Here is a 72,089-nt window from a genome sequence, read left to right as displayed (position 1 = left end):
CGTATGCCGTTTTGTTTTGTTTCGGGGAGTTTTTCTTATATTCTTGCGGTTGGTTTCATGATTTTCTTCAAAATCCTTCCTGGAATCTTTAGGTCTTAGAGGCAAATATATTTTTGTTGCCAAAGTATTATGTTTTTGAGCATAGTTCCATTAGCCCCTGAGCTCTGAACCTTTATCATTGGAGTGACTTAGTAGAAGGCATATGGACTTAGAATTGACACCTAAATTCTATCTCCTGGGCCAGGGATAGCAAAGGTAAGGGCTTGTCCCACCAGCCTGCCGTTCTTGTGTCCACAGCAGCTATTATGAATGGTTCCAGAAGTAGCAGGGGCTCAGGTGAACCTTGATCCAATAGCCCTTTCTGACTGAATCAAAACACAAGCTGGGTCTCTTCTCAATGCCCCTCTGCAGGTACCCATTACCAATGTATCAAAGTTAGCCCATGACACAACAAAACCCATTTGCCTTCTCAGGGATGAACTGTAAGCACTAGGAATGCAGGGACCACAGTTATTCACTGTGTGGCTCTGGCACAGGTTGCAGTATCCAGCACATAGCTGGCCTCAGAAAACATTTATTGAATGCTACTGAACTGTCTGATCCCGCCATTAATTCCAAAATAACTTCTTTTCCTTATTTTGTTTTCCTAGAAAATTGGTAGTGTGTTAATTACTGGTTACCTTATTCTTGTTACCAAAAAACTTTACATGTTAATTAAATGTTACCAGCACCATTAACTTTTTTTTTATTTTTTTTTTACAGTTAATACTGTGATCAGTATGACTTAGAGCAAAATAAGTGGGCATGTTGTCTACTCCCTAGTCCCTACTTGCTTAGTATCTGGAATGGAGTAGTCAGTGGAGAAATACAAATGAATATGGTTTGTGGGTTTATGGAATTTCCCTCCACTTTGGTGTCTTCTAGATAAATTCACCTTTATCAATTTTGTCTGACTTCATAATGTCATGGGAATTTTCTTTGTTTAAGGAAGTGGGACACTTTTACACAACGTTTTTGGGAGTGTTGATGTAAAGATACTTTACACCTTTATTAGTAAGAATACTTTCAGTAATAACTAGCAGAAAACTTCATTCAATGTGTTTAAACCATAAGGGAAAGCTCACTGACCCATGTAATTAAAAATACCAGAGGGAGAGTAGGTTATGATAAACCTTGATCAAGCCACTCAGTTATGAATCTAACATCTTTTTTTTGTTCATTTCTTTCTAAGTAGGATTCATCCTAAGACTGACTTACCTCATCGTCCCCAAATGGCGGCAGCTGCCCAAAGTAACACTCATGCTTGCACTCTCTGTCTCTCTGAAATAAATAAATAAATAAATAAATAAATAAATAAATAAATAAAATCTTTAAAAAAGAAAGCAGGGAGCCCAATGTAGGGCTTGATCCCAGGACTCTGGGATCGTGACCTGAGCCAAAGGCAGGCGCTTAACAGACTGAGCCACCCAGGCGCCCCTGTATGCCCCAAATTCAACTAATTATTATAATTTATGAATAGGAGGCACTGATTAGATTAGCTTAGGTCACGTGTTCCACCTCAGACACAGGGGCGAAATCATTTTTCTCAGAATCACACAGACCCCCAAACAGAAATCAGTACTACTAGAAAATGATTTTAATAAATGATGCAAAAATGTGAGCCAATAAATATTTACCATAAGAGTATCTCCTTCGAATGACCTGAGGCAGAAACTCCTGTTGGTCTATAAACCACGAATTCCTGTCAATCTCCTGAGCATCTGTCATGTTTTCCTTCACAAACACTGTAAACAGGATGTAACTCAAATAGCTTCTAATTTAACAGCCTATAAGAACGAACAGAGTTTGGAGGGAATGCATAATTCTTACTGTCACTAGAGCCTCTACATCTATGCCTTCAAGAATCTCCCATAATATTCTCCTACTCTCAAATATTTTCAAGAGGGCCCATAGATGTCTCGGGTATATTGAAAAAGGAGCACATAGTCTCTGGATGTTTTGCTTTCAGCCAGCGCATATCAGAAATCTACTTGTCTATAGGGCAGTAACCATGGCCACAGGACATCCACCATGTTTGCCAGGATCTCTCTTGCCCTTCACCACACTCCCACACCTGCTGGAGAATTCTACCCTGGCTATGATGTCATATCATGCATCCAACTATAAAATAACACCACATTCCTTTCAATTCTTACAAACTCCCTCAGGTAAAGCACTCCTTCATGTAATTGTTCTGATTCCCAGTCACCAAAACAAGGGCCAGTTAAGCTAGATGTGGTCATATCCTAGTTACTATCTCTGTAACACCCTCTTCTCACCCAGGTGCCCATCAAAACCCTTTTCCCTCTTCCCACCTCTGTTTAAAAAAAAAATCAACTCACGTTAGACTCCTGAGAGAAAAAATAAGGGCGCACATCTCACTTTTAATTCATTTGAGACATCTGGATAATTGGCAAGGTTACTTTTTACATTGATTCTAAAAAGGTTAGAATTCAATCTACAGTACCTTGTCTCAAGAATATGTACGTGCATTTTAAGCTTTACTCCCAAGTGCACATTCTGTCTATCCTTGCTTGTTTCCCTCCTTATCCAGTGATTCTCACTTCTATTTTCTTGATGATTTCTTTTACCCTGTTGCTGCATCCCACCCATTGCTCCTTGTGGTACATTTCCTACGTCTTACTCCATGTTTGCAAGGTCCTGCCAGGTCTATGGTTGAAGATATATGTGGCAGTCACAAACAGTGAGACTGGTTTTGCTAGTAGGGTGGGTAAGCTCAACCTTCTCCCTACCAGGCCTGACCCACCATTGTATCTCCTTCTTGACAGCTAGATCAGAAAGTTCTGGAAAAAATGAACAACTCTTCCATGACCAAAGAGATGTCATATACCTAACCTAGGGAAAATTTTTCAGTGAGGTCAGTTGCCACCACGAAGATGATGGACCCCTCACTCTTGGAGTTGGCTTCTGCCCTCTCTTGACTGCGATGAGGGTGTCACTGTTAACCCCAAATGGTGTAACCAATATCTCACCCCAGGGGTAGCATCATTCCACTCCTGGCTGGCATTTCAAAACTGGATTTAACCAGATCGTCTGATTCAGCCTCAGTTTTCTTTCATGTGGCACTGAAGAACATTGCAAAAATTAAGTAAAAACAGTTATGAGTTGTTCCTCAAATAAATATTTGGTTTAAATTTAAAAGGTATCTATTTACAAGTAATGAAAGCAAAGTACTTAAAGTCATTGACGTTTCCCTTCTTGGAGAGAGAAGACCTCAGATGTTCTCATGCCAGGAAAGAGAGTGCATAAGTAATTGAAATACAAAGTGAACCCTGGAGAAGGTTCAAGGTAACAGTGAATGAAAGCATAGACAGAAAATTGTGCATTTGGTCTAAAAGGTGTGGTACACGGAAAGGGAAAACTGAGTTTGAACACACATGGGACACGAAAAGTCCGGGCTCTGCTCAAAGGAGGCAGAAGGTCTATTCCTGCTCATAATAAGTACTGTGAGCAAAGCAGGTGGACCAGTGGGGAAAAAACATTTGGGAACACTGTCAATGTTTGGAGGGGGGTTCATATCAAATGCCCCAGCAGCTCTGGAGGAAAAAAAAAAAAACAGTAAAGAGTATTCTAAGATAGTCATAAAGTAATTCTGTTTATGGAAGTGTTACTCAATGTAAGCAGAATGAGGATTCTATATAAAATGGGCTCTGCTTGTTCCAGAGTGACTTAAATGACAAATGTGCATTATAAAAATTAATGCCTTCCACAGAGTTTCCACTATCAATGCTTAAAGTGCTCTTTTTAAGGCAGTTGATAATGTTTTTGAGTAGAGAGAATGGGGGAGGAAAAATACAGAACACTGATTACATTTTTCAAGAAAGAGAATTAACCTGGGCGCCTGGGTGGCTCAGATGGTTAAGCGTGTGCCTTCGGCTCGGGTCATGATCCCAGGGTCCCGGGATCGAGTCCCGCATCGGGCTCCCTGCTCCTTGGGAGCCTGCTTCTCCCTCTGCCTCTCTCTCTCTGTCTTTCATGAATAAATAAATAAAATCTTAAAAAAAAAGAAAAAGAATTAACCTAAGAATAAAATTAAAGTTCTTTTAAGGGTAAAAAAAAAAAAAGAGTAAAAATGAAAATAACACGAAACTACTTGTCTTGGAAAATAAAAACTTATGATCTTAAATTAATTGCATCTTGCAGATAAGTAAGTCGAATTTTAAACCATCAGAGAGCACAAGGAGGGGAGGGCCTTACGGAAGTAAAAAGAATTTTTAAAAAAATCAGCGGCCTAATGAAGCCATTTAGGTGCTCATTGATGCATCAAATTTTTTTCTCTGTCAACTGAAATGAACCCGATTTGTTTCACCATCTGACTAGCTTCTTCCTGTTATCTTCTATTCGTTGTCTTTCAGGCCGCGGACGGCTGAATGTTCAACCCTCTCCCCGAAGGACTGGCGTGTGTGCTCGGTCAAGTGCACGGCGACAGCCTCACTGGGGGACAGCAAGAGGCTGGAGGACCTGCTGCAAGCTAAAACCTAAAATAAACAGAACAGAGGCACGAGTGGATACTTTAAAAAGGAATGTATGGCTCATTTCCTCATTTCCCCTAGGAATTTGCTTGTGAAAATAAATTTGATATTTTCAGCATTTAAAAAAAAATATTTTTCAAAAAGAAAACAGGTCAAAGTTTCACATGTCTAACCCACCCTTCCAGCAAGACAGCACAAGTGGGACCCTCCGTAGGGACACCGGCTCTGAAGTCCGCAGTCTGCAGCGCCACCCACACCTGAATATACTGCGCCTGCGCTTGGACGCGCCAGGCCCACGCACAGGTATCCAATTACTCCTTTCAGGACACCGTATCCGCTGAGAAATTGAGAAGGGGCCATTTATGTGGGGCCGAGAGTCTTTCCCTCATTGTTAGGAGTTTCTTTGGCCACAACACTCCTTTCCTTCTAGGGAATAGAAATGGTGACGTTAAGCAAGATAAATCATGGTGTTATAAAATATATCCCACTTATTTAATAGCTTTCTACCCTAGAAAATGTTGCAGACCTTGAAATTCTGTGTAAGTCATATACTTAGTATTTCTAATATGCCTTAAAAGCCCACTCAACTCCCCCCCAGCTGTTGAGGACAGGAAGTAAGGAAAATGAGTCTTTTTCCTGCTAATCCTCTTAAGAGGAGTCGAAGGGGCCAAGAGAGCCATTTTGGAATTTTGCTGGGAAACAAGGGTTAGCATCTAAGGGACACACTACCAGACTGTTTGATCAGAATAGTGTTGCCAAGTTATTTTAGATGGGGTGCAAATAACACTAGCTTGAGGTTACCCTGCACACCTCAAAACTTGTCTCCAAGAAGCTATTCGACACCGGTGACCATCCATTTCTCTTCTATTTCTAAAGCCACTGGAGAGGAATTGGAGGTTTGGAGGGCCATTAACCTCCTGAAGGTCTTCAATCTCAGTCTTTCAAGCTTTAAAAGCAGATTCTTTCATTTTCTGGGACTCATTAAATCCAACAGCAAAATTAAACTGGAAAAATGTAAAATCCCTCGGACATTGGAGAAATTCTATGTGGGGAATAATACCAGTCAAGGTTACAAAGTTTCTTGAGGACAGTGCGCAAACTCCTGGAGGACAGGGACAACTGTCTAGGCAACTTTGTGTTTCCTGCATCTAGCATAGTATGGAGAACACAGTAGATGCTCAAGAACTGTTGAATAAACGAAGGAATACATTTAGTGGCAGTTTTCCCGAAGCCTTCATTCTTTAAAACATTTCTTTTGTGGACGGGAAACTAAGTATGAGTATTGTGAGTATTTCATTGTTAACCCACATGTTGCTACAGTTAGGCATTTCTTTTGTACCTGCCTTTCATTTATTTCTTAATTAATTCAATAGAAACTTATTGAACAATATTTTGCACCATCATCTAGATGAAGTGCTATAAAATTCTTGCCCGTATTAAAAAAATATCACATATAGACTTTAAAAACACGTTTGGAAAATTATGTAGTCAACTTTACTTGCTTTGACTATTCAGCCTAGAAGTTTTAGCGGGTCTAAAATCAATACAATCATTAAATGAATAGCATTGGCCTTTAAAACTAAAAAATCTCTTTTGATATAAATCCTTCCTGTTTTTTGAAACCATCAGTTATCAACAAACTGCTGTGATTCATCTACTCTTGTTAAGAGCACCTGAAAGTTTTCTACTGACAGGTGAGAACGAATAGAAAAATATCTTCTTTTTTTTTATTTAAAGATTTTTTTTTATTTATTTATTCATGAGAGACAGAGGAGGAGAGAGAGAGAGGGAGAGAGAGAGAGAGAAGCAGAGGGAGAAGCAGGCTCCCCGCCAAGCAGGGAGCCCGATGCGGGACTCGATCCCAGGACCCTGGGATCGTGACCTGAGCCGAAGGCAGACGCTTAACCATCTGAGCCACCCAGGCACCCTAGAAAAATATCTTCTTAACTAATTATGGTATAACCCAACCCTTGAAGTGGATTTTTTTCTTAAATGTACTTTAGGCTTTGAGGATCGCAGTTCTTATTGACAACGCTGTGATTGCAAATTAAATTTGTATACTATAACAGAGCCATTAAGACTCACCAGCACATTTAAAACACAAAGAATCTACATGAGCACCTCAGACCTCTCAACAGCCCTCTCATTTTATCCCATCCCATTGACCTTTAGATCTTCAAAAGTTCGTTTCCTTGCAGTCTTTCCCCATCCCACTTCTATTTTGTGACACGTTCACTGCGTTTTTCCTTAGAAGTATGACGGGTGCGGGGAAAAGTCTGGCTATTAATTGGTGGAGTTTATGACTAGGGAGAGAGCTTATTGAGGATTACAATTCCCTGCTAAAAATGCCTTTTTCTCCAGTTTTTTCTTTTTTTTCTTCGAGTACTTAGATCATGGCATCAGCTCTTCATTTTGCTTGTGTTGACAGTCTGAAAGTGCAATGTGATCATCCCAGCTGGAAGTCTCTGGTACTTTCTTGAACCATCCTGTGACAGTAAAAATGGGTGGTCTTCCTTCTGGACCAAGCACTCTGGTGGGTAATTCATCCCATCCCCTTCCGCCCCTCCCTGCCCCCCCCCCCCCCAGAGCCATGAGGTACAGCCATACCAATTGCTTCACAAGCTTTCCAAGAAATCTCACAAACCAAACAGAGCTCATTCCCAGTTGGTTCCTGCTCTCTCTTCATCAGCATTATCTCAGGAGACGGAGTATGTCCCACTATGAAGCAGGTATTTTGGAAAGTTCTACACATGCTTGTTTGCACAGGATTGACACTTACACAATCATGAACAACACTTTATGTGGTACTTAGGATTTCTTTAGAGGACCTTTATCCAAGTACTGACCTGGCTTAACCCTGCTTAACTTGTAAAAAATGAAGGGATTATAGAAGAAGGTATATGGCCGTGGGCCACTGATGGATTAGACTTTCCCTTGGTTGTGTTTTCTTAGAGCCTTTGAAGTGTGGATTGAGTACAATATTCCTTAATGTTTCCTCTTATGGATCTTGTTTTGATACAGTAGCCGATCTTCTGGGGTTAGGAAAGTGGCAAAAGAATGTGTTGTGCTTATTTCGCTTATAAATGGTCTACCTTTGCAAGGACAAAAAGAGTTTCCTTCATAACATTCTGGGGCCTGTTCCTCTGCAACTATATAAAGCATCTGGAGTCCTATTTTTAAACTCAGTGCTGCTGAAGATTAGAGAAATAGGCCCTCTCATACATTGCTTCCTGGTGGAAACTGTAAAAATACACGTATTCATTGACCTGGCAATTCCAATTCTAGAAATTAATCCTAAGGACATAATAAGGCTGTGTGCAAAAATGTAATCACTAGCACAGTCACTGCAGCATTGTTTACAGTCTGGCAAATTTGAAAACACATAAGGGTAAAATGAAATATGCCTATAGAATGGAAAATAGGCAGTCATGAAACTACATATTGCAAAAGTGTCTGTAAGATTGACTTTGACAGATTTTTCTCAACATACAGGCAAATAAAAAAAAAATAGTCCATTCTACACCAAATGATCTCATTTTTGTTGGGGAAAAAATAAAAAGCTATAAACCTGCCTAAATGTATACATTTATACAATCAAGGCAGCAAGGTAGTCCCTAAAATATAGACAGTTAGTATGTGGTGGGATTAGGGGTGATATTTATTTTCTCTTTTTTTTTTTTCCTTATTTGTATTTTCCAACTTTTTTTTTTTAACTTTAACTACACATTACTTGCCTAGTAATAAAAAAAAATATTTACAGTTTGTGGGGGTTTTCTTAGGTGGGGGGATGTGTATCTCAAGTAACTGAAGTCAACTGAAGCTGAAATTTCAGTGGCCTGGTAGAGCTAGCCTGCATGCAGAGGGGAGATAGGTCACAGAAGGAATTTTGGACTTGGCTTCAGGCCTGAAATCGCGGTTTGGCTCTGCCCGCACAGCCTCACTCAGTGTGAATGAGCGAACCCTTTTACTTGCCTGGGCCTCAGTTTCCCCACCTTTAAATAAGGACACCACGGCTACCGCGGCTGCATGGTTATTACAGGCATCGGGTAAGACAATAAAAGCAGAAAGGCTTGGAAAAGTTACATGTGTTAAGTGAAAGGGGTAAACAGGAATCAGCAGACGATGCAATCGGCAAATCACAGGCTAATCCAACCAGCGGGGGTACTGTCCTCCTCTTTCCATCTTTCCACCTTTACCAACAGGTAAAGACCTGTTCCCTCCTCTCTTCTGCACTAACAAGGAAATCAGCTCCCCAGTTTCACCATGCAGCTTGCTCCTCTGTTTCCATCCGTGAATTCCACACTAACAGATGTGCGAAGAGTCAAAAAGCCAGCCCTGTGTTTTCCTCTAGTCGTTTCCGGCAACCCAGTGAGGTGAGCCCACTGCTAACGACACACCTGCAGGGTGTAGTGCCTCAGACAATTGCACTGCACTTAGAAGCCCTTCCTTGTCGATGTGAAATCTGCCGCGCTATACACAGCGCGCTCTGTTGTCAGTTTTCCACAAGAATGTCACAACGGCCACATGAAGGAGAGGTCCTGCTTCACAAATCCACAATCTACTTTGAGTAGTCACTCTAGCACAATCCCTCTACTTGGGAGACCGTCTTCATCTTTAAATTTCCTGCTGCTTATCTAGCTCCTGACACCACAGTGATAAAAAATGAAAGTCTAGGACAGAGTTTGTGACGTCTGAAGGCTCAGTTGCCCAAGCTGTGGGGCTCAGACTATTCGTTTTTGAGTCACGTTTCTTGGCTCTCGAGCTTGCAGAAAACAACTTGGACTTACATGAGAGAGATGAGTTTTCTCAGGTACCTGGAAAGGAGGCTACCATCGTCTGATTGCTGAAAAAGAATCTTTTACTCCCGCTGGCAAGTGATGAACCGAGTTATCAAGTGGAGCACCGGCCTTGTTGGAACCTCCCAGGTTCCCCGACCTCTGAGTTAAGAATGATGAGGACATTCCAATAATTCTACTTTATTTTGGATATTGTCAAAAATACTAAAAGCACCTTTATAAAGTGCCTGGGATCCAGTCTTTACCCAAATGTGGAACGGTCACGTCAATAAAACAGGCTCTTTTTTTTTTTTTTTGCCAAATGCCAGGTATTTACCAGGTTAGGTAAGAATATGGGATCAGGGATCAGGCTGGCCAGAGGAATAAAAGTAGACTTAGGACAATAAATGTATGTCATCAACCCTTCTGCTGAGCACTAGACAGCGAGTTTGGCTGACATCAACTCTGATAACCACAGAGCTCCTTGTTGCCGGCTGCCCATCCCGGTGCCCCACTGCATAACATTTTAAATCATTTCAGTCGTGGTACATGACAGCCCAAAGCACAGTTCAGCCCAGAAGAGACAAAGGGACAGTGTTGCAGAAAGAAAAGCAGTGGTATCCTTGCTTCATTTTAAAATCAATAGAGTTGGTTATAGATTCTAAGTACACTTGGAATTCCAGCTGCCAGAGAATGGGTTTGAAGACTGAAAGCCCTCTTTAATCCATGGACCCCGGACAGGTACTGGGGCTCTCCAGCAAGCAGGACGCAGGTAGTGATGCTGTGAAGCCAGCAAAGACAGCCTGCCAGGAAGCTTCCGCACTGTCCTCAGGGAACTGCCTCCACGCAACCAGGTGACTTTGATCTCCACTGAGCCGGCCACAGGGATGCCAACGGTGCGGTGGGTGTCCGCGAGGTCATTTTACAGAGACCATCAAAGCGGCTTTCACAGGGCAACAGCTAACAACCTGGCCTCTATTTGAACAGCTAGCAGCTCTTCAAACTCTCTAATTCCCGGAGCCTATTAAACAGAAAGACAGCGAAGAAATAGAGGATGCCGAGTCCTGGACAGAAGCAAAGGGAGAAGAAGCGAGCTGGCATGGGGCTCCTTCTGCCCCTGGCCGGCGTCCCCCAAATGTCCGTGTTCCTACCTTTAAAATAAACTATTTCTCGGGGTTACACCATTGGAGTACACAGTGGGAGGGAATCATGATTCGGTCAGTGATGCATATTAAAACATGAAAAGGATCACCAAAATGTCACCTAGAGATTTGTCAGAAGATGGGGAGAATGAGCAACCGCCCCCCGCCCCCGCCCAGGGAAGAATTTAAACAAAATAAAACAAGTAAATGGGTTTTCAAATCAAATTTAAATCCACTGGAAAGGGGATTAAAGAAAGATAATTTAGCAAATAGCCAGTCATAATCCTTATAATCTTGCTCTTCTGACTTAAGAGATCAATGATGTATTTTCTAAATATTACTTTTCATTAGCAATACAAAAAAACAGGGGAAGATAACTGAAAATATTTTTCAAAGTCCCACCCCTTCCCCACCTAAATTTCTTGCTATGTGAGAATCATAATGTCTTTTGTTAAGACATTAAAACAAGACTAATTAGGTAGAAAGTGCTAAAAAAAAATACTAACTCTGTAACAGAGCAAAGGCTATCTTTGGGAGCATGATCTATTCTCCTTTGGGTTGAGAGGTAATGTCGAAAGACTAAATATCACTTAAGGGTCATTAGCTTGTCTTAAGTGTCAGTAGTTAGTCTTTAGTCTTTAAGTAGAAGATAAAAAAACGCATCATCAAACAGTACAAAAGAATAAAATGAATTACAGTAGCACGTCACATAAAAACAAATAAATAATCAATTAACATGACAAGATGCTCACCCACGGCCAAAGAGACACAAATTAAAGCGACAAGGAGATAACATTTTTTCTCCTATTAAACTGACAGAAAACAAAAATCAAAAGAGTGATAACATCCAGTGTTGGTGAGGATATAAGAATAAATGGGTCTTCTCACTCTCTCTCTCTCTCAAATAAATAAATAAAATTAAAAAAAGAATAAATGGGCCCTGTTTTATATTATTGGTGGGACAATAAAGTGAAATAACCATTTCTGAGGAGCAGGAAAAAAAGTAATGGCTTAAAACATTTTAAATATATTTTTTTATTTTGTTATGTTAATCACCATACATTACATCATTAGTTTTGGACGTAGTGTTCCATGATTCATTGTTTGTGCATAACACCCAGTGCTCCACGCAGAACGTGCCCTCTTTAATACCCATCACCAGGCTAACCCCTCCCCACCCCCCCTCCCCTCTAGAACCCTCAGTTTGTTTCTCAGAGTCCATAGTCTCTCATGGTTCGTCTCCCCCTCCGATTTCCCTCCCTTCATTCTTCCCTTCCTGCTATTAAATATATATATATATATATATTTTTAAGAGAGAGAAAGGGAGGCGGAGGGGCAGACGGAGAGGGAGAGAGTGAATCTTAAGCAGGCTCCACACCCAGCAGGGAGTCCCACGCAGGTCTCAGTCTCACGACCCTGAGATCACGACCTGAGCTGTAATCAAGAGTTGGACACTTAACTGACTGAGCCCACCTGCACACCCTTGCCTTTTAAATGCCCAAATCCTACAGAATGGATAAGAATCTCAGCAACCAATCACAGAATCACAGAAACTCAATTGCAAACCAATTCAGGATTCCCCTCTTTCCCTATGAATAGTTCCAAGTGCCGATGTCATGCCACGATAGTCAGGAGGAGGGAGAGACATACATGATCTTCCAAGTCATTAGTCCACACGAAATCCTCCAGGAAATCATTGGCTTACCCAGTCTTCAGCTGTTATCCCAGAGGGGGCAATGATGGAGATATCCCTTGTTCTTGGCGGCATGATCCTTATATGCCCAGCAACTTTCTCTGCTCCTTTCATGCCATGCTCGAGGTCCTGCGGGTAATTCTGCTGCTCTCCTGCTAAACTGGACACTTAGAATCTTAGCAAGGTTGTTTGTGGGAAGATTTGCCTCCATGCAACACACAGCCTTTCTTCTCTGGGGTCCCACTTTCTTCATTCCCTGGGGCCGGCTTCCATGCTGCAATTATAACCTGGGAGGCACAGGGCCTGGCCTGCCTCTAGAACCTGCAAATACTTCTGCTGTCCTCACTTCCCCTCCATCCCCCACCCCAGCCCCCCACCATGCCAGAAAAACTTTCTCTAACCTAAAACAGAAGTTCTGCAGTCTTTTATGATGTGTCTCCCACACGTTTTGTCTTTGCCAGTTTTCTTCATTCCCCTAAGCATTTGAGCTTTTGGAAACCAAAGTCCTGAAGACATTTCCCCCGCTCTGAATTCAGAATTGGAACATCCTTCCTCAGTGACAATGAGCATAGACAACCCTAGGGGTTTGAATATGGCAGGGGCAGGAGGGAGAGAGAAAAAACACTGGCAATATTTCCAAAATATCTGACTTATAACCTAGCAGTCTACTACTATCCTGCCTAACCATAGCAATCCACTGCTATCCTACAGAAATATAGTCATAAGTATGTGTAAAGAGATAGAGACAGACATGATTATTGTAGCACTGTGTGTAATAGTGAAAAATTAGAGATAATTTAAATGTCCACCAAGAGGGGAGGTGGTTAAATAAATCACAGTAAACTGATACAATGGAATTCTATGTAAACATTAAAAAGCATGTGTTCATCTTCATGTGCTGATTTAGAAAGGTCCTGTGAACATTGTGAAGTGAAAAGGCAAACTGCAGGATGATATGCAAGATCTGATCTCATTTGTTTAAGGAAAAAAAAAAAAACAACACCCTGTTCTGTGTATGTGTGTGTGTGTCATTAGGAGCAGAGAAAAAAGATGGCAAAAGTTAATAGTAATAATTTCTGAGAAGTGAAATTAGAATGAGGAAGGGCTCCTCCTTTGTTTTTGTTTTTGTTTTGTTTTGTTTTGTTTTGTTTTTGCTTTACAGCCATCATTTTAATATTTGGTTCAAGTTACTGCCTTTAAAGATTGTTTTTAAAGGTTAAAAAATTCATTGTAGCACATATTAATTTAGCTCTAGATGGGACCTCCCTCACTCTCAAAGCATATAGAATTTCTTGGAGTATCAGAAGCTAAGACAAAAAAATGAAGACCTTGCATTCATTGAGGTTTATGGTTCAGTTGCAAAGATTAATCATTTAAGACCCAACAATGATTATAAGAATCATTTGTAAAACCCTAACTGGAAAGTAGATTCCCGCTGTGAAATATAAGGAAACCAAAATTTAAACATAATTGAAGAAATTTAAACACCTTATCACTTTCTGCCAGGCTCTATTAGTCAAATAAATGCAGGAGATCTTGTTTCAAACAAATGAGGACAGTTGACAAGAAAGTATAAACATGATCCAAGCTAATATATGTGCTAATTGTTCTTTGTTTTAATCCTCCCTTATCTGTGAGATCAACCGCTTTGTCTTGAGTCAAAACCAGGAATAGTTTTTTTCTGCCGTGGATATCACTGCAATATAAAAGGAATCTGAAAAGTCTGAAATCCAGGCCCAAAATGAACACAAGGCCTGACTAGAGGGGTTAACAATGGCGTAGCAGAGGATAAAATTAGAAACTCAATGGACATGTTCTGCACAGCATTACGGTGTGGCTGCTTAATTAAAATACTGATACCATAGATCCCGAACAAGATCTAGTATCTTTATAGAGCATGTCAAAAGAAGAACCAATCTGACCAGATAAGAATATTTTTGCTTGGTATATAAAGACAGTGACTCACACTAGCAAATAAGAAAATAACCACGGTTGGGGCACCTGGGTGGCTCAGTCGGTTTAGCATCCAAAACTTGATTTGGGCTCAGGTCATGATCTCAGGGTCCTGGGATCAAGCCCCACAGCAGGCTCCGAGCTCAAGTAGGGTAGTCTGCTTGAGATTCTTTCTTGCTCCCTCTCCCTCTGCCCCTCCCCCCCATTCAAGCTCTCTCTCTCTCTCTCTCTCTCTCTCTCAAATAAATAAATAAATGTTAAAAAAAAAAGAAAAGAACCACAGTTTCAAAACATCTTCAAGTGAACCTTCTCAGCCTCTTAAGGCTGGTCAGTGTAAAAAGGTTGGATCACAGGGGGACTGTGTGGCTTAGTTGGTTAAGCAGCCGACTCTTGATTTCAGCTCAGATCACGATCTCAGGGTCGTGGGATTGAGCCCCATGTCAGGCTCCACGCTCACCACGGAGTCCGCTTGTCCCTCTCCCTCTGTTCCTCCCTCTACTTGTACTCTCTATCTCTAAAATAAACAAATAAATAAAACCTTTATTAAAGAAAGGTTGGATCACCTTAACAGTAAGAGATGCTCTTTCAAACATTTCTAATAATTTTTCATTCATTCAATCAGCATTTCTTGTATTAGTACTATGTGTCAGGAACATTTAATATTTATTTAGCCCTTACTATGTCCTGAGCAATGTTCTAATTTTATATATGAACTCATTTAATCCTTCGAACAGGCCTATGAGTGAGGTATATTGTCTTTTAAATTTTACAGAATTGGGCATTGAGTCACAGAAATGAAGTAACTTAACCAAGCTCACACAGACTACTGTCACCAAAAAAGCTGAGATTTGAACCCCGGTGGTCTGATGGTCTGGCCATAGACCCCTGTTCTTCAGTCCATAAACTAGGCTAAAAAAAATAAAGGATATTTTTCTTGTATCTATATGAGATGATGGATGTCAGCTAAAGATATTGTGGCACTCATTTCATCGTATATGTAGACCAAACTATCATGCTGTGTACCTTAAACTTATACATACAGTAATATATGTCAATTATTTCTCAATAAAACTGGAAAAAAATTTTTTGCCCAGAAAAAAGAAATAAAGAAAGAATGCATTCTAGTAGGGGAAACAGAAATGTAAAAAATAATTAAAATGCAGGGCACCTGGGTGGCTCAGTTGGTTGAGCGTCGGACTCTTGATTTCAGCTCAGATCATGATCTCAGGGCCTCGAGATTGAGCCCCACATCAGGCTCTGCACTCGATGTGGAGTCTGCTTGGGATTCTCTCTCACCCTCTCCCTCTGCCCTTACCCCCCTGCTCATGCATGTACTCTCTCTCTCTCTCAAATAAATAAGTCTTTAAAAATAATGAAAATGCAATGTAATGCTTTGGGAGCATAAATGTAGGGATGAATAGAGAAAAACCACAAGTATCAGTGTTGAATTAATAAATATTATGGAAATGTGCACAGGAAGGGTGGGAGCTGGGTAGAAGTTATTTCACTTTTTGGAACTCCATATTAGCATATACGTGACTAAATGAAATACTTCCTTAATCCACCCAAATTAGAAGCGTATAAATTAATCTCCCAAGTGTACTAAACTGGGAGTTCTGGAATTTACTTAATTTTTGGAGACTATAGATGATTTCTATAAGAAACACTTTTGTGACTGAGAAAATATTGCAGCATTTAATTTGATGGGATGATGCTCTATGCTGAGCAAGATCTTTACCTTTAACCCCTAACATATGTGGTCCTGGAAGATTGACCAATTGACCTTTAAAACTTTGCCCTGCCCTTCTTAGAAATCCTGCCAATAAATGGAATGTCCATCTTCATTTTCTTCTAGCTACTCTAGACACAAATGCTCATTTTGCAAAGATGTTGGCGTGTCATTGGCAAAATTCACTTGTGCTATTTCTATTTATTATCCTTATACCAGAACTCATCCCAAAATAGTCCCGCATAAGATGCCACATGTGTCCTCTAACACTTCAGGAATTAAGAGCATATGGTCAATAAAAATGGAATCCCCATGACTCCAGACCCAGAAAAGATGTCCATCCAATGCACTTCATTCTTTCTCAATGTCAGCTTTTGTTCTAAGCTCTGTTGGGTATATCAAGATAAAACTCATCTGTACAACTCAGTACTTTTAAAAGTTCAGTACATTAACATTGCCTCAGCTTGTTTGGGCTGCTATAACGAAATACACAGGTTCAGTGGCTTACAAGTAACAGGAATTTATTTCTCATAGTTCTTCTGTCTGGGATGTCCAAGGCACTAGCAGATTCAGTGTCAGCTGAGTGCCTGCTTCCGGGTTCCTAGGTGGTGATCTTCTCCCAGTGTGTTCACATGGTGGAAGGGGCAAGGGTTCTCTTCTATGAAGGCCCTGATCCCATTCAGGAGGGCACCACCCTCATGACCTAATCACCCCCTAAAAACTCCACCTCCTAATACCACCAACTTGGGAGTTCGGATTTCAACACGGCTGTTTGTCAACACAAACCCATTTCGCAGCAAACCCATTTCACAGAATCTAAATAATGGGACCCTCCAAAAAGTCAACAGTCACAGATGCAGATGAAAAGTATAAGCATTCCCATCTTAGTTCTTATTATGGGCCAGACAATGGGAACACAGAAATAACTGAAAAAGACTCTGCCCACATGATCCCCAAACCCAAGTTTGGAGCAGGTCAATAGGCCTGCTTCGTGTTCATCACATTGTAGAGTGTATTTTTGTAGAGTGTATTTGACCAAAATCTTGGTCAAATAAAGACATCAGTAGCATCCTCTCCAAGACTGAGGGCCAAATTCTTTCCCCTAGAATCCTCACAGGACTTTTTCATACTACTAGAGTAAACATGTAGCCAATACATGGATTTCAGCCAAGGTAGGATAAAAACAAAAATCCCTTAAATATAACATCAAATCAGTCACTTTCAAGGTACTAGCATAATCATCTGCCAGACAATGACACTTTTAGGGAACAACCATCTGCTGGAAAAAAAAAAAAAAAGAAAATCTAAAGGTCATCTCATTTCAACTGAAAGGCTGAATTGTAAAAATTATGGTTGGCAAAGTGATATCTCTTCAATCAAAATAAAACATAAAATGATCCTTACTAGGCCAACAGCAGCTGTCCAATTATAATAAACAGAATTCCTCAGTTGATGTCTTTTTCTGGACCCGTGTTTTCTTCACCTTTTATTTTTTCCTCAAAAAATTAAATGGAAAGACCCAAGGACAGGGGTGAAGAAAGAAAGACACTTGGGGCTGGTTCTTATGTATGTGTTGGATTATCTGAAATACACAGATAAAACTGGGTGTAAGCCTTAAAATAGAGCAAAGTGTCAATTTCAAAATAAATAATGATAATGGTATTTTCAAGATCAGCTCTTTATTCATGTTCTGTGCCAAAGCATTTAAATACCCTGTGCTACTCATAACATAATGTGGGTGGTAAAAGAAAAAAAGCCATCCCTACTTCAACATGTTATTCCTAAAGAGTCTATTCATGTCAGTGCTGCAGAGATACAATTAATTTATATAACCCCAATATCCTGACGCTAAAACACAAAGTACACAAAGCAAAACATTCTCTTATTTTGAAAAGAGAAGAATGAACATAAACTCTGCTGTATGCAATTGCCCAAAGCTATTTTAGATAAATAGTAAAATAATTTTAATTAACAAATTATTCTAGTGAACCATTTTTATCAGACACTTAATTTTGTTTTTAAGTCCAAAGTTTGAGCCCACACATACTTTTCCCCCATGGGACTTAACAATTGCTGTGCTGGCAGTTTTGTAGAATTTGAGATGATCTGGACCTGGCATGCCTTAATTCAGTCTAGATGATGACATTTTCCGTTATATAGTGAAATGTCTGGTTTCAGACACATTTTTGGGTCACATATGTCACCTATGTGGCTGTACTCTGTCTTGGGGATAACTTTTCATTTAAAATCAACCTTCTACTATATGTTGGCTAATTGAATTTAAATGAAAAAAGAAGAAGAAGAAAAATAAAAAATAAAATAAATTCAACCTTTGGGCCATTAAATCTAGCTAGCTAGAAACATCAACCGCTTAAACTTTTTATCTAATCTGTTTAATGGACAAGTTTCATATATTTCTCTTGAAGACCTCTAAATAATAATAAATCAAATTACTTTTTTCAATAGTTCTTTTCTAAGTGAAAAAGAAACAAACAAAACTCTGTAAAAAAAAAAATCTTTTTAAAACAACCAAAATTCAACTCTTCAGACAAACAGCACATTCAAAGTCAGGTCAGGAACATTTTTCAAATGAAGTTATATTTTAATTACACCTGTAAGCTCAAGAAATTATTCTAGTCTTGGCTTACAACTGGATTGCAATTTTTATTTTAGAGTTGCCTTAGAAATTTGAGTATGCTGATGAAAACCTTATCAACAATTTGTGAAAGATGCCTTAAGAAAAAATGTCAGGTTTTACCCAGAAACAGATAGTCTTTTCTGTTTCTGTTTTGAAAGAAATCTTGTGAATTTACGAAGGATGTGTGTGTGTGTGTGTTTATACTTGACAGAGAGGGAGCGAGAACACCCATAAGTGTCCAAAACATATATTTAAATATCACCAATTACAGAAGCATTCCCTACACTTAACATTCATGTATAACCTTTGTGTACATATTCAGGTGGGGTCAGCAGAGTATTTATGGAATACAGAGCAGTTCTGCTGGGAACCACCTCCCCCTGCGACAGGGTGGTAATGCTACAGGTGGACCATATCCAAGAGAAATACAATAGGGACTATACATGCGACAGCATCCTAGAGAGGTCAGAGCTATAATTTCCTAAAGTCTCCAGCCCATGGGAAGTAGGGAGGAGAAAGATAGCTTTAGTTCTACAAGCTAACACATGGGTAAAGGGGTTTTATTTCTTGTAAATGTTTAGTTTATTCTGAAATCAATCCTTCTGCCTTGTTTCTGATAAAGTGTATCTTGCCATTGACCCCAACTCAAGCCAGAAACACTTAGTTAACACAGTATATACAAAGGAGAAGTTGGTGTTCGTAACAGTGTAAGGGGTTGGTTCAGTTGCCACCTGTCTTGATGATTAAAACAGAAAGAATGGGCAAGCTTCTAGTGGAAGCTCCTAGCAGGAGGATTATTTTACTTTTGTGTGTCCCACCCATTAACCCATTATGTGTGTGTACAGCGGGGGTGGGGAGGGCAAGTAATACACACACTGTAATCTGTCTGGCTAGAGAATTCTAAATACCCGTATTAATGAAATAACAGAGGATTAAAATCCTAAAGATCAAGATTTGGTCAAAGGAGGCAGCACAGTGTGGTGGAAAAGGCAAGCATACTCAGGTTTGACTTCTACCATTTAATTCATGTGCAGACTTAAGCAAGTCAATTTGTTGCCCTTAGCAACAAATTTCCCCTTCCTTAATATAGAGTTGATGGGGTCTTTGTAGGAAGTGAGTGGGGCAGTGGCACTTAGTAGGCACTCAGTTAATGCTTGTCTCCCCCTCCATGTACTAAACAAAACTTACTAAGAAATTTAAAAATGATCACCTCCTAGCATGTGACCCCTTTGCCCAAGGACATTCTCAGGTACCTCCCCTAGTGCATTTATCATTTCCATGAACTAATGCTCGTAACTCCATAAAAATTTGGTTTATTCTAACTATACAAAGTTTGCTGGCTCCACATGGGTATGTTTGGTTGTCCCCAAGTTTGTTCCATAAAGGCAAGAACTACGATCCTCCTGAACACACTTGCATCCCAGCTCCTAGCTCAGAGCATGGCACATAATGGAATCTTAAGAAATATTAGAATGAACAAAATAAATGAAATGAATGCATAACCCATATGCTTCCCCAACATGGTGAAAGACCAATAGTAAGACCTTCAAAAATTCTATCCATTCTTATTTCTTCCTCATTTCACAAATAAAAGACTGAGGCAAACTTAAGCCACCATTAAAAAAAAAAAAAAGGAAAACTCATCTCTGCCACATTTCTGGAAAGTACCATTCCCAGCTACTCTTTTGTAGGCAGTTACCTATATAGCCACAAATTGTTCTGTTTTTCAATTTTATCATAAAAATAAAGGTGTGGTGGAGAAAGCATTAGAGTTAGGAATTTGAAGACCCAGATTTTGGTTATATCCACACATGAACACTTGGGTAAATCACCTGATCTTTGTCAGTCTCATTTTTTTCTCATTTGTGAAAAGGAAATAAATCATTCTTATATTAAATACATGCCTCACCAGTTCACTGTGAGAGAGGATGAGATAAGATATACAAAAGAGCTGGAATACTGTAAGCCTCTATACAAAAGTAATGAAATGTCATTTTCTTTTATTTATATAATTTATATGAATTCACATGTTGTTAGAATGAATATGTTCTTAGAAGGAGGGCAAGAGCAGTTGTTGCCCAAATAGGCATAAGTATGCCTAGTCTGGGTCATAATCTCAACAGAGCTGAGTGAAGAAGATAGGAGTCAAGTGGGAGAAGCTGCTGAGTGTGTGTGTGTGTGTGTGTGTGTGTGTGTGTGTGTGTGTGTGTATTGACGGAATGGAAAGGAGAGGTGCCATCATTTATTGAGCATTTATTATATGCCACAAACAGCCAACATGAACATACTCTCCAACAATTAATCCAAGTCCTTTGCCGAATCCCAATATATTTGCCCCCAACAATCTTGTTTAAAATATTTTTGTACGGGCGCCTGGGTGGCTCAGTTGGTTGAGCGACTGCCTCTTGGCTCAGGTCATGATCCTGGAGTCCCTGGATCGAGTCCCGCATCGGGCTCCCTGCTCGGTGGGGAGTCTGCTTCTCCCTCTGACCCTAACCCCTCTCATGTGCTCTCGCTCGTTCTCTCTCTCTCTCAAATGAATAAATAAAATCTTTTAAAAAATATTAAAATATTTGTGTATGCTTTCAATGAAGAAAGGGTGTGCTGAGGGACATGTTAAGCCTAACACCTGTCTCTAGAGATAAGAAATACTGAACCTACCGTATGACATGGGCAGTCTTATTTTATCAACTTCATTCTTCAACTGCATAATTCAGTGGTGTGCTTGAGCCAGCTAGCTCTGACTCTCAAGAGCCAGTGCCATGCATTATCTTCTCAATTCCATTTCATCAACATTGGTCATTTGAAATCAGCCTTGGTGGGAGTATTTACCCCATAGAAATGGGTAAGGAAACAATTCAGGGTTTGTTCTCCCCTGAGAGCCAGTTGTTAAACATTTACCAGTGTACCGCTGTTTTATGATTTTCCTCATATTGAGCTGTTTAAATCCTGTATGTCTGCAATCCCATTTTTCCCGAGTACTTCTGAGTCTTCTTTTCCTCACTAAAATAACTTGAAGAGTTCTGTTTCATAAATTAATTGAGTTCAAAGATTGGTCTAGGAACAAACTGACTCATTTTTGCCTTCCATGAATCTTCTGTCTTTCTTCTTATTTCTCTTTGATTTTCCTTTCTTTCTCAACCATCATAATACCTACCTTTCCCTGTTCTATAAATTATTCTCCATCCAGGCTCTACTACTCCCTGAGCCTTTCCCCTAAAACTAGCACAGCAAAATCAGATACCCAAGTAGAAAAATATGTCAAGTCCTTTTTGGTTGTCCCCAACTTTGCACATACTCAGTACCTATAAAATATTTGAGGGAATTACACGTAAATGAAAGGATATACTTCCGTCTGCTTTATATTTTATATGCACCCACAATTTATATGTATCCACATCTCGTCTAGGAAATTTCTTGCAGGGACAAGACTATAATATAATGGATTGGCTGTAAAACAGCAATAAACCTAACTAGCCACTCATATGCAAGCTGCCTCAGCAATGATGATAAACCTATTTGTGAAGTAGATGTCCCTTACCATCTTCCCATTTTAAGTACAATCAGGCATTTCCATGAACTCGCAAATTAAATTCAACTTCACAACTCCTTAGCTGTGACTTGGACAAGTCACATAGACTCTAGGAGCCTCAGTTTTCTGTAAAATGGAAAGAATAATAAGAGTAATATTTATTTTGCAGAACTATTGTGAAGGTTAGTGATGATATTAATAGAGGAGCTCATGCAGTACTATATATTATTATTGTTCATCTGGGAAATATTGTTACACTGACACTACATTTTCTTCTGGGCCACTGAACACTGCATATACTTTCTTGACAAGTGTCTCCCCTTCTTTGTCTACTACTACCACTTTGTCGATCACCACACATCCTTTGAAGTAATAAAAACATTATTATATATGTAAATTAAAAACATTTTTTAAATAGTGATAAGAGAAAAAGGAAGACACATATGTTCCTTAAAGATATTCCACCGATACAGTGTTATATATACCACCAGGCTTTCTTTCTTTCTTTCTTTTTTTAAGATTTTATTTATTTATTTATTTGAGAGAGAGAGAGAGAGAGCACAGAGGGAGAGTGAGAGGGAGAAGCAGACTCCCTGTTGAACAGAGAGCCCGATGCGGGGCTTGATCCCAGGACCATGGGACCATGACCTGAGCTGAAGGCAGATGCTTAATGACTGAGCCACCCAGGTGCCCCAGCCTCCAGGCTTTCTAATATGCATCTACAGTTATAAAGTGAAATCAAACTCTATGTGTACTGTTTTGTAATCTATCTTTTCCACTTAATATATCATGAACCTCTATTATGTCAATAGATATACTTACACAGTAAAAGTTTAACATCTACAATGCATTCTGATTTATGGAGGTCACACCATCCATCAGAGGGAACGTCCAAACGTGGCTCTGATGACCTACTACAGTTTTTAGGCAAATGTCAGGGATCCCTTTCCCAGGAGCCTGATGGCCTGAGAAAGGGGTTGACTAGATAGTGGTACCATTTCAGAAAAGTCAGATGCAAAATGATGAGTGCTGGATCCTTACCAGATCTTAATAAGGCAAAGAAGAAGGGAGTGAGATAAACCAACGTATTATAGCCAGTTGGCTCCATAGGACAGAAATTTCCTACAAGACTCCTAGAGAAGAGGACCAAACAGGAGACTTGGTTCCACACCCTCTTCCTCTTACCCCCATAATGAGGAAAACAGTGTCGAATAGCTCTTCCTTAAGACTAAGAGCATTGGCCAACTCCAGCAGACTAGCAACATAAAGGCCATTGCTATTTGTCCAATTTGTCTTTTCTTTTTTCTAAGTTCCTGAAAGGAATGAGGAAACCTGCAGGCAACTGGATGTTTAGTGTAGACCCCTGGGCTGGAATGGTCTCAGGGCAGGGACTAAATAGAATAAGATAGCAAGAAATATAGATTGTCCTTACCCCCCCATTCTCTAAACCATATTTTCCTACAGATTATTTCAAAACAGAAAAGAAACCAGTTGAGAAACCAGTCCAGTGTGGTTGAGAAGAAGTAGGTAAAAGTCTTCATAATTTGAAAATTAACATTAAAATGACCAAATGTTTCAAAACTGCTGTGTTCAAGCCTGTATGTGTATGTTTGAATGGGTCTAGTCTTTCATGCAATCAATTGCTACAAGCAGCACAACAGGACTTATAAAAAGGTGTTTTGTTTTTTTTTTAAATCAGCACATCAGAAGATAGAAAGCTATTATTACTCAGAAAAGGAAAGGAAATGGGGCAACTGGCTTATTTTGTAGTTGTTTTTCACATTCTTTTGGAGGCAAGCACAGAATTGCCAGTGATGTCTTTTAGCAAAATTGAGTTGAGGCAGTTAGTCAGAAAAACCAGCCATAATACTACCCTTTCTAAAATTCCACCAGGTCGCTCACTGGCACCATTTCGGAAAAGTGCCTTGACTCCTAACCCTGTCTCTGCTCACTCATTCCTCTCTGCTATTTGGCTCAAGAGCACCCACACAATAAAGCAGAAAAAATACTCGTTACTCCGAGCATGATTCACTTCCACAGAGTCCCATTTTGAATTGCTTGTGCTCCTCCTGTGTGGCCATCCCTCCCTGCCTTGGGATCTACAGCAGAGTAACTGCTTTAGGCCAAAGGGGTTTCTAGTCTTTCTTGAGTTACCATTTCCTCCCATCAAGAGTGGTTAATAAAAAGCCCTCTGATCAGTTGCATTCGCTGTGCTTCAGTGTCAAGCTGCCATTTAGAGGGTTTAAAATTAGGTTGGTCGCTGTTGTTGCCTTTCCTGTAGCCAGTTAATCACAGGATTCTTTGCCGCATGGAGGCCAGGACGGGCATGGCACACGCAACCAGCAAGGAAACCACTGATTGCAGGCCAAGTAGCTGATGTGCTTACACAACATGAATTGTTTAAAACACTTTGAACATTATTTTATTTGTTCTTAACCATCCTTTACTTAAGAATTATTTCTCTAGGACCCAGCACTGGGCTTGGCACATTTGTTAACGAGTGAATGGGTTTCTGGCTTTTGCTTGAAAGGCTGGCCAAGATAATAACAGGCTTTTGCTTGGTTGGGCAAATCAGAACTGGCATTTGAGCTAGACAGGTTCTTCTCTCATCACTGAACTTGAAATTGTGAGGGCTCCCTAGTCTCATTCCTGGTTGGGCTACTATGATCTACTGAAGATAATGGTAAAATTCAGAAGAAGCTCAATGCACATTTAAAAAAATCAATGAACTCTCTCAAAATCATATATTTTTTTAGATTTTATTTATTTGTCAGAGAGAGAGAGTGAGAGAGAGCAAGCACAAGCAGGGGGAGCAGCAGAGAGAGAAGCAGACTCCCTGCTGAACAGGGAGCCGATGCAGGATTGGATCCCAGGACCCTGGGATCACAACCTGAGCTGAAGGCAGACGCTTAACCAACTGAGCCACCCAGGTGTCCCTCAAAATCACATTTTAATGAAAAACTCCAGATTGCAGTGGCCTGAAAGTGCAGTCAGATTTAAGATCCAAGAACAAATACGATGCCACCACCTCTCAACGTCCTGGCATTGCTCTGACATTGCATTAGTAAGAAATCCCTTTTGTTTCAGGATCTTAAAATGTATGGAAAATATTTAGTGTCGTGAAGGGAGTGAGCATGGAGAATCCATGAGTTGTGACTTGCTTCTCTGTTCTGGCTTGCTGTATACCTTCAGGCATGTCTCTGAGTCTCTTAGTATCTCAGTTTGCATGTCTATAGAGTGGAGGCAATTCCACTGACCTATTTCATGGGGGTGTTGTGTTGAATAGTTAATTAGTGATTATAAAGTGCATTGAAAGTACAGTGCACCCGAGAAATGCTCATAAATGATAATGACATGTTACAGAGTAGGAAGGCCCTATTAAGCCACTTTTATGTAGAAGAAAATTAAAGTGCACTGAGATTTTCATATTACATCTCATGTTAAAGATGACAGAAAGCAAACCTTAGCTCATTTCCTTCATGTTATTGTTCTACCTTGCTGACAACTAAAGGGGTAAGAAGCCTAACATAACACTAAATAATTTGAAAGAATTATCTTAGATCATTAATTCCTGTGTAAAGCTGCCTGCAACTTCTGTATGTTACTGAAACCTGCTTGAAAATGTAGCCACAAGGCCACCTGAGAGCAGGAGTGCTATAGTCATCAGTCTCCTGGCTTTTGTTTGTTTATTCCTTTCTTTGATTTTAATGGTTGACGGGGACAGACTCATTAAAGATATCGGGCCAATAAAAACTTTCTATTTTAGCAAATTAGTCACAGAATCAAAAGGTAATTAAAGGTAATTAGCATATGTAATACACCAAGAATGTTTTAATCCTGTATTAATACTGACACTAGATTCTATTGTCCTTGAATTCTAAGTTCCACCATGTCTCACAAGTCAAGAACTTGACCCTACTTCTCTTCTCTCAAACTGTATCTAATGCTACAGCAACTTCAATATTTCTAAAGTATGTTTACTCCTAAAAAATGAATAGAGATGCACACCAGATCCTTTCATTTACCAACTTTGCTGAAGATTGCCAGGCAGAAAACATTGCCATAATCACTGAGACATATGACTCACCATCTCATGTGGAGACCACATCATGGCAGATATGATCTTAACTCTATGGCAAAGGTGCAAAGAGAAAAAAAAAAAGAACAGTTAAAGAAGCAAGACATTTGCAAATTATGCAAAGGTTAAGCAAGGATACAAACTTACTCTGACCCATAAAGACATGAGATATAAGCAGAGTTGGATGTTCTTATAGACCTAAGGCGAAAAATGTACTGAAAATGAAAATTAGGGTAATAGGCTGGAAAGCTGAAGACCATGAGCCAATTATGACAATACTAACATAAATTTATCAATAAATGTTAGTTTGCTGCATAATTTTACATGTGTTATAGCATTGCATTCTCATAACAGCCTTTTGAGAAATCCATTCATTCATTCAAATATATTTATTAAGTCTTCTAATTCCTAGTAGGAAAATAGTAGGTGACAAGAACCACTATTTCTACTACAATAACTTTTAAAAACCAGTTATGTTGCTATATATAGATAGATAGATATATTTATCTATCTATCTATATATATATCTTTTTTTTAAGACCTTGGAAAGTTGAGGAATGAGGAGAATTAAACAATCCATAGAAGGGAAAGCCCTTCTAAGTTGAGCAGCCTGTCACTGCCTATTTTTTATGGAGGATTTGCCTATGTAGACACGGGCTGATGACTGGGCTTGGCCTGCACGGACGGACTTCACTGGGAGAATACAAAATCAGCAAAACTTGTAGTGGTCAGGTGGGGTTGGCGGGACAATTGGAAACTTCAGACATCCTAAAACTTGGTTAGTTTTTCCAACAGTACATTTGCTGAATTCTGAGACAGGGAAGATTTTATAAAGCAAACTAAAGTCTCCTGTACTACCATGGTATTTAAGAGACAAAATCCCACTTGAGGATGGGACCTGCCTCAAAACACATGGCTGGACTCCTCCTCAGTATGTTTGCCAAAGTTGGAAGCAGTGGGAAGCAGGAGGTCAAAAAGAAAAGTCCCAAACCTCTAAAGAGAATACTGAATTTCCTACAACCTTTCAAGACTAAGGTGATAGAGGCCTGTTGACTTTTAATAAAAAGACGTGGAAGAACATGCTTGAGAAAGAGAGGTGAATTGGTTTAAACTGAGTCATATATACCAGCAGCCCAGTCCTAACTTAGCATAATGTAGGTTGGAATGAAACAATCAATGCCTAACATTATCTTCCTAATGTGAAAAGTTCACTGTTAGAAGATGTCATCCTGCCCTTCTGAAGATCCATACACAAAATGTTTGTCATATAATGAAAAATTACTAGGTTATGGAGAGTCTGGTAAATGTGGCTGATAATCAAGGGAAAAAAAAACCGTAACGGTAGGAGATCTTTAAATGATACAGATTTTGGGGATAGCAGACGAAGGCTTTGAAATAACCAGTTCTAATATATCAAAGAAATTAAAGCAAAAAGGGCAAAATTGATGAAAAGATGAAGAATTTCATCAGAAAATTAGACTTATTACAATGAATCAGGTTGACACTCTAGAACTACAAAATATAACATCTGAAAATAAGTTCTTGAATAATAGCAGACTGACCTGCAGAAGATAGCATAACTGCATTAACGGATAGATCAATAGAAAATATCCAAACTGAAACACAAAAAGAAAAAAAGGTTAGAAAGAAGAGAGATAAGTATAAAAGAAATGTGGTATCTAGTAAAAATGTCAAATTTACCTGTAATTGGAATCCCAGAAAGACACAAAAATGGAGAAGGAGAAAATGGAGCAGAAGCAATATTTGAAAAGATAATGTTTAAACATTTTTCAAAGTTGGTGAAAAGAGCAACACAAATTCAAGAGTTTTATTAAATCCTAAGCAGGATAAATACAAAAGACAAAACAAAACAAACAAACAAACAAACAAAAAAGCAAAACAAAACAAAAAAACAGACCTAGGTATATCGTGGTCAAACTGCTGAAAACCAACAGCAGGGAGAAAAATTTTAAAACAGCCAGAGGAAAAAAAAAACACAACATTTATAGGAACAACCATTAGACTGGCAGCTAACTTTTCAGTAGAAACCAGGGAATTCAAAGAAAAGGAAATGATATCCTGAATCTGCTCGGGGGGCGGGGGAGCTACCAACATAGAATTTTATACCCAGTGAAAATATCCTCCAAAAAAATGAAGGTGGAACAGAGATGTTTTTAGGTAAAAAAAAAAAAACAAAGCTGAGATAATGTATTGCTAGCAAACCTTCATTAAATGCAATACTAAAGGAGGTTTTTCAGGCTGGAGGAAAATGATGCCACTTGGAAGCAAGAAACTGCATACAGGAATACAGAACCCTGGCAAGAGTATGTGAATATTTCTTTCAAAAAATTGTGTGTGTGTGTATATATAATGACCATTTAAAATAAAAGTAATAATAATGTTGTGTACAGAGCCTAACATGAGACAGAAGTAAAATATGTGAAAACACAATGGGCAAGAAGGGAGTAAATGGAGTCAGAGTATGGAAATGATGTTACACTTTTCAGGAAGTGATAAAGTTACTCATTTAATACAGATTGTAATAAGTCGAGAATGTATATTTTAATATTTAGGATAACTACTGAGAAAATTTTGAAAATCTGTAACTAAACAACCAATAAAGAAATAAAAATGGAATAATAGAAAATTTTATTAATGCAAAAGTTGGGAAGAAAGGAGGAATGAAGGAATGAAGAAGAGCTGGGACAAACAAAACAAATAGTAAAGTAGACACTTATACTCCACTCTCTTAATAATCACATGAACTAGACAATGAACTAAACAATCTAGACAGACTGTATAAAAAGCATAAGGACCAATCGTATGCTATTAACAGAAGGCACACTTTTATTCTAAGGATACAGAAACTTTGTAGGTAAAAGGATGGAAAAAGATATGCCATGTGAAATCCAGCACAAAGAAAGCTGGGGTAGCTGTGTTATTATATGACACAGTTGACTTTAAGGCAAGATATATTACTAAAGAAAAAGGGGGATATTTCATAATGATTAAGTGGTCAACTGAATATGAAATTATAACCACCTTAAATTTGTGTATATCTAATAACATAGCCTCAAGATATATAAAGCAAAAATTGACAGAGTTAAAAGAGGTAACAAACACATATATGTTTAGCAACTTAGGAAGTGCTGAGATATATAATTCTGAACAGAGACACATGGCCCTTGCCTTTACAGCTTCTTATTATGTTAACAAGAATGTTTCAAGAAGTAAACAACACTGCTTCCTGCTTTTGAACTGAAGTACTATTCTAAATATTATTTTTTTTTATTATGTCATGTTAATCACCATATATTACATCATTAGTTTTTTCTTATTTATTTGAAAGAGAGAGAATGAGAGAGAGAGAGAGAGCACATGGGGGGGGGGAGGGTCAGAGGGAGAAGCAGACTCCCTGCTGAGCAGGGAGCCTGATGTGGGACTCGATCCCAGGATTCCAGGATCATGACCTGAGCCAAAGGCAGTCACTTAACCAACTGAGTCACCCAGGAGCCCCTACATCATTAGTTTTTGATGTAGTGTTCCATGATTCATTGTTTGCATATAACACCCAGTGCTCCATTCACTACCTGCCCTCTTTAATACCCATCACCAGGCTAACCCATCCCCCACTCCCCTCGCCTCTAGAACTCTCAGCTTGTTTCTCAGAGTCCATAGTCTCTCATGGTTCCTCTCCCCCTCCGATTTCCCCCGCTTCATTTTTCCTTTCCTGCTCTCTTCTTTTTTTTTTTTAACATATAATGTATTATTTGTTTCAGAGGTACAGGTCTGTGATCCAACAGTCTTACACAATTCACAGCGCTCACCATAGCACATACCCTCCCCAATGTCTATCACCCAGCCAGCCCATCCCTCCCACCCCCCACCACTCCAGCAACCCTGTTTGTTTCCTGAGATTAAGAATTCCTCATATCACTGAGATCATATGATACATGTCTTTCTCTGATTGACTTATTTCGCTCAGCATAATATTATTGTCATACTCATTTTAAAACCAAAATTGAGGAGTTTGAGACACAATGTCACTTAACTAGTAAATGGCAGTCAGGACAAGAAACAGAGTCTTTCTGGCTTAAGACTCCAAGCTTCTAACCACTATGTTGGCAGGTACATTTCAAGGACAATTCTCTTTTCAGTTGGGATTTACATACAACACTCAACATTCAACCAAATATTTAAGTAAGGTCATTAAAATATAACTACCATTTATTATTACCATGATTTTGATACCCAAAAATATAAAGGACATAATTTCAAGCAAAACAACAGCAATCCTTCCCCCTCAAAAGGGACATCTGGCAACATTTTACCAACATGAATAAATAAACAAAGAATAATTCTCCCCTCTTTTTGTCACAGACCAGTGAAAAGTTTATCATAGATCAACACTGGTCCATTGTCTGACTTTAGGGAACTGACTAAAAGGACCAGTAGGGTGAAATACAAACAAAGTCACTTAATAAGAACTCTGCTAATGATAATGAAACCAAATAACGTAAGACAATTTAGAAGCACAAAGAAATGGGGTAAGGCCTACTATTTAGTGGAGAAAAGACAGACATTTCTATGCATTTACTCAGTATTCAACAGTATTGTGTTCCTATTAGGTTAGAGGTACAATGATTACCAAGACTGACCTCTCCCTGTCTTTATGGAGCTTATGTTTTACAGTCCAATCTATAGAATTAATAGTCTAGTGGAAATCAAGTAAACTATCAGAATAGGACTTTTGCTATTTGGCCTTCCTTTGGCCATTCTAGCACTTTCAGAAGAATTGAGCCAGGAATAAGACCAAAATAATCACACTAACTGGGCCATGGGCCTGAACACCATGTAAAACAAAAGCCTATATATTATATATAATAAATATGGCATAAGCCTATATATATAATATATAATATATATATATTATAAGCCTATATTTTATATATATAATATAGGTTTATTTCAACTGTTAGGTGTCTTCTCTAACTTGCCATTCTAGCCTTTCTGACTGATTTGAATGTCGACTTCATCAAATAGTAAATTCCTATATATACTTAGGTTTACTCCTGGAATCCCTAACTTAGACGCCTACTTTTGTGTCAACACTAACTTGCATTAATTCCTATAACTGTATGTTTTTAAATCCCTTAGGATAAATTCTCCTTTATTAATATTCTTTTCTAAAACTCCTTGAAAATCTCATGCATTTATTATTCTGTTAGAGTTCTTTCTTATTGGAATTGCCATTAAGTTTTTAAAAGTAAATTATAAAGGCTTAGTGATGTTCTTCAGGACAATTTTTGTTACATGTATAGAGTTTATTTTTTATTAATTTTTCCCATAGATTTTTATGGGTATTTTTTAAAAAGGTAAAGGCATAATATTACAACTAAAATTCTATGATGGTGATCCAGCCACGGACTAAAGTAGGTCAGATATAAAGGTTTGCTGCCCTATCCCCACGCTTAAACCTTTTGCTCCCTTTGAGAAAAAAGGGATGAAAGACTGGATGAAAGACTTCATGCTTTTTTCCTACAGTGATGACTGAGGCCCTCCACCAAATCTGCAGTACCAAGGGAGGTTTCTCTGGTACCATACCCTTCCCGCAATCCTTCTCATGAGCATCCATAAAAAGTTCAAGGAAAAGAGTCTGCCAATGAATGTGAACTTCCCATGTGTCTGGGGCTCGCCCACACTCAACCTTTAGAAATTCATCAAAATATTAGCTGATTTCTTCTTACCCACTTGCATCTTTTTCCCATGCTTTGACAGCCACAGGTAAGCCAATCCTGACATTCTGCCTTTCCTGGGGTGATTGAGGAGGTGTCTCACTTTTTAGATTTCAGATTGCCTGATTGGTCCACAACCTCAGTTTTCTGATGGCTTCAAGAAAAGCGATTTTGTAGTTTATCTGGCTTTTTCTCCCTGTGAAGGTGGAAGCAGTATTCTTTCCAGCTATCTACATCCTAGGCAGAAGCAAACCTTTACTTCGTTCTTTTTAATGGATGCATTCTGTCATTGTATCACAGGTAATATAAAGACATTTATATTTAGGCTATACTTGCAGATAATTTAGCACACTATCCTGTCTGATGTTCTAAATAAACTTATTTTCTAATCAGTGCCACTCACCTATTAAAATAAATCTTATGTAGAACCACAATATACAAAAGAAATAAAAGAGGGCAACTCTACTCAGATAAAAAAATTTTTAATAATAAAGTCTTTCAAACACACATACAAAAAAAGAAATAAAAGAGAAGCTGTCTAATTAAAACAAAGACAAATCAGACCCATCCGCTCTGCTCTTGGGGTGATCCCAGTGCTCCTAGGACTCAAAGAAACATAGTATGAAATACTGTTTCATTGAAATATATATTGGAAACTGGTTAAGAGGAATTGAGAACAGAGCTTGAGCATAATAATTTCCAAATTTTTCTTGATTCTTCACTTCTATAATAATGTACCCCTAATATATGTATATGCACAAAAAATCAGAACATTTTTTAAAGATTTTATTTATTTATTTGAGAGAAAGAGAGAGAACTAGCAGGGAGAAGTAGAAGGAGAGGGAGAAGCAGACTCTCTGCTGAACCAGGAGCCCAACCTGGGGCTGGATCCCAGGACCCCAAGATCATGACCTGAGCCGAAGGCAGACACTTAACCAACTAAGCCACGCAGGAGCCCCCAGAAATATTTTTAAGATATGGCTTTTTAAAAAATATATACAATTAGACATTCTTATGCTTTCTTCCCACATCCCATGGGACCACCTTCCGTATTAGCTGAAGGACAAGCACCCCCAACTTGCAGATCACTGTTTCAGCAAATGGTTGTTGTTCACCATCCACAATAGGAGGAGGTGAGTTTCTCTATCCCCATGCCTCTTTTTCTCACTCTTGCATTTCTGGGCCCACTGATTCCTCTCACCTGCAGCACAGTAAAACCAGAAGAGCTGGTCCAATGGGGTCTTGGGTACAAGGAAAGAAAAGTGGCCTTGATTCCCTCATTGTTGTAGTATAGAACTGAACTAACTTCTTTGAGGTGTGCATCTATATTGTGCCCTGGAATATTCCTGTTCTCTGGCTGATTGGTGCTAGTCACTACTCCTTTGTTTCTGAAATTTTATTCTGTTCCTCCTCAATGCCCAATTCTGGCAACAGGGAACTTGGGGAAGAATTCCTAAACATAATTCTAGTAGGAAGAAAGGTGGGGGTAATAGGGATAGTGAATGGGAATGGGATTTCTCCATGGTACCCAGTTACTACCTACCTAATCTGGCAGACTTTATAGAAGAAACTATTTGTAAGTGTGCTACAGGACTCTAAAACTGCTGGTATTAGAATTTTACATCTACCCACTTAAACACTGCTTATTTTACCTTGGAAAAAAAGCCATGTTTAAAAAAGCTAGAGGGCGCCTGGGTGGCTCAGTTGGTTAAGCGACTGCCTTTGGCTCAGGTCATGATCCAGGAGTCCCTGGATCGAGTCCCGCATCGGGCTCCCTGCTTGGCGGAGAGTCTGCTTCTCCCTCTGACCCTCCCCCCTCTCATGTGCTCTCTCTCTCTCATTCTGTCTCAAATAAATAAATAAATAAAAATCTTTATAAAAAAATAAAAAAATAAAATAAGCTAGAGATCACTACTAGAGTTAGAGCTGCTTTAGAGCTGCTTTAGAGGCACCACAGAATGAATGTACCCAAGTTATGACTGAATCATTAATTGAGAATACTATGCTAAATTATCAGCAAATGTAGCCTAAATAATAGCTATTATGAGTTGGTAAAACAGTAAAATGTAAAGTTAGTATGGCTAAAAGGAATGTTCATTGTAGAGCTTAATGGTTTTTAGGAAATGGGAAGGGCTTTTCAGGTGAGTCTCAGCCTGTAGATCCTCATTTCCTCCAGAAGATAAAGAGGAATATGATCATTTCCATCACTACAACACTGGGAAAGTCAGAGCCGATATATATTAGAAGTCAGAACTTCCATGTACAATTCTGCACACTGTACACTGGACAACTCTAAGGAGAATCATTCCCATCATAATAATATGAATACCGTATGGCTAGGTAGTAGTTCATATGTATACTATTGACCCAAACAAACTATTTTGGAATCCTGATCTCTACTAGCTTTATAATCTTGGACAAATTATTTAACTTCCGGGGACCTCTATTTTATCATCTATCTAATAAAAACAATAATAATTTCCATTTTAAGCTAGTTATAAATGTTATATGGGATAATAGTAACAAGACTGTAATCCAGTGTGGTAGGAAGAATAATGGTCCTCATAGATATCCACATCTTAATTCTCAGAACATGTGAATATGTTATATGACAAAAGGAAATTAAAGTTGTAGATGGAATCAAGGTGACAAAATAGCTGACCTTAAGGTAAGAATAGTGTCCTGAATTAACTGGATGGGCCCAATGTAATTACATAGGCTCTTAACAGCAGAAGAGGAAGACCGAAGTGTAGGTCAGAGAGAGAGATAATGACCAAGAAGAGAGAGAGAGAGAGAGATTTGAAGCACGAAGATAAACTCAAACTGCCATTGATGGCTGAGGATGGAGGAAGGAGGCAGAAGCCAAAAAATGCAGACTGATTCTAGAAGTTTGTGGTAATTGATTATAACAGCAATAGAAAACTAAAACTAAAAACTAATATACCCATTGATGTGATTTCGGCTATTACAATTACTGATGGCCTACTAGGTGCCAGACACTGTTCTAAGTATTAGAATCCCACAAGAAACAAACTAGTAAATGCCCTGTCTTCATATAGCTTACCTCTTAGTAGAACATAAACAGAGCTAGAACAAGGAGCAAGAAAGTGCGGAAACTAGCTGTAGGCAGTTTGCTACGCAAGAAAGTAAACCTCCTTAGAAATACAGGTGAGGGAGGTTGAGCAATTGCGGACAAAGAAGACTTCGAGAAGTCTTTATATTGTTTTTTTAAGGCACTAATACAAGTAAGAAAATGTTATAATAATGACAACAACAAAAATAGGCTAAAGGGAGAGGATTGTTTCACCTTTTGGATAAATCAAGAACGTGATGTGGTTCATAGAGAGATTTCATTTAGTTTACACCTGAATTAAGAGTAATAGTAAAGAGGGATGACATTTATATAGAAGAATATTCATAGTTTATTGCATGTGTAATTAATCGTAATTATTTAATGAAGTGTAAACAGTATTCATTCCATTTTATGATTTTTTTCATTCGAGATCATTTTGTCTTAATAAAGTACAAATTTTAAAAACCTTTCAGAGGGCGCCTGGGTGGCTCAGACAGTTAAGTGTCTGCCTTCCGCTCAGGTCATGATCCCAGGGTCCTGGGATCGAGCCCCACATCAGGCTCCCTGCTCAGCGGGGAGCCTGCTTCTCCCTCTCCCTCTGCCTGCTGCTTCCCATGCTCGTACACACTCTCTCTCTCTGTCAAAAATAAATAAAATCTTTTAAAACCTTTCAGAACCATTATAGACTTCCATTCTCTGAGTTAGCTTACACAATTTTAATGTCTCATCAGTTCTAAGCATTTACACATGTGTTGTGTCCTTTGATTTTTTTCACATTCTATGAAGTATTTTGTTTTATTTTTTAAATTATTTATTTATTTTAAGTAATCTCTACATCCAGCATGTGTCTCTAACTCACACCCCAAGTAAGAGTCACACCTTCCTCCAACTGGGCCAGCCAGGTGCTCCCACATTCTATGAAGTATTTTATATTCATTTTACAGTTGAGAAACTAGACACACTTAGAAAGAAATGAATGATTCAAATATTAAGATGTCATGTAGCAATCTACATTAAAATTAAAACCTTGATAAAGAGAGGAAAGACGTTTCATAGAGATCAAGGGCATCAGCTCCTTTCCTCTGGAGCTTAACCTCTAAGGTAAAAAGCAAGAAAATGCAGTGCAGATGACCACCTTCGTCTCTACCAAATGCTGTGGAGCTGCCTGCCAAAATAAAGAAACCCACCCCTTTCAATGCTGCAAATCTTTCAGTTCAAACCTCTGGTTGCAAAGGAAACAGCACCAATTTGCAACATTCCAGTGCTCTGAGTTGGTTTCTGGAGTCTTCTACATCTGCTCTGTGAGGAAAATGAATTGATGCCATGGTTCTTTGTTACTTTCAATAAAGTGCCTCTGGAATTAATAAAGGATCTTGAGGAATGAACTAATGGTGAGAGTTTAGGAGGAAGTCATCAACCTGGAAGTTATAATAAGTAATCACACACTTGCTGTTGTCTTATATTGATGGAATACCTCCTATGTACTAGCACTGTGAGGAAACACAAGAAGAATGTTTTTGCCAGATATGTATACTTCTCTCCCTTTTAAACAAGAAATCGTTCCCTTTGGATGACTTGGCAAAGATGGATCGTCTGTCAGTGATACTATAATGAGTGGTTTTGAGCCCTGTTTTTAAGGTTAGGTTTCTTGAATAAAGTGACACTTGAAGACAATTTTAAGCAAACAAAGGAGGATTATTTGATGGATAGAACATGATAGATTTATCTTATGCCTATAAAAAAAGCATAGGGCTCATTAAAGCAGAGAGAAACAAGATGAAGGCCATTTTGAACAAGCAAATTATATAAAATCGTAGACAGAGATTGAAGAAACTGACACAAATATTTGAAAGCTTATGAGTCCATCTAACTATTCAACAGTAGGAACTGTTTCAATAAAAGATGGCACATCCATTGTGTGCAGTATTATACACCCTTAGAATCATGTTTTTGAAGATTATTTAATGGTACCAGAAATTGTTGATGATATAATATTACTTGAAAGAGAAAGTAGAATATAAACTTCATAGTCGGCATAACAGCAGTATTGTTATACATACCCACACAAACACAGTACACCCATGTGCATACTATGTTACAAATATAAAAATGAAAAATTAAAGCAATCTGTCTTGAGCAGGATAAAGAATGACTGACAATCTAACTAAACAATTCAGAGATGGAATTGACTTCAGGGAGGCTTGACCCAAGGTTCAAATCTAGTCTGTCTCACAAGATTTCTCCACTTTATCTCTGTGGAATAGTTCCCATTCTCAGGTACGTCCTACCCTGGAGATCTTCCTGGGGCTACATGTACCCTCATTCAAGTTATGTGAGAAGAAAAGTCTGAACAAAAACCAGTTTAGGGTCCTGGTTTGTTTGACTTGTTTCTTGTTTCCCAGCCCTTCCTGTAGGCAGGAAGGTGTGACACCTTTGATCCCTCCTCAACCCCCTCACAACTAGAGGTGAGATGAATCCCATCCATGTTGTCAAAAATGGCAGGATTTCCTCCTTTTGTAAAACTGACTAATATTCCATTTTATAGATACACCATGATTTCTTTATCCATTCATTCATGGATGAACACTTAGGCTGTTTCCATATCTTGGTTATGGTGAATAATGCTGCAATGAACATGAAAGTGCAGATATCTCTTTCAGATGCTGGTTTCATTTCCTTTAGATATGTTCCTGACACCAGCTTCATTGTGTGGGCTTTTTCTCCACACCAACCAATTCTCCAGCACCAGCTTGATCATGATTCAACTCAATTCTGACCCTATCTATCCGGCAAAAGCATCAGATTCTATACGTTAAGGGCTCAGTCCCACAAGACTACATTCCACAAGACTGCCCCCCACTTCAGGTGCCAGTCACAAGTCCAGTTGATATTTGTGCTTCTGACTGTCTCACAATCTCCTCCTTGGGTTCAATTAATTTGCTAGAACAGCTCATAGAACTCAGGAAAACAGTTTACTCACTAAATTACTGGTATATATATTTTGGATTTTAACTCTTCAGATATATGATTTGCAAATATTTTCTCCCCTTTGTAGGTTTCCCTTTCATCTTGTTAAATTTTTTTTTTCTTCAAAGAAGTTTCTTACCTTGATGTAGTTCCACTGATTCTTTCTTGCTTTTGGTGTCATATTCAAAACATCATCACCAAGACCAATGTCAAGGAGCTTTATCTCTATGTTTTCTTCTAGGACTTTTATAGTTTCAGAACTTACATGTAAGTTTTTGAATCATTTTGAGTTGATTTCTGTGTATGGTGTAGGGTAAGAGTCCAATTTCATTTTTTGCATGTAGATATCTAGTTTTTCTAATAGTATTTATTGAAGAGACCATCCTCCCCTATTTGTGGTGCCCTGCTGAAGTTTAGTTGACTGATTATGTGTATGTATGTTTATTTCTGTGCTCTCCATTATGTTTCATTGGCTTATGGATCTGTTTCTTGCCAGTACCATATTGTTTTGACTACTAAATTTATAATTTGAAATCAGGAAGTGGGATATCTTCAACTTTGTTCTTTTTTCCTCAAGACTGCTTTGGCTACTTAGGGTCTTTTTGGCTCCATATAAATTTTAGCATTTTTTTTTCTATTTCTGTGAAAAATGCTATTGAAATTTTGCATTAAATCTGTAGATTCTGTAATCTATAGAATCTGTAACATTTTAACAATATTAATTATTCCAATCCATGAACACAAGATATCTTTCAATTTATTTGTTTTTCCTCACTTTTTTATCAATGTTTTATAATTTTCAGTGTATAGATCTTTTACTTCCTTAAATTTATTCCTAAGTATTTTATTCTTTTAAATGTTATTGTAAATGGACTTACTTTCTTGATTTTCTTTTTGAATAGTTCATTGTTAGAGTGCAGAAACACAGCCAGCTTTTGTATATTGGGTTTGTTTCCTGCAACTTTACTGAATCCTTTTATTAGTTCTAATAGTTGTTTGTGGATAACTTTTACCTCTTCTTTTCTAACTTGGAGGACTTTTATTTATTTTCTTGTCTACTTGTTCTGGCTAGGACTTCCAGTACTATGTTGAATAAAAGTGGCAAGAGTGGGCCACCTAGCCTTGTACTGGATCTTAGAAAGAAAGCTTTCAGGGAAGCCTGGGTGGCTTAGTTGGCGAAGCATCTGCCTTAGGCTCAGGTCACGATCCCGTGGTCCTGGGATTGAGTCCTGAATCAAGCTCCTTGCTCAAGAGGGAGGCTGCTTCTCCCTATTCCTTCCACTCCCCCTGCTTGTCCTCTCTCTCTCTGACAAATAAATAAATAAAATCTTAAAAAAAAAAAGAAAGCTTTTAGTTTTTCCCCATTAATTATGATGTTAGCTGAAGATACCCAAATTCTAACACTATTAACTCTGGACATGGATTATAGATTATTCTAAATGACTTTGTATTATTAATCATTTTAAAATAATACTTCAATAAGTATGTATAAATTGAGAAATTACAAAGCATCATGAGGACAGAAGTGTATATTCCCAATATATCACTAAAGTCAGGTTATTCATAGATTGATAGTTTTATATAGCTATATATTGTTTTATGCATATAGGCTTTTTAAATTTTATTTTATTATGTTATGTTAATCACCATACATTACATCATACAATGGAATATTACACAGCCATCAAAAAACCGAAATCTTGCCATTTGCAATGACGTGGATGGATCTAGAGGGTATTATGCTAAGCGAAATAAGTCAATCAGAGAAAGATATGCATATAGTTTTATAACTATATAGTTTTATAGTTATATGTAGATAGATAAGTTATATATATAGTTTATTTATTTAATCATAAGCTAATGTATATTTAAAAATCTGAGACTGAGGAACAAATGGTTCTAAAAAGTGTTTAAAACAATGGGATAGTTGGGGTGCCTGGGTGGCACAGTCGGTTGAGCATTCGACTTACGATTTCAGCTCAGGTCATGATTTCAAGGTTGTGGGATCAAGCCCCACATCAGGCTCCCCACTCAGCATGGAGTCTGCTTCAGATTCTCTCTCCCTCTCCTTCTGCCCCTCCCGCTCGTGTGCTCTCTCTTTCTTTAAAATAAATAAATAAATCTAAAAACACACACACACATATGTACACAAAACAAACCATGGGACAGTTAGTGAAAAGAGGGTGACTTCATCAAGCAATAGTTGACAAATGTTATTTTTGCAATAATTTTTTGACTGATTAAAGTTAAATGGGTCTCATCAATTATAATTACTTTTCTATTACCAAATGTTAAGATAGTCAACACTATAAACTTCAAAAACTTTATTTCTTAGGAAAAAGTCACTCAGAAAATGTCATGTAACTAACCTGTACCTGGGCTTTCCTGAGCCATTTCTCTAGTCCCACCTGTCTGTATGTCAGTCTTAGCCCATTGTCAATGATCTCACCACACACACACATGCACACACAGAAAGTAATACACATGTACAAACACACAAACCCCAGTAAGGGAGTTTTATTGACATTCTTGTGGACAGATGGAGAATGGGGGTATGTCATATAGCACAACCTTATAAACAACACATTTCTTTTTCTTCATTCCCCAAACACCCTTTCCCTTGGCAGCTGTCTCTTACCTCCTAACTCACTCTGCATCTACTGTATCTATTTTTCTTTTTCTTCTCCTCCCTCCCACATTGTGTGCAGCCCCTACCACTGTAGGTTGCTTCCTCTAGGCCAAGACTCAAAATGCAAATGCCCACAGGAGAGGTAGGTAACATAAAGAAAGAATGAAAGTCCAAGTATGAAGAACTGGTGGACCATGACAAACCAGATAGCATATGCCCCATAAAGTACTCAGTACTCAATGGGAATGAGGACCCAGTATTCCCTGAGTTTCCAATTGTCAAGAGATTCTCAAAATATGGTATTTTCCACATCTTGGCAACTAATTCATATTTTTAAAAAATACTATGGAGGTAAAATAAAAGTATTTGCCAGCCAGATGAAACCCATGGGATTCCAGTTTGTGACTTCTCCGGAACTGTTTCCTCTTCTTAAGTGGACCAAGTTAGCCTTCTCTTGGTGTCCTCAATTTGGTAACCAAACATTCGCCAATGCTCATGTGAATGTAAATGACTCATCACTTAATTTGTGTGTGTATGTATGTGAGAGAGATGTATAAGATTAGAGACACCAGAACTTTCCAATACAGCATTGCATTTTGCAGCTAGGGCAACCTGTTTCAGGAAGGCTGGTCCTATATCCTGTTTAGTTCCTTTTCATTTAAAATCTTTTTTAAATTTTTTTTAGTAGTTAAAATCTTATTTCACACCTATAATAGCAAGACAAATACTGAGATGCCTTAAACCCTAAAATTAAATGAGCTATGTTGTATATATTTTCTTTTATGCCTTCCCCCCCCTTTTGGAAAAAACTAAATGAGGCAGGCATTGCACTATCATCCGTGGTTGGTGGTGTTTAGTAGATACCAATGTGCCCAAGCTGCTAGGATGGACACTGCATAAATGAGGTTAAGACTGAAGAGTCGATGCCCAGGAACCATGGCTTGTAAACTTTTTCTTTCTCTTTTTTTCTTACCATGTATTATTCAGAGTCTAGTCAAGAAAATGAAAATCTCATTAAGTATTTCAAACAGAGGGATTTAAAACAAGAAATTGGTTACCTAAGTCTTGAAAGACTGAGAAAGCAGAAAGGAAATGCTAAACTAATATCTAGAGATAATTACTACAGGAATGAGCTACCATGGCTTGAGGAGGGGGCAGAGAAGAAAACACAGTGGGGCTGCTAAAACCAGAAGCTTGAGGAAAGGTTCCAAGGAGCGGACATCCATACCTTTGAAGAAGGGACACTTTGGCTGGTACCTCTGCTGCTAGAGACCTGAAAGAAGCTGAAAGAAGCCGGAGGTTGGAGCCAGCGCTGTCGCTGGGGCCAAGCTGAGGGAAACAGAAAAACAGCTAGGAAGCCTCCTCTCCCCTCCTCCGACCTTCGCATCTCCCTCTAGTGCCCCCTACTTGCAGAACCTAACAGAAAGCCAGCGGGCACAGAAGACTTCCAGTGCCAATCACAGCGCAGTATATACAGGGGTGGATTTGGAATTGAAAGACAAAGGGTGAATCCTGCCACAAACACAACTCCAGTAAGAAATATATTTCACATCAGGACTCAGTACACAACATTTGCGTGCATGTCCACTTGGAATAAGTTTCATGCACCAATGGGATGCACTGTATTTTCTTTTCTAGTATACTCTATTCCATTTTATTTTTTTAAGGCTAGTTACACCTCCCTAAATAATTTCATGACCCTCTAACATCCTAGAACGGTCTCAGATCTAAAAAAGGAGTGGGTAATTCCTCGGACTTCATGGGAGAAAAGCATATATATTTGAGAAACTAACAAATAAAACAGGACTCTTATCAAATCCAAACAAGTCTATAAGCAATTTGGAAAAGGTGGAGAAAGCATGGGGAGACTTACTTTTCTGATTTCAGAGCAGTCTTTGCAAAAAACAAAAACAAAACAAAAAAAACAAAAAGCAAAACCCAGAGAATATTATTGTAGTGGAGTCAACAAGATTCACATTTTAATTTTGACCCTGCCTTCTCCATCGACATTACAGATGTAAGTTTGGAAGTAACATATGACATAGGTGTTTACATGGTGGGTGGCACTGAAATACTTAATGCCCTTTTTAGAGTCAACATTTATCAACATGGTGGTACATGGAAATTAGGAGGGTTTTTTTAGTGAATAAGTGTTAGGAAAATTATAGTGTCATCCACTGGATGACATCAAAGTTACTAGTAACAGATTCTTCTTTTGATTTCTGGGGTAATTAATCTTAAAAATGTATATTTTTATGACTCAAAAAACACAATAGGACTGCACCATTTGTTTTTGGTTATTGGCTATCATCCAGTATTAAGTCAAATTTTTATATGTATTTAAGTTCATTAGTAATTCAAACACTGAATTTGGTCCTTATGAAGCCATTTAGATATCTGTACTACTAAAAGCACAACTCCTACCCTCCAAAAAATAGACCAGAGACTTGGGGAGAAAACCAATTAAAATATGCTGTGGCAAGTGCAAATTAAAATCAACATTGATGGTTTTGACTCACAGAGTTAATAGATTCATTCATGTGTAGAACCTGGGGGAACTTTTGACTTGGATTATATAGAATTTTACCATTTGCCTTTTTTCTTTTAATCATGTACTCAAGGTCTCTGTGCATTAGATTCTAAATTTTATGGGGAAATCCCAGAGCCTGAATCTAGGTTCAGATCCTGCTTCTGCCTCTAATGCACCATTTGAACTCCAGCAACTCGCTTAACTTCTCAGTCCTAAATTCTCTCCTCACTTAACATTCATGGAGATCAAATGAGATGATAGATGGAAAAGAGTTTGGAAGTTTACAGGTTCTGTTCAAGGACAAACTTTTGTTAAACTCTTCACCTTACATGCACCATAGTATCTAACAATAGCTCAGGACACACATTCAATAGATAGCTTATAACTGATGGAGCATCTTTTTTAAATAAGTTTATCTATCAAGAAATCATAGTTTTTCTAATCTACTTCTACTGTAAAATAGAAACACTAGAGAGAAAAGGGGCAGGCTTCAAACTCCACCAGCACAGGGTAGTATAAGGATCAAAAGTTTGTGTTCAGAGTCTGTCCACCTCAGTCCAAATCAAGGCTTCATGACTTTCTGTGTAATCTGGATGAGTTGCTCACTGTCTCCGTGTCTCATTCTTCCCACCTGCAAAAATGGAGGGAATAACACCATTCAACTCACAGAAATGTTGTGAGGTTTAAAAGAATATGTACCTGTAAAGTGCTTTGGAATATTGCCTAGGCAATAGTAGCCCACAATAATTATCAGCTATTTCTATCACTTTCATTCTTATTCCCATAATTTGAGGAAGCCACCGCAGAGGTAAAAGTTGGCTAGACTGAAGGGAACAACAGAAGAGGCATGAATATGGGAGACGCTTCAAAATTCTGAGTGTTATGACAACACCATAGTATAAAAGCCCCATAGAGTAGTAGATAAAACCACTGGATATCCTCCTTTCCACAATTTTCTAGCTCTCTATTCAGAGCAGTTGTCCATGGGAATGCATCTCTGATTTTAAAATTTAAAAACTACCCGGCTTCATAAATAAAACCACAATGGAAGACCACTACATATCTACGAAAATGGCTAAAGTGGAAAAAACAGACAATGCCAAGCACTGGGGAGGGTATGGAGCAATGGAACTCCAGTACACAGATGGTGGTCATGTAAACTGCTAAAAACCACTTTGGAATACTGGTTGGCAGTATCTATGAGAGCTGAGCATATGCATTCTTTATGATCCAGAAATTCCACTTCTAGGTATATACCCAATAGAAATGAATACATATGTTCACCAAAAGGCATGCACAGAAATGTTCACAGGGACAATATTTATAACAGCCCAAACAGGAAACAACCCAAATTCCATTACAGAAGCATGGGTAAATAAATTGTGGTATATTCACAAAATAGAAGGCTATATATCATAGAGAACAAACAAACCATTGTTACGCAACATGGATGAATCTTACAAACAATATTGAGAAAAGTAGCCATTATATAAAAGAGTGAATACTTTATGAATCCATTTATATAAATTTTAAAAGCAGGCAAGACTAAACTATGATGTTAGAAGTCGGAATAGTCATTGTCCTTCGAGCGAGCTGATGATGGGAAAGGGAACCAGGGCACTTCCGGAGTGATCTTGTGCTCTACATGTTGATCTGGGGACAGATTACATGAGTGTGCTCACTTAGTGAAAATTTGCCAATACGTGCACACATGTGTATACACACATACACACATGCATGTGTGCTAAAGTTCAAAAATACATATGTGTATGTGTGTGTATGTATGTTAAACTTCAAAAAATGTAAATGCAAATAGGAGTCTTGACTGGTTTAACTATTAAGAGACTATTAGGACCTTTGAAGGACTAACCTCCCCAGGCACTGCTAAGAACTCCCCGCTTTGTGCTACCAATTAACCCTGTACTTGGCACCTAATACAATGCATTGAAGTTACTTGTTTATATGTCTGTCTCCCCTACTCAGTCATAATCTGCTTTAGGCCAGAGATTGTGTCTTATTTATCATTTGATCTCCAGTGTTCAACACAGAGCCTGGCACAGAGCAGGGCTCTTATAAATGCTTCTTGAATGAACGCAAAATAAAACTAATGAGAAATGAGATACATTTACTTTATATATCATAGAAATACATTTTGATGCCACGTTTGCTGAAACATCAGTTCTTGTCAAGTGAGCCACCCAATAGTTTATGTCAACTGTCTTCTGAGTTTTCCCCCAAATTTCACCCAAACCATTGATTGCCTTTCCTTGGCTTTGGAGTATCATTAACTAAGTTCTTCTGATCAGAGGAAGCTGACAACATCACCTCCTTTATTAAAGATTCCTGGTAGATTCTGTGATTGAAAGATGAAAACAAAATTTGTACATAGCCTAGCTAACTCTGAAATATATCAGAGAAATACGATAACCTAGCAAAGACATGGTTATGCACTTACACAATCTGCTAAAGTTCGCAGAAGCAAAGTAAGCATGGAGGAAGCTTTCTTGCTTTGCTACCCCTTAAACAATTTTCTGAGAGTCGTGGTCTAGTGCTTTAATAGGATATCAAGAGAAACGAAGTCATCATCTGAGACACAAGATGCTATCGTTCTGAGCGTGGGCCTTTGTGCTTCCCACTCTGAAGGGCAAGCTCTTACTATTCTCATGAGTCAGATCTGCTTAATTCCCTTGATGTCTCTCTCTTTGTAGAAGTGCACTGACCGACGACAGCAAAGAGCTACAGCACCCTGGCTTTTATCACATGTGAGCCATAGCTCTTTGCGTTTGAGACTTACAGTACAAAGCAGAGAAGTCCATTTCTTGAGGTTCGGAAATGAGTTTCATATTTGCTGTCTTGACAGCAGCCAAAAAGGACAAATTAATACAGCCTTATGTACAGTACTGAAAAGAGGGGACGGGAGGGAGAGATTTACGTCATCCATTCATCAGTGACCTAACCGGAAAAACATTAGTAAATGATTAAAGAAAGATGACCCAAAGGGGAATGCAGGGGGGATTCAGACAGACTTTGGTCAAAGCCCCCAAATCTAATGTAATTTCAAGCTGGCCTCAAAATTCAATTTGTGTGGAACCTCTAAGTCATCTATTCCGCAACGACATACAGCTAATTGCATCTGAACGGCTTCCAGCACAGCACTGAGAAAATGTCGTGTTCCAGGCCCTCAGTGCCCGCGAGGAAGGCGGCCCAGATGACCACACAGGAGGACAGGCTCAGGAAAGCACGCAGTCTGCCGATCCCACCTGCTGACCGTTGCCCTCCACAGGAAGCACATGTTGCTGCTCAATTCCTGCCAGCATTTGGCTGTCAGGTAGGGCATCTGCAGCGGGCAGCTCCCGAGGGCTGCCACCTGGTGCTGTCAGTCGGCCTCAGACCAACAAGAAGAGGGGAGGCATTCATCTATGTGCTTATTTTTCTGTGTTTAGGGTATTTCTTGGGACTTGGAGTTTTCACTTGGCAAGTGAACTGGTCTCTTTAGTTAGGAGGGAGAAAAGGAATTTTGCTTGCTTTCCTTTAACTCAGAGTTCCCTGCTTTGGAAAAGCTGTTTAGTAATACCTGGTTCACCCTCATTAAATCTGTGCAGCTTCTTCGTGGTACTGCAAACTTACTTGAAAATATATTTGAAAAGGATATCCTAATCATCAGAATGTGAGGCATCGTCATTAAGCCCCACTATTTTTTAGTGTGTAGTTACAATCACAATAAACAAGTACAAAGTGAGCGTTTTAATCCCATTAAAAAGAAAAGACAAAAATAAAACAGCAATAAATGTCCCAGGAGAAAGATGGAACATTCCTTAGAAAAGACCATTTTGGCTCCTATCTCAACAGTTTACAGCATGCAAAGGAATAAAAGATTCTCAGCAAATGTCAACAGTTAGATAATATTTCAACCTCAAAAAGGCTGTTTTGATCCAAAATCAACTTATATTTAATTTTAACTCCTAACTTGCATTTTGCATCTACAAATGCAGTACATCTTACCACTGAACCAGTTAGATATAATGAAACTTGTTAATGAGGAAGCATGATTTGCTTTTACCAGACTGTGTTAAGTAGTAGGTTAATTTTGAACAGAAATTAGCACCTGGGTAAGAAGAAAGCCATTGCCCTAATGATGCACAGAGTTTGGTTAGTGGCTTTTTGCTTGGTTTATGTTTCTGATGAGTGACAAAGTAATAATGACAATAAAATGTGTAAAGAGGCTAGGTTAAGGACAGTGTTGGTGGTAATAGGAAAATAATAATAGGAAAATAATCAAATGCTGGGTTTGCTCAATAAACTTTAGACTGTATATCTAAGCACCTATAGGTTTACTTTTTAAAGCATGCACCCAAACACTTATATACATCACCACTAGAAAATTAACTATATTTCTCTAGCTCTGAACCATACCTTTTCCAGCAATTCTTTTCATCATGTGCTTCTTTCTTTTCTTTTTCTTTCTTTCTTTCTCTTTCTTTCTTTCTTTCTTTCTTTCTTTCTTTCTTTCTTTCTTTCTTTCTTTCTCTTTCTTTCTTTCTTTTTTCTTTCTTTCTTTTCTTTCTTTCTTTCTTTCTTTCTTTCTTTCTTTCTTTCTTTCTTTCTTTCTTTCTTTCCTTCCTTCCTTCCTTCCTTCCTTCCTACTTCTTTCTTTCTTTCTTTCTTTTTCTTTCTTTCTTTCTTTCTTTCTTTCTTTCTTTCTTTCTTTCTTTCTCTCTCTCTCTCTCTCTTTCTTTTTCTGACAACAGGGAATTATTGAGGAACACAACCATCACATTATGGCAAAACAGACTGTTCTTAACTTCAAAAACATATTACTATGGAAATTGGTGTCAGAAAGTCATGTGGAAATTGCCATGGGTTTATTTCTGTCTTAATGGCATTTTTAACACTGTAAAGAATCACAGTGGAGACAGAATCAGAGAATCCTACACAAGTATTCTTATGCACGTTTTCTAGTAAACATAAGCACTCCATGACCTTTATTTACATGGCCATATTTTCATTCTACCTGTGTATTTTTAGGAAGTTCAATAAAATATTTGCTCAGAAAGTATTCCGGACATGTGAAGGTCCGAGGTGCCAAGTCATACAAAGAACTGGATGCAAGGGAGGAACAGGAAGTTGAATGGGTGAAAAGTGGTTGGGCAGAGAAGCACAAAAGGGATTCAAAAAACGCAGAATGACCCTTAATTTAAGAATCAGAAGAATCAGACCATAACACTAAAAGCAGAAACTGTTTTCATAACTTCTCCGTTCCACAAATGGTGTGTCTTGATTATCTTAAAACCCTGGTAAGCTGCCTGTGCTCACTAACACTTAGGGGAAGCCCAGACAGGGAATGAAGGGGATTTTAGCCTGTTGGGAGGTTTTGGAAACGTCTAAACATCTTCTCTGTGCACTTGCTGATTTCCCATCTGTCACTTGCCGTCAGCCCCTGTGCAACAACCACATTGTACTGTGAGCTCTTTCAGGTGCTTCTGCCCATCAGTTTAGCCTTCCACGGGGGTGCTGGTGGAGGGAAAGTGGCCGAGTGGCGGTCAGAAGAAGATGTACACTCTGCGTACCTAAAGAAGGGGTTCTAACAACTCCGTGTCTGCTCCAGGAATACTCAGTGAACTCCAAGGGAATTGCAGCCAACACACTTTTAAACTGAAGTGATTTTTCTGAACAGCGAGAGCGTCTGGCTGGCTCACAGATAAGGGGAAATTTCAATCTGCCCCTTGATACTCTCTCAGTTTTTACGTTGAACTGAGAAGTGCCCTTGAACACGCAGCAGAGGTTGCTGCGTTTTAGAAGGCTAGGACTACAAAGCGTTCCTAAGTGTCTAGGCATATTCTATACTCATGTTCACAGAAACAATATTCCACATTACTTGTCTCTCATTCAGCTGGCTCTGAAGTGGAAACACCCATCCCCCTGCGTGCACTGTGAGAAATTCCTAGGTTTTGTTTCATGAATTTTTCATGGAAAGCAAAACAGTATTTTTTTTTTTTTTAACAGAAGAGCTTTTGAAATGTCTTGAACTTGCTTTGGGTATTTAATCGGATCAGTTTTCTGTAATGTTGCTTCCCACCATCCTGTTCTCTCATCCAAACCCCAAATCCTTCAGCCACTAGCCTACTCAGGGCCCTGGTTTGATAACCCTGCAATTGGAGGGTGGAGTGGGAGGAAAGCCCTCATACCTTTGTTTTTCTGGTTCTCCCCAACACCCTGGTGGCCTACTTGGGTGTCCCACAAGCTCTCTGTGGAAAATAGTGTGTCCCATTTAGCAACAACTCCACCTAGCTTGAGTTCCTGAGCTATACTTAAACAAGGGTAAGAGAGAATTGGAATGATTTGAGGTCTGCATTATGCCATGCAAGAAGAACCATATTCTCTCCATGGTGGTGGGCCACAAAGTAATTTCTGCTTCTACTTTGGCAACCCCTGGGGTAGAGGGAGTGAAATCATGTTATTTTCCATTGTGACAAAAAAGCAATTGGTGTTCAAGGGCATATTTTCAGGGGAAATTTTCAACAAAGTGGAAAGGGGCTTTTGTAACCTAATTAAAAAAAAAAGAAAAAAGAAAAATTTGCTATTTCTCAGGGCTTCTCATAATGTTGGATTATTTTATATGTGAAGAAAGAGAAATATATTCTATGCAACTCAGAGTATGCATATCCTCGTAGCTACATAAAATGATCACACTTGTTCCTATTTCTTCTTCAAAATAGCCATTGTCTTTTGTCTTTTGTAATATTTATAGAAAAATATGGACTAACTTCATAGTTCAGCTTTTTAAGAATCTCAACTATTTAGAGTGTTTCCCCTAAGCGCTAAAAACATGCTAAGAGAGGAAGAGGCATGAATCTGTCACCACCATTTGCATCTAGAGTACTGTGAGCTGAGTATACTTTCTTCTTCAGTAATCAGTCTGAAAAACATCCAAGCAATTTTTTCAAGTATGGAGTCACTAAAATTTAACATTCACACCCATCTATAAAAGTACTGTGATGCAAAACCTACTTCTAACGTCTGGATCTCTTACAACATTTCAAAACTGCCTTCTGCCTCCATTTAAATATTCTTTACTGTCTTTCCTTTGGGTCCCACAGTACTTAATATCTATTATTCAGTTATATTTCTTATAATACCTTATTGGAAAGATCATGACATTGATCTGTTACATGTTTGTATTCAATTCAAAAATACAAAGCCCTTAAGTCCTGCAATGATGTCTCACTCATTAAGGAATTTCCAGGGCCAAGGACACACCTAGAATTTATAGATGACTAATAAATGTTTGTTGAAGGAAAGAATGAATGGATAACAGGAAGTCAGACTGACATAAAGACAGCAAAGCATATATATATATATATATATATATATATATATATATGCTTTAAAAGACACCAGAAGAATAAATGAAAGCACTTTTTGTACAGATTTTTGAAAAAAGAAAAATAATTTCTTGGCTTATCTGTATACTTTCTGAATAAACTCCCTTTTCGGAGAGCAAACAAGACACATGCTTTTAATAAGATGGGGACAAGAGGTGTGGTGGTAGTAATGGAGGGAAGACAGCTAAGTCTGGGCAAGGCTACAGTCCACGCTCAGAGTAAGAAGGGAGATCCTCTCCGGGGTCTTCCTTCTGTCCTTTAGACCTTCTACCCTGGGCTGCAGTTTTCCCTTATTTTATCACCCTGCTGTTAATGGAAAACCTTGGGTTTTTTTTTAAAGGGTTAAAAACTTGAATGCACCAAATTTGCCTAGTTTGGATTCTACTGGTTGAAAAGAAAACTTCACCTTCCCTTCTTTTCATGCACTCAAAGGAATGGGGACAGAGATGAAATGAACAATGGGTTGGACTCATACACATTACAGTGAAAGCTTAATAGCATAAAAGACTTCTCTGGCATCAAACTTATAGACATATGAGAACATATTTCTTGTAAACAAAACTAGAGTAAAAATGAAAATATATTTACATATGTATATATTGTATATCATTATAAATATAGGAATTCCTTTAGGGAATGAGTCATGTTTGTAATTAAAAGTATTCAAAATTAGGCATTCAAATCTAGAAAAGGTCTATGAATTTGCAAAAAGCACTCTGCTAACCCAAAGAGAGGTTTTATAAATAAAAGATTTTGTATATAAGCCTATTTATCTGCAGCCTTGTAAAGAGTTGAGCACTGTCTAGAGAATGTGATCTAAGTAGGCAAACAATCCAGATAATGTAAATTGCAGTTTGAGGTCTAAGAAATAGAGAAAACATGTTTAGTCTAAAAAAAATATAGAGACCTAAAATGGCATGCAAGTGCTGAGAAAAGTTTTTCTGGGATGGGATAATATGGGAACACTGAAATATAAATTCAAATCAAGGAGACTTTGCAGTTTAAAATGGTGTGTCAGGGAAGCTCCTCTTAACAATTTGTCCCAAGCTCCCATTCAATTCCCACAGAGACATGCAAAATAAAAACAAAGGCCAATTATCTAATGCTAGAGTTAAGGATGTATTTTCATAAATGGAGATAATTCTAAAAAAAAAAAAAAAAAAAAAGGAGCCTGCCCATGCTTTACTTCTTGAAACAGAGCAGCCTTTTTTACTTAGAAGGGAAGAAGACCTTCCTACTGACATCTAGGTCAGTGACCCACAGCTCTTTGCCAACAAGAAAGGGGGGCCATTATTCTTTCGTGGGTCAGATGGTATTTTCTGAGACTAGCAGAGTACTACATTCCCAGCCACATTTTTCATATCCATTTTGAGGCTCTATATCCCAGAAAATAAAGGAGCAATAATTTGAAGAAGTACTGATGATCTCACATTGCTTTCTTGGCGGGGGGGGAAGAGATGGGGAGAAGCTGATGGCAGTACGATTTCATTGGCTGAGTGTATGGAAGAACAGTCTGTCAGTGTAAGAACCTGGCAGTTTTCACTTGCTCTGCTGCCCTTTAAGGCCTTATGTTGATTGAGACAAAATTAACGAAAGAAGATCCACATAGAGGCATGTGCTAATTTATCAGTGTTGAAATAAGGACAAAGGGAAAACATCCTATTAAATATCTAGATAGAAATGCAAGTTAACTACAAGAGGACCAAAATGAGGTTGGTTTTCTTTTAAACAGGAAAAGTCAGAAGACAATAGGACCATAGCTACACACAATTTTGTAGGAAGAAACTCATCAACTAAAAGTCTGATACCCCAGCTAAGATGTTTTCAGTGTGAGAAGGCAACAGAATGATGATATTTCTTGGTATGTCAGGCCTAAAAACAAACAAGAAGTCAAATGTTCTTCTGGAAAAAATTATAAGACACAGTGGTCAAGACTTATTTCAAAAATAAAAGCCTAACAGTTAGAAAGTATTCTATGAAAGCATGGTGGCAGAACACTCTGAACTCTATTAAATATAGTTGTCTAAGTATTAATATAAATAAGTCAAAAACTGGAATGCAAATTTCCCAAGAAAGTTTGAAATATCAAACATATAAACAAACTATAATAATAACAGCCTATATTGATTGTTAGTATTTGCCAGACACTCTTTTACTGGGCAAATTCATTGAATCTCAACAAGAAAATTTACAAGATGGTTGCCATTATTAACCCTATTTTCCAGATGAGAAAATTGAGGGAGAGAGAACTTCAGTAAATTGCCCTAGGTTAAATAACTAGAAATTGGATATAATAGCCTGAATTTACAAATCTGAGTTGTTTTTTTTTAATTTAGAAATTGAGAGAAGTGGGTAGTAAAATCCTTTAGAGGAACTATATATACATAGTTCAAATAAATGTGGTTAAAATCCCCCTCTCTTTCTTTCCCCCAAAATCACTATTTTCCCATCTCTCATCATTTCCTTAAATGTCACACCATTCATCCATTACTCAAGCCAAAAAAACTAGGAATTATTTTTCATTATTTCCCTTCCTACATCCCTTCCTGTATTTAATCCAACGGAAATGTCCCTTCTTTATCCAATTTGTTCATTTCTTTGTTACACCCTGAGCCCAAATACCTATCGTTCTTCCCACCTCTGACTGCTTCTGTAACTTCGTAATTGATCTCCCTAACTTTTGTCTTAGCCCCCTTTAATCATCTCTTCAACCAACAACCATAAAACATGGCACCATCTTTCAAATTCTTCAATAGCTTCCCACTGCTTTTGGAATAGAATGCTGACTTCTTCATGTGTCCTAAGAAGCCTTGCATGTTCTGGCCCCAGACTGCTGCTTCTACCATATCCTGAATTTAGCATGCCTCTCTCAGTCTTTGACATCTTAAGTATTCAATAAATATATTTCATGGAATATCGGAATAATGTAGTGAAGTTATTTGAATCAATATGTGTACCTCTTTGTCTTTCACTCACTCGACTCCAGTCACGTTGCTGGATGGTCCCAAATAAATGTGGGGTCTAACTGGATAGAAAATTATAGGATAGTTAAAATATTATTAAAGCAAGGGCAAAATTTATAAAGTGTCACCCAAATTCTATATAGAAATAAGGACATACATAGTTGTAAATGCCTTGATTGAAAAATAAGGACTAAAAATAAAATTTAAAAACATTGCACACAAACTATTAGAAAAATATGCTATTTTTAAAAGAAAAAATTCTTAGATGTATAAATGATATTGTTTTCTGAGTATTTAAAAATAGAAAAAAACCTACAAAACTTTAGTTAAGGAAAAAGTCAATCAAATAAATTTAATAGGAGGAAGGACATATAGGTATATATAGGGATGATTTTTTTAAATTTTGAAATTATAGAAAATATTATCTTAATAAAAATTTGGATCTAAATTGTCAGTGCTGATTCCATAGCATCTAAAACAGTGCCTGAGACAGAGAGGTTTACAGGAAATATTTGATGAATACATAAATTTTACCAGAAAATATTACTTGTCTCAAGAAATAGAGAGCCAAAAAAGAGCAACAATCCTGGTGAAGGGAATACTTTATGTTATCAAAGAATTATCTCAAATTCCCAAACCCTCTCATTCAGTAAATATTTATTGAGCACATACTATATGCCAGGAACTACAGTAGACACTGGAAATATCCATCCACCACCACCACCACCCAAAAACAGTTGTCTTCATAAAGTTTTATTCTTTTCCTATTATCAACAAGAAAAAATACACACACACACACACACACACACACACACACACACACACACACACTGGTGCCAATATGTGTTATGAATAAAACTACAACAGAGTGAGGGGAATGGAGCAGGGGCCCCATGGGTGGTTATTCTTCAGGGAAGTCAGAGAAGGTCCCTGTGGTGTTATCTAAGCAGCACCACTGAAGAAAATGAGGAGAAATCCATGCACAAAATGAGCAAAAATCATTCCAGAGAAGGCAGAAAGTGAAGGGGCTCTGAAGTAAAAGTGTGTTCCTGTGTCTGGAGCTGAATGAGTCAGGCAAAAGTGGTAAGACCCAGGTCATGTGGGCCTTGGAGGCACTGCACTCTGAATAAGAAGGAAGCCACTGTGTGGCCTTGATCCAACATGATCTAACTTACACTTGAAATCCATACTGTGATTATGGTGTGGAGAATAGACCCCAGGGTTCAAGGGAAAAGCTGGAAGAACTAGGTCATTGCTACAATTCCAGCAAGAGATGATGGTGGCTGAAACCAGGGTAGTCCCAAATGGTAGTCATAAATGGTGTATTAGTGCCAGATTCTGGAATCATCCTGAAGATGGAGCTGACAGGATTTGCTGATGAATGAGGAGAACTTAAACTCTAAGATAGTAAAACATCTTATAAGCTGCAAAAACAAACACACAAAAACCAAAGCAAACAGTAGGGCACGGGTTCAGTGCAGGGATCAGTAACTAGACCTATGTGAAGAGATAACCCATTAACAGATGCTAGAATATATTTTTAAAATTAAGTATATGATAAGCTTGGCTTTACAAATCAAATATGCAGAGAAGAATTACTCAGTAAATGGTGCTAAGTTAATTCATTACATATTTTAAAGTCATATTCTTAGCTATTACAAATGCCAAAGAATGGTAGATGGAGTGATAAATTTAATGGGATCAATTTTTTAAAGGCAACTATTAATATCTAGAAGAAAATTTTGATAAATTTTTATCTGAACTCAGTACCCATAGAACTTCTGAATTTAAGAGCAACACAAGAAATCACAAAGAGGGGGGATATACTACAGCATTAACTAGATAAAAACATAAAACTTCTATCGGTCAAAGATACATAAACAAAATTAAAACCAAACAAACTAGAAAATTTTGTCAAAAATGACAATAGATCATGTTTTTATCATATACAAATTCATTTTTTAGAAAAATCAAAACCAAAAATGAACGCGAACCACCATGATAAGGAACAGGTTTAAAGACCAAAACCAGAAAAAGGACCTCACTGGAGTCGTGCTAACAATGTTTCTTCCTGAAACAAGTACCAGTGCTGGTCATGATCAATATTTTCTTAAAATCTTCAACAGTGAAAATCCCACTCAATATTTCCAGGTAGAAGGAACATTTGAAATGTAAAACTGAAATGGTTAACTAAATGATAGTATCACAGAACATTCAAGGAGTCAGGTGAATGATAGTTTAAACATATGGGAAGAAATGCCCAAATGTAATACAAGTGAGGCCACCAATTACAAGTTAGAGTTTTAAGAATCACCAAATTCTGTTCCCTGAATATAAGATGCCAATATATTTCTGTGGACAAAAGCAATAAAATATCAGATATCAAACGTGAAATGCCATTCAAAACAATAGTGGACAGTTCCTGGAATATTATATGCAGTACTGAGGTCAGTGACCCTCTAGAGAGAAAGGAAAAGAGAATACCTCAGGGATTGAGAGGCTTGTAAAAATAAACTTTAGAAAGCAGGATTCTTCTCACAGGTGCAAAATTAAAATAATAATAATAAATGTACTATATGTTTACTGTAAGCCAGGCAGAACGTTAAATCTTTGCCTATGTCATCCTATTCGGTCCTCCCAACCAGCCTAGGAGGAAGGTATTCTCATCCTCACCGCACAAGTGAGGAAATGGGTCGCAGGGCTTGAGATCACACAGCTGGTAGAGCAGGGAAGAGACTCCAAGGACGGCCTGACTCCAAAGCATGTACTCTTAGTTGTTAGCATCTTTAAGCTGTGAAAAAACAACATGGGCTCGTCTACCACATAGTAGACCTAGAAGACAGTCCGTGAAATTTCAGAAGGGAAAACCCAAGATCAAGTAATGTGATCCATGGCAGCACCAGTGGAATTCCCTTCCCCAGGAGACAGAGCAGGGTGAAGTACAACATACTCAGAAAGGGAGTCGTTCATCTACTTCTTCATCTCTTCAACAAATATTTCTTGAGGTCCTACTATGCGCCAAGCACTGTGTTAAGCCCTGAAACTTAAATTCAGAATCAATTTCTAAGGGCAGAAAGGAATGCTTAGAGTAGACATTCTTGGCTCTTTTAGACTGAATTTCGTGAAGGACAAGCACAGTTTAGAAAGAGAAGCCTTTTCTTGTTCTGGCATAGTGAGCATGATAAACCACAAATCCGACCCATGTCCTTCTGTCTAAATTTAAACCGTGTACATTTTGAGAGGTGGAACATTTGGACTATGGGTATGGTTTTCTGAACACTTGAAGAAAATAGCACTAGGTCATAATTTTGGAACGGTAAAATGTTGCCTACTTTTTAAATGTGAGATCTGCTGAGATTTTTTTTGTCCACTTATTCCTATATTCCCAGTGGCTAACAAAATAACTTTAGAGCTGGTCTGTTTCCTGTACTGATTTCCTTATATTGGCAATGCTTCCTAATCTTAATCTTCAATTTTCTCCATCATCTCTCTCATGATTTTGACTTTGGGATTATCATAATATGCCCTCTATAGACCCTGGGAAGAGAGCATGGGTTTTCCTTAAGAATATGGAAAAGAGAAGTTTTGTACGGGGTGGAGATGTTCTTAAAAGCATTATATTCTATTTTAGCAAATGAAAACATCAGAATATTTTCCATAATTAAATATTCTCTTATAAATTTTAAAGAAGTTAATTCCAAAGACTGAATTTGAGCCTAGCTGGCAGTTTTCCAACCTGGAAATTTCATGTTTGCCTAACCAGCTTACTTAGAAAATAGTGGTTTAATGTTTATCAGCCACCAAAAGCCTACATGTAGGACAACAGATGCCCCAAGGGACGCTCCAGCTCAGTCATTACAAAGGTGAGGCTGGAGCCCAGGAGGGAGGAAATACATTGCATTGCACATGAGCATGACCTAGTGGCTGGTTCATTGAGTGGCATTTATGGCAGTAATAGAAAAGGCTACTTGTCTGTTTTCCAAGTGTCAGGGTAAGTGATGTGTATGCAGCTGTTCTTCATGGAGAGGTGAAAAGCTGGAAAGAATAGCATCCAACAAAGAAGGCGTAAGAGAAGGAAATTCACGACCTCTTAATATTAAGCAGCTGGGACTCCCCACTGCCTCCAGGAACCTGGTTCATCAAAAGCACTTCTTTGCATAAGTAAATAGAATGTTCTTACTGATTTGTCACAAGGAACCAAAAATGATAAACTTTACCTTGTAGAGGCTCCCAAGTCATTGTGGGGAGTTTATTTACACTGTCAGTTACTTAACACAGCTTATCATGGTAAGTATGATTTGCCATACAGGTTTTCATGATGACTAGCTAGTGTGCAGTTATATTTTCAAATAAAGTAATGTAAGTGTGATGCATCAACCTTAGAAAGAATGTAAAAATGCTACATTATGCCTTGTAGCCAAACATGTATTATATGTACATATATGCCTAAGCACTTCTGTAGCCCTTTGGTAACATGACTTTGCATGCCTGTCAACATTTTGATTAAGGTTGACTATATGGAAAGTTATCTGAAGCACTTTTTATAATCTCTCAACAATGATAGCCATGTTTCATCTTAAATGACTATTGATATACAACAGTTAATATTTTATTCCCATCAGATTTTATAGAACTCAATATTTCCTACGTAGAATTGTGAACTTACTACAATATTCCTATGATTGGTCTCAGTACTTCTTGGGAAAAAAAAATAAGGCCAGGGTCCTGCTTTAAAAAAAAAAAAAACTGAGTCCCAAATGCCTCATTTGAAAATTATGTTCCATAAATTTGCATATTATTTTCATGAGGCTCATCTATATAAATTTAAATAATTGTTGAGCTATATTGCCAATACACTTGAATTCATTATTAAGTAGTAAGCCCATGAATTGCTAAGAGATTTTCTAAATTATTACATCTCTGATGAGAAGTGAAAGTAGCAGCATTGAAAGTATGGGATAAAGTATGATTTAACAGAAAGAGGTTTGGAGTAGGAGTACAGAGACTGGGTTCTATTCTCTACTTCATCACAAATATGCTGTATGATCCGGACCATCAGTTTCCTGTTCTCAGAACATTGTGGGAGGGAGAGATTCATAATGTTCTGTATTCAAGTGATTTATGTTGCACTGGCAGAAAAACCCAGCTCAAATTATCTTAATGGATAAGGGACTTTCTGACTTAGGGAGTGTGAGAGTCCAGAGGTAGGGAGGGTTTTAGGGCAGGACCCGGGCTCCATCTCCTAAGAACCTGATTCTCCCCATCTCTCCACCCTTGGTGTTGGCTTCATCTTCAGCCTAACCACCCTCATGGTCACCAGATGGCTGCCAATATCTGAGGATGCACATTCAGAGACAACATGTCTGCCTCACATTTGAAGCAAACTGCTTGCCTTTTTCTTCTGATTAAGCTAATGGGGACCACCACCTCAAAAGTTCCTTAGCTGTGTGGGAGAAGTGTGCCTGCCCCCTAAAAATCTGACATTTGTTAGAGGGGACTAGGAAAGAATGAATGATGAGTAGATAACCAACAAATATCCAACACAAGGTTTTTTAACTGATGTGATCTTCTACTATTTGAATTTCCTTGGGCCTCACTAAGTTTATGCATTTATTCAACATTTATTTAGAATCTAAATCATGGCTCATGGCCCACCCCCAAGGACATTATAGTCTGGTTAGAGAGAGAGAGAGAGATAAGAGAAACAATTATTTCAATAGCCAAAGGAGAGATTTATGAAAATAAATAAATCAAAAACAAATGGGTGTGGGAAAACTATGATATAAGAAAAGGGAGAGAGGCATAAGGCACCAATCTGAGGAGCTTGAAGAAAGAAAGTGGCCAGAGAACAGGCTGAATGGAAAAAGAGGGCAAAAAGGGCACACAGAAGATTTTTAGGGCCAGATTGTGAAGAGCCGTGTGTATACATCTGCAGAGCTTGGACTTGGTCTGTGGAAATCAGGTAGAAATATATACAGATTTGTTTGGAAAGTGGAACATGATTGTAGTTTTCAAAAGCCTAAAAGCATAAGTTAGGTACATTAATATAGGTTGTCAACTTATATTGTTGATTGTTTCCTTTGCTGTGTGGAAACTTCTCAGTTTGATACCATAGCCCAACTTGTCTATTTTTGCTTTTGTTGCCTGTGCTTTTGTTGTCATATCCAAGAAATCATTGTCAAGACCTATGTCAAGGAAATTTTTCCTTATGTTTTCTCCTAGGAGTTTTAAGGTTTCAGGTCTTTTCATTGATTTTTAGTTGATTTTTGTGTATGGCACAAAACAAAGGTCCAATTTCATTATTTTGCATGTGGCTATCAAATTTTCCCAATACCATTTACTAAAGAGACTAAACTTCCCCCATTGGACATTCTTGTAACCCTTGTCAAAGATCAGTTGACCATATATGTGTGGGTTTATTTCTGTGCTCTGTATTCTGTTCCATTGATTTGTGTACTTGTTTTTATATCAGTACCATACTGTTTGGTTATTGAAGCTTTGTAATATATTTTGAAATCAGGAAGTATGTTGCCTCCAGCTTTGTTCTTCTTGTTCAAAATTGTTTTAGCCATCTGTAATCTTTTGTGATCCTTCATGAATTTTGGGATTGTTTTTCTATTTCTATAAAAAAATGCCTTTGGGATTTTGATAAAGATTGCATTGAATCTGCAGATCACTTTGCAGAAAACATTTACAAACAATGTATTTGATAAAGGGTTAATATCCAAAATATATAAGGAACTCCTACAAATCAATAGCAAAAAAACAAACAACCTGATGAAAAGGGCAAAGAACTAAATAGACATTTCCAAAGAAGATATGCAAATGGCCAACACATAAATGAAAAGGTGCTCACCATCATTAATCGTCAGGAAAATATAAAGCAAAACCACAGTGCAGTATCACCTTACCTCTGTTAGGGTGGCTATTATTAAAAAAAAAAAAAAGTAAATGTTAGCAAGGATGTGAAGAAATGAAAAAGGAAATCCTAGCACGTCCATGTTTATTGTAGCAAGATTCACAATAGCCAAGATATGGAAACAACTAAGTATCTCTTGATGGATGAACGGATAAAGAAAATGTGATATACATATAAATACAATGGACTTATTATTCAGCCTTTAAAAAGAAGAAAATCCTGCCATTTGCAACAACATAGATGAACCTATGGGACGTTATGCTAAGTGAAATAAGCCAAACATAGAAGGACAAATATTACAAGTTACCACTTACCTGAGGAATCTAAAATGTCAAACTCATAAAAGCAGATAGCAGAATGGTGGTTGCCAGGGGTTGGGAGTAAAGGGAAACAAAAAGGTATTAATCAAAGGGTACAAAGTTTCATTATGTCAGATGAATAAGTCCTAGAGAACTACTGTACAGCATAGTACCTATAATTAACAATACTGTATTGTATACTTAACAATTTGCTGACAGTAGATCTCATATTAATGGTTCTTATCACAAAAAATGATAAAGAAAGAGGTGAGGAGAAAACCTTTAGAGGTGATGGATATGTTTATGGCATAGATTATGAGGATGGTTATCCACTTACCTCCAAATATCATCAAATTGCATATGTTAAATATACAAAGCTTTTTGTATATCAATCATTCTCCAATAAAGTGGTTTTATATCCAAATTGCAATGGCCCTGGGCCCATACTTCCCTGTAAAATGCTAGCCCTTTCTGTCCTCTACATATATACACCCTTCAAAGACCCCCCAGTTTTTTTCTGGGGTCTCCACATTGAAAACCAGACTGTCTGCAGTAGTCATCAAGTGGCATCAGTGATGTTCTCCTCCTCTGCTCTGGCTTCTGCTTGTCCATGTCCTTTGCCCAAGAAGCTACTTATAGAAACCTTGTTAACAGTGTTAATCCACTTACAGAGGTCTGCAGGACTCTAGAGTGGTGCTGGATACCAGAAAGAAGGGCTCTCACAACTAACTGAGAGCCTGGTTTCCTGGGTTCTAAAACAATTGTTTGCGCCCAACAATGCACAAAGTGAGACTTTTATAAAAATCATTCCTTCTCACCTAACCGTGGGTGTTTGTTTATTTTAAGAGACATGGTGGGATCCAAATACTATGACATTTCATATCACCCACCCACCTCAAAGTCCTTATACATATAAAATCTGCCTTCCTGCCTCCAGCAACAAAACCTTCATCCATATCAAGATGTAGATGGAGATGCAGGGAGAGGGAGCTTGGCTTTTTGCACTACCAGGACATGGGCCCCAGCCTCTGATGCTTCCACAGCCTAATTTACCACTTATCTTCAGTCCAATGCCTAACACCTCAAAGGCCGTAAGTATTACTCATTGTGTAAAAGCACAAGTAAACAATGCAGGGGATGGATTGGAGACAGGAAAGGATAGACTAATAGACTGTTGGAACAGTCTAGGAGCACTAACCCCAGACACCAGCAGGTGAGACCAACTTTGAGAAATATTTCTGAGATGGAGTCACCAGATATTGACAAATTTTCCTCCTCTTATGGCTTTCAAGAGGGTAGGAAAGAAATAAATGCCAAATAGACAATCAGCAAATGTCTGGTACAGGTTTTTAGCAATTCTGACTTTCTACGATCCTAAATTCCTTGGCCTTTGTCAAATTTATGCAAAACCAAGAGTCATCATCATTGAGACCCTTCCCAAGGATGACTGGAGTCTCAGGAAACTCTAGAGACTCTAGAAAGCCTTCAGGAAAGCAAAGGTCCAAATACCTGAGGAACCAATAAGGTTCAAGGAGATTTCCTATGTGGAAGCATTGCACACAGGAAATTTAGGAGGCTGTGTTATGGAACCAAAAGTTCAGAACCCAGAAGATGAGAATGTATGAGAAAAAACACCTAGAAAAATAGCTAGTGTGGAATTATTGAATAGATACCTAGATTTAGATCATAATGCCAGTAAAAATAGTAAAAACAATTACTATCTTTTGTTACATTCTAATATGTGCCAGGCAGTATGCCACCTGCTTTATATATGATACTATATGTATGTCTCAAAACTAGGATGTGAGGGAATATTTCTGTCTATATTAGAGATAAGAACTGAGTCTCTTCTAGAGAAAGAAACTTGTTCAAAGATAATTTCTGGACTTTTTTACTTCAAAATATGATCTTGTCTGTGGAACTTCATCTTTTAGAAGCTGAGAAAATTTAAATTGCTATCACTTTAGAAAAATAAATAATTACTAAATGTCACAATTGCTATGTTATTTCTTGCCAACCAATCAACTCAAAGTAATTTACTAGGTGTAATCCATATCTGATCCTGATAAAAATGAAAATATCACGTTGATATATACTTTTCTTCTCTCTCATGTGTTCTTCCTTCATAAATGCTTTTTTAAAAAAATACCACTTGGGATTTCATAGGTGGTTCCATCACACTGATCCCTAATTCAGAAAGATATGACTTGCCCTCCTGTTGACCCTGAGTTTTCAAACTCACCAGCAAAAGAATAGGTACATGAATCTGACTATGAGTTATTTCTGTTCCCACAAGTAAATCATATGCAGTTTTTCCAATACCTATTCAAATATTCTTTGGGAATATAAAAGGCTATTTAATACAGAAATTCAAAACTACATGTTAGAGAAATGTAATATTAATAGCAATAGTCTTGACATTTAATGTGAATCAAAGAAACAAGAGTTTCTTACTTTAGATTTCAGATCTCACTTCAGATGTCAGATCTATATTATGAGTCTTAATTGAGTGACTTTTCAGATTATTATCAAGGGAAATATAAGCAGCATAGACCCATAAACACAGGATTTGATTTGGCTGCAAAATCGGTATTTCTGATTCCTAGTAATAGGGTGAAACTAATAATCCACTGAGCTATGCTACCTTCTTGGAGAATAAAGAATGAGGGCTTATTATTTTCAGGAAAAGTTATTTAGGTGATATACTCTCTTTTCTTTTCAAATATAAATCACCTTTAGCTTTCTGAATCATTGTTGCCTCCAAATTAAGATTCTAGAGCAGGTGGAGAAACTGAAAAGTACCTAGGACTCTTGAATATGGGCCAAAACCCAGAATAGATGGGTATAAACCAAGAAGTACTCAGTTTGTTAAACCCAAGTGAGCTGAGATTCTGAGAATTTGGGGGATCTCTGGAGGATATGACTTTGAATCAGAGAAGTTTCCAGAAAGTCATTCTGATTTGCAACCACCACAGAGGGAGGAATTCCTAAAGACATTGGAACCCACTTGAGCACGGTGAGCACTTTCAGAATTGCTTAAAACTCAATTTTCAGGTGTGCCTGAGTGGTGCAGTCAGTTGGGTGTCTGACTTTTGGTTTTGGTTTGGTCGTGATCTGGGGGTCATGAGATTGAGCCCTGTGTAGGGCTCTGCGCTCAGCATGGAGTCTGCTTGGGATTCTTTCTTCCTCTCCCTCTGCCCCTCCCACTTGTGTGCTCGCTCTCTCTCTCTCAAATAAGTAAATAAATCTTAAAAAAAAAAAAAAAACTAAATTTTCGTTAGTGTCCTATGGGACTCTGAATAACTGCAAACCTCTGGACCCCTGTATTTTCTCCTGTACATTTCGGAACACCTGGAGTAGATGTTCTTTTGGAAGAAGAAAAGGCTAAGATCAAAACAAAGCCCCCAAAGCAGCTGGGCATCCCTGGAATCCCCAAAGATCCAGCATGATCCTGGGATATTCCAGAGATTCCCTAAGTGTCTTGGAGCTGGGCAATTTGGACTGACTACAAACAGAACCCAGTGGTCCAACCTCTGACATTCAGACCCTAGGGCTCAGGGCCAAAATGTCCTTTCTGTGTTGCTGGGTGTCATTTTCATGCCTCAGCTTGATACAGTGAACAAAAGTCATTGAGTTATGGCTCCACTCCAGGAAAGAGGCCTTATTAACTCACTGCATAATTGCCAGTTAGAAATGCACAAATCTATTTCTGAATGGGAAGTGGTGTGTAACCTTGGAATAGAGAGCAACTTCGATGGTCTCGTAGCTGAGGGCCAGCTGACATTTTCGCTCTGTCTTCTGGAAAACTATTCAGCCATGTACAACTGGAGCTGGAAAGCAAAACAAGTAGTAAAGAAAAAGGGAAGAATTTTAAAGGAGAATAAAACAACCACAACAGGACAAATAATCCTGAATCACAAATTAGAACGCTCCCATTGGCAGAGACACAAAGGTAATATTTTCACTAGAATGAATAGTCCTAGAAAAATTTGTTCTCCAATATCAGACACAACCGGGCCTTTCCTTCCATAGGAGACATGAATGTCTCCTTTTTCCACTTCATCTTTTTCAGTAATCCAAACAAAATTTTAGCAGCAGAAAAAATAATGAATTTAGTCCATTTAGGTCCAGTACTTCCTCGTTAATGTATTAACTCCCTGGCAGTCGTCAAATGGGGCACTCTGACTCCAGAATATTTCCTTTTCTTTTATCACCTTTGGAATTCCAATGGCACTGAATAATTATAGCCTACTTAATTCCGTACCAGTGCAAGAAGTAGACACTGTAGGAGCACATTAATTTCATCCCCCTGAACCTTTGGGAGGCCTTGTATGGCACAGGGGCAGACTGCTGTTTGAAATTTCTTTTTTCCATGTGTGTCAGAACCCTTTAACTTCAACCGCTCCGCTAAGAGGCTGTTGTTTTAGTTCAAAGTGTACACAAAGGAGAGGATCGCCACGTATGAACTAATATTTGCTTAACTGTCTTCATTTCCCCAGTGCCCCTGTGCTCTGTATTCTTTTCTTCTGCAGTCATGATGGTAAGTAAAGAAAGTTGTGTTGTTCCCGAGAACAGCATCTGCCAAAGAGTCTAGTGTTTGGCCTAGTGTTTCTCACAACTCTGTGTTAAACAATGCTTTCGTCAAGACTAAGGAGTCTGTAAGTAAGTAAGTAAGTAAGTAAGTAAGTAAGTAAGTAAGTAAGTAAGACAAACAATGCTTTACTTTCGTCAAGACTAAGGAGCAAGCAGCAAAGGACGGAGTGTGGCCCCGGGGGTTAGCTCAGGTAAATCCCCTGCCACTGAGTGGCTGGCTGCTCCACACTCCAGAAGCCAGGGTGCCCATCTCTCCACCCTCTCGGAACAATTTTGAAAACAAATGACCGCCCCCTGGGTGGTAGGATTAAAGTAAACTTAAATGGAAATCAACACCACCAACAACAACAAAAAAACCCACGGAGACAGAGAGGGAGAAAGGCGAGAGGAAGAAGAGGAAGAGAAGAGATAAAAAAGAAAAATTGTCCCTGGAAGAAAATGTGGAAAGGTACCGAGGGCAGCCATTAGCTAGGTTATGGCTCTCTGCTGCTGGCAGTACTTGGGTCCAGTCCAAGGTCGTCAATCATTCCCACCCAAAGTTGTCATAGGACTTTGGGTTGCAACACAGAACAGCAATATCAAAGCTTGAAGTGGGGTAGAGAGAGGAAGAACAACATCGCAGTTCCTTGAATGTTACTACATCGCTGCCTTTGAAAAGCTTTCAAAGTGCCCTCCATCGGCCCTTCTTATCTGTCCTCCACCTCACCTTCACTTTTCCCTTCCCTTGTTCTCCTCTTCACTCCCTCTTTAGGGCCCCCGTACCTAGGGGATCTAACCGTCGGGATGCAGTCTACAACGTGGAGGGCGGTGCAAGGGAAGAAAGACAACCAGTCTGCTTCTTCATATGTCCTGCCTTGCCCCTGGGTGCCATTGTCTTCCCAGCCACCTTTGACTGCAGTCAGTGGCCCCCCTTCACACTAGCTCAAGTGGCAGCCCCCATCATTCCAAAACCAAGATTCTCAACATCACCCTGCCTTTCTGCCCATTTCAGAAATGGTTGTTAGGCTGCCCAGAGTTCCCAAAGATACAAATGCCATCTTTTTTTTATCTATCTTTTTATTGCCATTGCTGCTTTGATCCATCCAATTAACCATGCTTAGAGCCAAGCTGTTTATCCTCAGGGGCTTAATAACAACATTGCTAATAGCCCTATCAAAATAATGTCTATGTATGCTTGAGGCTCAGAGGCTCTCAACTTTTTTTCAGTGTGATTATACAATAAAGCTCCCTTTATAAGATTGTTTTCTAATTGAGTATTTGAAATAGACAGGGGTAAAGCCAGTCGTATTTACCTTCACAGCTTCACACCCATTCATCTCTAGAGAGAGTGTGTGTCGCTTTTGGACCCTGGGCATTACACAGCACAGCCAGGAAGTACAAAAGCGTGTTCTCCTTCTGCCCATCCATAAACCATGCTTTGCATCCAGAGCCAAGCACGGCAGCAGAGGTACTACTCTCCAGAGCAGCTAAGCCTGTGGTCTCTCCTGCAGGCCTCCCCAGGGAACAGAGCCTAGAACTATAGTTGCTCCACCTCTGAACATAAGTGTTTTACTGTCCTAAGGACAACACCCCCTCCCCCAAGTCTTTTTGGATTTCTTCCCTTTACAGGCCCCACTGAGACGTCTCCCCACTCAGTCAACATTGCAGTTGTCTCTGGCTGGGCCCTCTGGGCAGTAAATAGGTCAATTGTGATGAAAAGGTTCCAGTTGTTGCTATTGCTTCTTGCTGCAGGTGGAAGGCAGGTTCCTGTGTGTGGTTCACATCAGGTTCTGCTTACTATCACAGTATACCTTACCTGGTTTTTTCCCCCTGCTTCTTTCCTCTGGCCCCTGGCCCGTTTCTGCAAAAGTAAGAGCATCGTTTCTTCAACAAACAAAGGATTTCCTCTCCACTCTCATAGGTTTGGTAAAACTCCATTGCTTTAATATTTCTTTTCCCCACTTGGGAGTTCTTTCCAAAAAGCACTACACCACAAGTGCTATTGGATGGCATGCAATGTCAGGCTATATTTTTTTTTTATTTCATTTTGAGCACAAGCACTTGCAAAAACCTCAGGCACATAAGTCCCACCATTGCCCATGCCTGGGTTCTTACCAGGCTGAGGACACAGTTATTCAGAGATTGCCTATCCTGGTTCTTTTCTCTGTTCTTTCATAAGGAAAGCAATGGACGTGGAAACAAAATCACAGCAATTTATTTTGCCACTGGCTGGTTAATTCTCTTCTTTGGGGAAAGGATGCTGCAGAAATAGATGGAAAGGTCAGCTTTTTTGGAGTTTTGAAATAATCTATAAATATAGATTTACAGATTAACCATTTACTGTGTGTTCACTTCGGGCACTGGCTATAGGCTGATGTACACCACCTTTTTAAATCAATGCAATAATCATATGAGTGTACTATTACTATCTCCATTATACTGATGTATAAATAAACTCAAACGCTGTAACCTGCATAAGGTCTCAAATGAGAAAATACCAAAGCAGAAATATGAGTCTAGATTTTACTAACTCCAAAGCCTATGCTACTAACTTCCTCGACAAAGAGCTTCCCTTACTGGCAAACTTATATTAACTACGTTGTTCAAGCGCTCTTAATGATCATTTAAAATGGAAGGCACCGTAGCTGCCAGCTTTTGTTTATTTGTTTGTAGATATAGCTTTTTTATTTTTGCTAGCTCCTTTATTTACATTCTTTCCAAAAAATTTGGACTGCTGATATTTTTACCAGAGTAATCTAAAGCGCCAGGATAGTTGAACATGCTCCTGCCCCTCCTTAACCATGTCAGGTCTACGTGCTGAATTTGGGTCATCTGTTGACTCCCGTGGCCTGTCATGTCTCAGGGTCATGACCTCTCCCATTACAGCAGACTGACAGCCTGACCGTTGCAGAACTCTCTCAAATACATCGCTAAAATATTTCAAACATGTTACCTGACGTGCTAAATGTTCAACATGTTTTTATTGCTCTAGGGTTTTTTTCCTAAGACGCTTTAGCATTTGCTCAAATTCCTCATTAATTCAACTGTACTTCTTATGGCACAACTGTCATCAAGCTGTACAGATGAGAGAAGAAGTCATTCCAGAGAGGCCACTCTGTCAATTTCCACATGTGAGCAATCCAGACAAATTTGAATGTACCCTGATATTTAAAAGACCCTTGGGAAAAAACAAAAAAACAATAAAAATAAAAGACCCTTGGAGTTTTCCTATCCCATTAGTATCAACCATTAATAGCAGACATTTGCACCATTCTTTTAAAGCATCCTTCACAAGTATAATCTCATTTAATCTCCACAACATCTCTATGGGGTAGATAGTCTTATCTCATTTTACAGGTGGGAAAACTGAGGGCAGAGAGGTTAGATAACCTTCCAAGAGCTCATAGCCAGGAGTGATAAAGTTGGCAGTCAAGCCCAGACCCCTGGCTTCAAAACTGAGACCACTACAACTATACCACATTTCTGATACCAAATTGGCAGGTACTTCTTTTCTAGATCTTTATAAGGATCCATAGCACAAGTCAAAATATATACTTTCTTTTTCTCTGCAGGAAGGGCTCCCAGAGTGAGCGAAAAGAGACAAAGAAAAACTTAAGGTCACACCAAATATCATAGAAAACATCACTGAGATGAGCACTTATCAACTTGTGGGGGTTTTCTTTCTTCTTCTGAAGTGGGGGATGATTCTGCTGACCTAATCACTCAAAAGTTCAAGTCTAGACCTTTGTTGGAGCTAGCAGTCCATGAAATATGCTGCTCATGGAAGCTTCTTTGAAAAATCTAAGTTGTTAGCAAAAATAAGCATCATAAACTATGATAATATATATACATATGCCTTAGCTGTTTTGCATTTTGGAATAACACATTTCCATCCTCACATTAGGCAGGTTTTAAACATGTACTTCTATGGGATGGATTCTTAAAGCTTGAAGGGCAAAAAGTAAAGCCCAGTAGATCTGGATACATAAGATGAAGGAATACCGGGGTCTGAATATGATTTTTAAATTTTTTAACAGTGTTCATTACTTATCTACTTCCTAGTTAACTACCACTTCCAGGAGTGACCAACAAGTGTCCCATACTTTTCATTATATCTAACTGTAGAAGTTAATATGTGTTGTCCATCCATGTTGTCACAAATGGCAATATCTCATTCCCTTTTTCCAGCTGAGTAATATTCCAGCTTGAGCGTTCGTGTGTGTGTGTGTGTGTGTGTGTGTGTGTGTGTGTGTGTGTATGTACCACAGCTTCCCTATCCATTCATCTATCAATGGACATGGATTGCTTCCATATCTTGGCTATTGTAAATAATGCTGCAGTAAACATTGGGGTGCATATATTTTCTCAAACTAGTGTTTTTATTTTCTGTGGGTAAATATCCAGTAGTGGAATTACTGGATCATATGGTACTTTCTATTTTTAATTTTTTGAGGAACCTTCATATTGTCTTCCACAGTGGCTGCACCAATCTGCATTCCCACCAACAGTGCACAAGGGTTCCTTTGTCTCCATAGCCTCACCAATACTTACTGTTTCTTGTGTTGTTGATTTTAGCCATTCTGACAGATGTGAGGGGATATCTCATCATGGTTTTGATTTGTATTTCCCTGATGATGAGTGATGTTGAGTATCTTTTCCTGTGTCTGTTGGCTATCTATATAGCTTCTTTGGAAAAATGTCTATTCACGTCCTCTGTCCATTTTTAAATCAAATTACTTGTTTTGTTTTGTTTAAGTTGACTTGTCTAAGTACTTTATATATTTTGTATATTAACCCCTATCAGATATGCCATTTTTAAATATCTTCTCCTATTCAGTAGGTTGCCGTTTTGTTTTATTGATGGTTTCCTCTGCTATGCAAAAACTTTTATATTTTGGTGGAGCCTCAACAGTTTATTTTTGCTTTTATTTCTCTTGCCTGAGGAGACATATCCAGAAAAATGTTGCTAAGGCCAATGTCCATGAGATTATTGCCTATGCTTTCTTTCAGGAGTTTTGTGGTTTCAGATCTCACATTTAGGTCTTTAGTCCATTTCGAGTTTATGATGCAAGAAAGTGGTCCAGTTTTACTCTTTTGCATGTAGTTTTCCAGTTTTCCCAACACATTTGTCAAAGAGACTGTCTTTGCCCCATTGTATATTTTCGCCTCCTTTGTCATTAATTGTGTGGGTTTATTTCTGGCCTCTCTATCCTCTTTCATTTAACTATGTGTCTATTTTTTTTTTTTTTTTTTGGTGCCAGTAGCATTCTGTTTTGATTACTATAGCTTTGTAGTATAGTTTGAAATCTGGGATTGAGCTACCTCCAGCTTTGTTCTTCTCACTCCAAGATTGTTTTGGATATTTAGGGTCTTTTGTGGTTCCATACAGATTTTAAGATTATATGTTCTTAAATCTTAGATTTGACATTAATTTTTCCAGCAAGCCTTCTCTGATATTGCCTCCCCCTACCTCCTCCAGCCAAACTACCTTAGAATACGAGGTACTTTACATAAAAGCATTCACTCACTCACTTAACAAATTTTTGTTAAGTACTTGGTTACTTCTCTGGATTTTGGATAGAGTGAACAAGAGAGACACGGTCTTTGCTACCATTCTAGTTGGAGAAACAAGAAAATAAATAAATAAATAAATACCAATTAGTACACAGGAGAAATTTAACTAGGACAGGCTCACAATCCTTTATCCAAAACCATGAGGACTATACGTATTCTAAAATTCAGGATTTTTTAATTTAGAGAGGCAATACAGTGCTCATACTATTTGTTAAACCAACAGGGCCTGAGACAGCACCCCATAATCAAACACATTGTTGGAATTGCAGTAAAACATATAGACATTCATAATATATTGAATAAAGATTATAGTACTAATTAAATTGCACTCAAATTAAGAGAAAAATTCTCTTAATTTCCAGAGATGTTTGGATTCAGGAACTGTAGATGAGGATAATCAATAGAGAGGCTTATGAGGGCATCCTTGAGATCGAGCCAAGAAAGCCTCTCTTAGGAGGCAACATTGAAGCAGCTATGGGAAAGGTGTGTGAAGAAGCATGACGTGAAAAAGTATAGGGATAGAGCACTCCAACCTGGAAGATGTCCTCAAAGACTGAAACTATATTTTAATTAATTCTTTAATTTCCTGCCTCCTACGTTAGATCATAAACTCATGAGCTATGGAGATCATGTTGTTCTGGTCCACTGTAGCATTGTGTCCTTGGAGTAGATGCTCAAAAAACATTTATTGAAATAATGGAAAGAATTAACAAAATAAAATGAGGTAGTTAATTATTAAAGTGTTAGGTCAAGGGAGACCAACATGTAACATAAAGCTCAAGATCTTAAAAACCACAGAGGAAGTTAGTAAAAATGACACTCAGTGATCTCCAACTTCTACCATTTTGTTTTGTCCACTAAATTTGGGAGGCATTAGTTACTCACAAGGATCACCAGCAGTGCCTCTCCACCAGCAGACACTGAGGAAAGAAAGCCCTCACTCTGGGATGCTTGCCAGTGGGGCAATAAGAAGTGTTTGCTAAAGAGCAAAGCAGCTGCTGAGATGCAGTCATAACTAATAGTCATGCCCAGTTATAAATGCACCCTCCCCCCAGCTCAGGTCCACACCCTTCTCTCTGTCTCAGCCTGAGGGGCCCTCCCTTGGGCCAACTAAACTGCCCAGCCTGCCCATTGTGGGGAGACACTGCATTGCTCCTTCAGAGCATAATTCCATATGCCAAACCTTACATCAGACAAGTAGTCCACATAAGTAAACCCCCCTCCCTAGAGCCACCTCAGAGCTTCTCCCTACTTCCTCCTACATGTTCCACATTGAGGTTTCCTCATACTTGAATTCCTTCAAGTCTCTTCTGGAACCCTGTGGTATGACAGACATATCAATCATAACATCAGAGGCTGAAAGAAACATTGAGA

The sequence above is a fragment of the Eumetopias jubatus genome, unplaced genomic scaffold, assembly GCF_037043125.1.
Source record: "Eumetopias jubatus isolate StellerSeaLion01/CBP00866 unplaced genomic scaffold, mEumJub1_p1.0 scaffold_2, whole genome shotgun sequence".
NCBI classification, from domain to species: domain Eukaryota; kingdom Metazoa; phylum Chordata; class Mammalia; order Carnivora; family Otariidae; genus Eumetopias; species Eumetopias jubatus.
The sequence above is the reverse complement of the archived record's forward strand: the minus strand, read 5'-3'. Positions refer to the sequence as shown.